Genomic DNA, 72,089 nt, shown 5'->3' with positions numbered 1-72,089 from the left:
ATTTGGTTATAAATACATTTTACCATGTCATTTCTGATAATGGCATTCATGATCATCTGGTTATTGTGTCCAAGCTAGACAAGCCACCATGTTCACTCACTGCTTTTCATGGTACTAACGTGACAGAATTAAGCCTATACATCTAGCCAACATGTCCCAAAATGCCATGGCCTTGTTTCTTGTCTGGTCATAGCTCTTTGCCTGCCCCAAATGAATAAAACAAAAAACAACGCAAAATGTAATTTTAAACAATTTATTGTCTAGTTTTTAATGATAACCAGATGAAAATGCAACAATGATATTTACAATCAAATAATAACAAAAATATAAAAATATATTTTTACAAATATCTATCTAAAACATATTATATCATATCATTATAACATAACTTTATTGTATACTATCACATGCAACTTAAAATAATCCTAAAATATTAATCTTGTATAATTAAAACTACCCGTTTAAATGCCAGTATTAAAAATACAAAAGACATTTATAAAGAAAATCATAACTGGTGATATCATTTGATTGAATCATCAACAAAAAAGAAAGTCCTGTGGCACAGCTCAACAGTTCCTCTCTCCTGGAATGTCTGCAGAAAAACAAAAACAGTGAAAACATTAATTAAATACACACAAACATATTAAATCTTTAAACATATAAGTTTATTTGTTTAATTGGGATTTAAGGCAACTCAACAAAATGTGGGTCAGCTTGTGCTGCTTATTTACTATTTCGAAAGAAATTCATTTAATTTTGTTTATCTATGAAATTGCTTGGCATAAACATGAGTGCATTAACTCAATTGACTACAGTTGCATCACCGGCTATCACACACACACACACCTATACATATAGGATCTGGCACGAGTTGTCATATCATACCATATTTTATTAAACGAGTTCAGGAATTTTGTTAGTAAGCGAGCTCTTGGCGAGATTATTAACGAATTTCCTGGACAAGTTTAATAAAATATGGTATGATATTACAACGAGTGTCAGATCTTTTTTATCACATGCTTTTAAATGAGCAAAATAAATAAATATTTACGAAAACATAATGATAAATCTCGAATAGTGTTTACTTTTCCTGACGTCATTTGGATTGCCTCAGCTTTTACAAAGCAAAATAACAAAATGCGATTGGTCAATAAACGAAAACTAAGCCAATGAAAACGCTTAAAAATGTTGTATTACACACGTGTAATATAAAACAATATGTAATGGTTGTATTACATTGGAAACAGGGTATAGCATGTGATAAAATTAATTATACCAAATCATTATGATTGAACTGATTTGGATGAGTGTTTTTTCTAGTTTGATTGGTAAGATTTTAGAAACAATCACTTTCTGCGAATTTTTTTCTTAAGAATTTGGTCAGAAATGGATTCAAAAAAGTTTTAGAAACAATCACTTTGTGCAAAGATTTTTCTTAAGAATTTGGTGAGAAATGAATTTTACAAAGAAGAAATGCAAAAAGTCACCATACCTTGTTTAGAAACCCAGTTGTTGTTTCTGTCCCTTTTGATTTTCAGGACAATCCCGGGCAGCTTAGCAGTCTCCGCCCTAACACCACAAGCTCTGGGTTTCTCCTCACTGTCGTGGACTACCTTGCCCACCAGGGGCACAAGCTTGGCACACTTCTCAGCATGCTTTAAGTAGTGGACCGTGTTGATGGCCTTGCGTTTACGGCTTGTCTCCTTTTGGAGTTCACTGACCGCTTGCTTATGAACTCGGTCACTCTGGAAAGGAAACAGGAAAACTGATGAGAGGGTCAAAACATGATATTGTGAATCATGGTGCAACAAAGTGAAAAGATAAATTGCCTACCGCGTACTAAATATAAAAACATGTGGTACCACAATGATAAGTCAGGATTAGGGTAAGTTAGAATTAGGATAAGTCAGGATTAGTTAGTCAGACCATCAGCCAGTTTTTGCACTTCAAACTTTTTTCCAACAAATTAAATTACTTAAAAGTAGAGATGGTAACGAATATCCCGATATCTGAATACTGGTCAAGTATCAGGATAACTAAGAGGATCTGAATACTTGATAAAACTACATTTCCACCTTTGTTATGCACATTGTGTTGCTTATCGTACATTTTGTGTTAATCTGTAATCTGATTGTCAGACTTCATAAATCCATTAATCAGTTGTTGCTCGGCGGGTGCCTGTGACAGTTCCCCTATAACCTTGGTGATAATGGCATAGCTAGATGCCTAATTGCAAACATACGCCTCTCTGTTTTGTTTTATGATCCTTTCTTCCCGATAATTGACACCCAATGGCTACTAAATCGGCTTCAATTAACGGGTGTAACAGTGTGAAAATATGTGCTATGTTCATTCAAATTAAAGGTTGTATTTTTTAATTGGCCAATGTCAATATTTATCTGCAATAAAACACATTAAATCTAAAGATGTAACTTTCATTACTATAGCATAAACGAAATAACGTTATTTGCGGGTTTGATAATTTTATTAAAAATAAAATACATTTGATAAAGATATCATCTTAATGCGTTATATTATTTATTACTGTGTTGACAGTGCTAAATAACGTATTCACAGTGCTGTGATGTTGGTAATAATGTAGTTTACATATAAAAATACGGATAAAAGGAAATATTCGGATACTTGATACGGTTATCCAAACGCCGATTTCAGATACAATTCCCGTCCCTAATTCAAAGACACTTCAAATGATGCAGCCTGAGATTTCCATGTTGAATGGTAAAGTTGATTAAAGGCAATTTTGCAAAAGGGAAATCCTGAGCACTCACTTGTTCCTGGATCCAGTCAGCCATCTTGGCTCTCTTTGCCTGCATGCTCTCCATAACCTTCAACCTGAGTGCAGCCATTTCCTGTGCCTCTCCTGGTGTGGCTTGCTCCATGATGGAAGCGCTAACATGCGCCGCTTGCAGTTCTCAAACACGTGAGGGCACTCACTTCCCACCAACACTGGTGCTTGCTTTATGGGCTTGTTGTCTACTAAAGAACAGGAGAGGACTTGTTAGACTATGAGTTGAATGACAAGTTCTGATATCTTATTTACTTTACCCTAGTTTTTATATAAGTCACATATAAATTTGATTTAAAAATTCAACGTTCATGAAACAGGTCTGATCCTTTAATGCATATTAAATGCAGCAGTATTGGCACCATAGTTTTCTGCATAACATGGGGATTCAATGAGCATTTAACAGGTGTATTCCTGCTTTTTTTCTATTTAAATACACTTAAGTGCATTAAAACTGCATTTTGCTTTTTGAAAGATACACTTCATCATACAATAAACATGTGTATGTGCATTTTAAATATGCATAAATAATATTCTCAAGTGAAATAATATACTGTTGTGTGTAAAAATACAGACAAATATAATTGGTTCTTTAAATCCTCATTTAATTTGTATTAAATACAATGCCAATACCGCTGCGGATTACACATTTTTGAGGAAACACCTTACAAATTGACCTTTTAAGTACAATTTAACATGTTATATGATATTAATTTTGACCACCACATACAGCCAGGATTTTTTTGCAATTTATTCTATAACAAAGGTGCATTGGTGGTATGCACAATTAAAGTGCTCTCTAGTTATTAATAAGAATTCAAAAAATGAGAGTAGAAAGACCAAAATAGTTTGCATTGAAATGTGGACCTACCCTTTCTGAAGGGAGCACATGGCTTGACCATTTTAGTGGCTTTTATGCTGAAAGCAGAACCTCCAAAGTACTCATCAAGAGGGGTCAGGGGACGTGTCCCTGTAAGTGCCGTGTAGGGTCCTTCTTGGCAGGGGCCAGTGAGAAGACCAGGGAGCTGAGCGGAAGTGCTCTGGAGAAGATCCCTAATTGCAGGAGGAGTCAACTGAGGGGGGCCTGCAAATAGACGTGATAGTGATTGTTTGCATTTTTAAACATGAATTTAATTACCAGGGCGTTAGCTATACTGATTTATTGTGTGATGTGCATCAGAAGAAAGACGTAGCTTATTAAAAGAATACAATTGATATAGCAAAAAATTACTTTACTGAGTGTAGATAACCACAATTAAAATAACAAATCCATGTCTTTCAAAATAAATTGAGGAAAAAGTGATATGCTTGCCAATAAGAAATATGTCCTGACATTATATTACTAATTTGATTGGTATCAGAGACCTAATAATACACAGTAAAAACACTATTGCAGGCACTATTCTTAAATGTTCCACAAATAAAGGCATGACGTGTGTTCAGTAATTAGGTTATTCCATGTTCACTCCCCACTCTAAGAACCATCTCAAGACTAGGTCTAAAGACAACCAAGTACTGGTTCTACCAAGGTAAGAGCCTCAGTAGTGTCTCAATATTCCTTGGGCTTTCGGTGCAATAGAGCTAAATTAATAGTTTTAAACTAAGTAACCCAAGTACATTTACATTAAATGTAATCAAGCCCTTACCAGGGCCCTCGTTTTGCACTTTTTACCGTCGAATATTGGCTGCTTTCCCCATAAAAAGTATACTTTTTTCCCCTATTTCAGCTAAAAATTCCCCCTCCAAAAAATAAATAAAAATTATACCTATGTTGCCAGCTGGTAACGTGCTACTAACCTTTGATGAAATGCATATTTATGAAAAATCATATTAAAATAAAGCAATTTTAGGTGTTGAATGGTTGGTGAAAATATCTTCTAAAATTCCCCTTTTCGCCCAAAACAACGCGAAATTCCCCCCTCTAAGGGCCCCCGGCCCCAATCCCCCAAAGTGTAGCAAGGGCCCTGCTTACTTGCTGTGCCATTGTGCCTGTCCTTTTCCAGCTTCCTGGTAGGAACTGGTCCTGCAGAAATGTGGGCAGCCATGTCATAATTTGACATGAAGCCATCTATATCTGCCAGGCACGCACTGATATCCTGTGGCAGCGAGGTCTGGGGTTTTGGTACCCCTAGGAGGAAGGAGTTGGAGGAGGAGCCTATATGTTTTTCTGGAATGTATGAGAGAGGGGCCTCCTTTGTCTGTGGCAGGGTGGACAGGTCAACACCGTCTGCCTCCAGGCTCAACAGCCAGTGCACACGGCGGCACTCTGGATCTGAGGAGGAAACAACCCTTGTTGCATATACATGTTATAAACTAACATGCATTATACATGTACACTCCAATGTGCACATGGTGTACTTTGCATATATTATGGTTATCACTATTGATTTTGAGGTAAAGAGTACTTAAAACAGTGATTTAAACAAGGATGTGGTATTTATCCATAGAAAGGCAAAATGCCACATGTCTTTCTTTTTAAATACTAAATAAATAAATGTCAAAATATTACTCACTGCACCAAATGTTCTATATCACATTCATAAATGTAGTGAGTGTTTCTCAAATAAAAAAAGGCATTTCTTAATAAAGAATAATGGTAACTATGAATGTGTGTTTTACAAATTTTCAAGGATAATTTAATCCCAAACTCCTCTTGTGAATGAAGGATGGCCATACATTAAACAACTGAAACTAGAGGACAAGACTCAACAAAAACACTAAAACTAAATGCTTAAAATATTCACATTGGCTTTGGGGTCACGTTCTTTCTATATGTACTGCTTTTACCCAGGAAATTTCCTCAAGTGTAGATCTCAATAAATAGCTTTTAAGTCGAATAAATCACATGAACAAAATAATTGTTGACATACTCTTCGGTTTACCTTGACATTTATAACATTAAATTAGCAATTTGATCCAATTACAAATTTTAAGCACACTGTTTCATTATTTGATGATGGCAACGTTCTAAAGATAAAGTTCTTCTGAATACTTTTCTTTCAGTAATTATAAAAATTGTACTGACATTGTCAGAGCATACATTTTCTTTTTTAAATAAGATCTTTTTAAAGTATAATCAGCAGGATGCTTAACAAGTACTACCCATGAAACAGACTCAAAGAATTTTAACCTAATACATTTGACACAATAAACCCTTAAAACAAGATTATACAATTTTTTATATGTGTTGAATTGTAACAATTATATTGATTAAATATGTTAACACAAAATAACAAGAAAAATAATATACATTGAAGACGAATGTCATGCAATGTAGCAAAGACAAATTAGCGCCCCGAGCAGATTGTGACGAAGATATTTCGTACATGTTTTCCTACAATAACCGAAGCATTCGTCTTTCTATTAGAATCAGAGTTAGTGTTCATGTGTGGTATGAATATTTATTGTTGCAGAAATTTAAAATGAACCGTTAAACTTAATTTAGATTCACATCGTGCATGCATGATATACATGCTGGCACATTCGACTTTACATCAATTTCAGAATTAAATCAGGCTTATTTCGCATTTTTTGACACATGTTCTTCTTCACTTTTATTTTAATTTATATTGAAATATATATATAAGTGTTTTACACATTTCATATAAATTCATAAACATTTGACAAAATCGTTATAATCTCGCTTTAAGAAGTAATTTTACAATAGTGAATAGTATCTGCCTTGGAATCAACATGTTCTGTATTTTACTTAATAGAGAAAGGATTCAGTTTTATATCCAGTAGGGATAAAGATATACATATTTCATAGTAAAAACACTCTTTTATTAATATTTCGCCCAAACGGGCTTTATCAAAGTTTACAAACACGAATTCACTACATAGTTATAACTGTCGTATACACCAATAAAGTAAATGTTTTATATAGTGTCATATAAGTGTGAAGTGTGAGAACTTTGTCCAAAATATTTCAGTTAGTCAACAGATGTACAAAAATCAATATTGAATGCAGTATCCCAAATATACTTTGTTGCAAGAGAAAAAAATAATATCTAACCAGATTTTTTTTTAAAAGAGAGTCAATTTCAAGTGTTGAACATGCAACTAGTGTATCTGAACAGAAATGAAATGTATTTTTTTTCCAGAAATCCATTAGATCCCACCATGACCTACCAAAGTTGAGATCATAGTGTCGAGAGATGTGATCACAGAGAGCAGTGAGAGGTTGGAACTCCTCTATCTGCTGTGCAAGAAGCTGGGGAAAGCTATAGTAGATCTAGACAGGGAAAACAACACAGAGGCAGGGGTTAGTGAAAGGTAGATAGCAATAGTAGATCCTGACAGGATAAACAACACAGAGGCAGGGGTTAGTGATAGGTAGATAGTACTAGTAGCTCCTGACAGGATAAACAACATAGAGGCAGGGGTCAGTGAAAGGTAGATAGTAATAGTAGATCCTGACAGGATAAACAAAACAGAGGCAGGGGTTAGTGAAAGGTAGATAGTAATAGTAGATCCTGACAGGATAAACAACATAGAGGCAGGGGTTAGTGAAAGGTAGATAGTAATAGTAGATCCTGACAGAGCAAACAACACAGAGACAGGAGTTAGTGAAAGGTAGATAGTAATAGTAATCTAGGCAGGGAAAATAACACTGAAGCAGGGGTTAGTGATAGGTAAATAGTTATAGTAGATCTAGACAGGGAAAATAACACTGAGGCAGGGGTTAGTGATAGGTAGATAGTTATAGTAGATCTAGACTGGGAAAATAACACCGAGGTAGGGGTTAGTGATAGGTAGAAAGTAATATTACTGGTAGATCTAGACAGGGAAAATAACACTGAGGCAGGGGTTAGTGAAAGGTAGATAGTAATAGTAGATCTAGACAGGGAAAATAACACTGAGGCAGGGGTTAGTGATAGGTAGAAGGTAATAGTAGATCTAGACAGGGCAAACAACACAGAGGCAGGGGTTAGTGATAGGAAGATAGCAATAGTAGATCTAGACAGGGAAAACAACAGAGAGATAGGGGTTAGTTATAGGTAGATAGTAATAGTAGATCTAGACAGGGAAAACAACACAGAGACAGGGGCTAGTGATAGGTAGACAGAAATAGACCTTTACAGGAAAAAACACTGAGACAGAGGTTAGTGATAAAAAGATAGTAATAGTAGATCTAGACAGAGAAAACAAGACATAGACAGGAATTAGTGATAGGGAGATAGTAATAGTAGCTCTAGACAGGGAAAACAACACATAGATAGGAGACAGTGATAGGTAGATAGTAATAGTAGATCTAGACAGGGGAAACAACACAGAGAAAGGGGTAGGTCATAGGAGATGATTGTTATAGTAGATCCTGACAGAGGAAACAACACAGAGACAGGAGTAAGTGATATGTAGATAGTAATAGTAGATCTAGACAGGGAATACAACAATAAGACAAATAGATAGAATAATGAAAAAACTTAACGGTGAGCAATTGTTGTTTATTAAATACAATTTGTCAAAACATTCTGCAATGATGCATAGTTATTAAGGAGGCAATACAGAGGTATAAATGGTCATGGACTTTTAATAGTCCAACCAAGAACAGAGTTCAGTTTGGCAAAAGGACAATTACTCACCTCGGTAACTGAACAGTCACCGATCTTGAGTCCACGAGATAGTCTTTCCCTCAGCTGTCTCTCACAGATATTCACCTGCAATAATTTTACCCTAATTTTCAAGCAATTTCAAGGCAGTTTTTTTGTGACATGTACTCAAAATTTCTCCTATATTGTATATTTATACCCGTACAAACAATTGTCAAAATTGTTCCCTTGTCACACAAGAATATCAGTAGATGAAAATTGAATATATTATTTATTCAGGAAAAGAAAGATAAAAAATTAACATGTAAAAAAAAACTAATACATTTTTTTTAACTTTACCTAATTTTGAAACTGCTTACATTTATTTTCACACACTTTACAGGCACGGGTAGTTGGGGTTATTAGAAGACAAAATTAATAACAGACCAGAAGTTGTTTGATATCAAAACATCATTGCAATGCATCACAGGTTTTTAGAAAGAAATGTAAGAGCAAGCATTTCAGTGATTTACGCAAGTACTGGATCAATGCAGGAAACTATCACAACATATTTATAAAATCCCTTACCTGATACACAAGTTTCCTGTTGAGGGCTAACTGCTCATGGAAATTCTTGGTCTCCACCCTTCTCAGCCACTCACTGTTGTCGTCTGGGTGGGACGTCTTTGTGGCAAGCCGAGACTGCCACTCAGAGAAATCCCACTTGTGGCCCTTGTACACATCTTCCATGAAATCCTGTCATTAGGAATGTGTTAAGTAACTATTGATAGCATATCTCCCCACCGCAGCATTATGAAGCAAGTTGGAATCAACATGCCATATTTTGATTTACATAACAGTACTGTAGAGTCAGGGGTTTATCTGCTATGTAAAACAGCCAGTAAAACGGACCCAATTCCAAAGCAAACAGACCCGATCCCAAACCGAAATTTAAAAAATCTGAATTTCCAAAAATAAACGAGTATCATTGAAAACGATGGATGCTCCCATTGTTTGATCTTGAGAAAATCTATTATTAGCCTCGGTGACCTTCACTTTTACCCCAGTGACGTCAAACCTTATTAAAAGGTAGAGGTCCATGCAAGGTACCTACATGCCAAATATGAAAGAGATCGGTAAAATATTATAGGCCCCAATGAGAAACTGTAACAAAAGTGTGATGGAAAATCTATTATAAGCCTCGGTTACCTCGACCCCAGTGACATCAAACCTCATCAAAAGGTAGAGGTCCATGCAAGGTACCTACATGCAGAATATATTAGACATCGGTAAAATATTGAATGCGCTATGAGAAACTGTAACAAAAGTGACAGAAAATCTTTTATTATTAGCCTCTGAGACCTTGACCCCAGTGACCTCAAACCTCATCAAAAGGTAGAGGTCCATGCAAGGTACCTACATGCCAAATATGTTAGAGATCGGTAAAATATTGAAGGTGCTATGAGAAACTGTTAAAAAAGTGTGACGGAAGGAAGTGCGGAAGTACAAACAGGCAACTATATGCTCCCTATATATGGGGAACATACAAATATTCTAGAAATCGAAAAGTAGGGGGGAATTTCCCCCCTCACTTTGAAATAAAGGGGGGATTTTTCACAAATGGGGGGGAATTGATCAAGTACCATTTATATGTTTTCATTTTCGTTTTAATGTTTATTTGTTTTAACTTCTACATTACTTAAAACAGTCAAGTCAGTGAAATACCATTGTAACTGCTGTTAAATATAACTGCACTTTCCATAGGCATAGTATATTGCTGACTTAAATAAAAACAAAGGATTATGAAAATAATTGTTCACATGATATTTCTGTATCATTTAAAACAATAAAAAAAAAAAAATACTGATTGTCTATCATGATATGATATGAATGATGATATGATATTAAAACCTAAGTCATGTAAGTGTCTTAATTAATGTATAGAATTAAGTTTTTACATTCCAGTATCAAAGGACAATTTTCTTCCTTAATCATTCACGAGTCGCATCCCTTTATTTTTTAAACGAAATTTCTTATTTTTTAATTAACCCAAGTATCATTTTAAACGAAAATTCTTTAAAGTTTATTAACCCGTGAATTGAAGAGTTAATTCCCTTTGATTTCCGGTGTTTTTCTCAATAAATACGCGAAGCAGTATTTAACAGTTTAAAAAACCCCTAACGGATATCGAGTGCGCGAATTTTCTCGCAAACATGCTGCAGATGTGCGCGATCTTTGAAAAAATAGCGCGAATCGCGCAATCGCGCGGTCTAGAATGAACACTGATGATTGACTTATAATTATTATGATTATTAGACTCTATATATCAACTTTATTTGTTAATCATCCTACAAAATATTATTATTATTTATATGATTTTTTCCCAAAATGGCCAGGAAAAGACCTGTTTTGTCAATATTTGTTAATAAAAAAACTTCCAATTTGGTCCAAATTTTCCACTTTTATCGATTAAACCAGGGTTTTTTATCTGATTTTGGGGTAAAGGGCCTGGCCTTTTTAGAGGGGAAAAAAATCGCGCGAAACGTTTAATTTTTGGGGAAAAAATCTGCGAAAAGCCGGATTTTGGGGAAAATAAGGAAAGTCTAAAATAATCAATTTAACATATTTTACTGTTTTTAAAACAAATTCAAGGCAACAGATAATTTAATTATGCAATATTTTTCTAGTTTCTACAGTGGATCAGGTTAACTTATATATAAAAAGGTAAAAAAAAAAAAAAAAAAAAATGTTTTTTTTTTTTTTTTTTTTGGAGGGGAAAATAAAATCTAGGGGAAAATTTACCAGCTGAGGGGAAAAAAAATTCGAGGGGAAAGGGCCGATTTTCGGCGGGTCCCAAAGAAGGAAAAAAAACCCTGGATTAAACAATATCCCAATTTGACCAGACTCCTTTTCCCAAAATGGCTAGAAAACCCCCTGATAGTTGAAATTTGAAACAATTTAGATTCTGTATACATGAGCTTGAATCAAACTGGAAATGTACTATATAGTTTTTCTTAATTATAATACAATATTCATGCTCAATGAGTACCGGCATATGTTAATTGCACTAAATTATACAAGTCTAATGTCTTCACCAACAATTAACACAAGCTTTTCACTAGTTAATTTTCAGTTTCATATATGTGGGCATGTTACATATTCCAGTTCTAAAGTAATAATATAAGAATAAAGAAATATAATTAGAGTTTGGGATTGCTTAGCAGACCTTCCAAATTCAATTTCGATAAATATTGCACTCAGATCATAATATGGCAGTAATTCCCATGATCAATCAAATGTTTGACCTTACACTTTGTTGTGGGGGGTAAAACAAATTAAACTGGGAAAATGAATCTACAACATAAATGCTACTAGTACATACATTCATTTCTTGCTTGAAATCCTCTTCATTGCAAGTCAGTCTCAATCCTTCCTGAATGAAGATGTTCACCAGGTAATGGTACAGCCGGACATTTCGTGTCATGGCATCCATTTTACCTTTGATTATATCGTAGTTTGACAACATTCTAAATCTGAAAATATTATTTAAAAAATGTATTCATAAAATAATTAATATTCTCATTAAGTATAATACAATTATTTGTATTATACATTATAAGTAAAAATGATATAATTCAAAAACAGTGCATGTGATAAGTCTATATAAACTTTAAAATATTTTCTAGGATAAAAAACATTCAAACTATTTCAATGATCTTTTCAAACTTCAACAGTTGTCTTCAAGTGAGTAACATCTACTGATGTTATACCAAACATGCCATATATCCGCTATATGTTACTTCTAATTTTTGTTTGATTGTTTTTCAATATTTTTGCACGCTATCTTTTGTACAAATACCCCCCCCCCCCCCAAAAAAAAAAAACAACAACAACAAACAAAACACAACTTCCTATCAGTAATAATTATGTTTAGATTTTTCCTTAACAAGATATGATGTTATGGGCATAAAGTTTTATCTGTTTTTAAGGATTGAGTAAGACATGTATTTATGTATCAATTTTTTGCATTGACAACATTCATTAATCACACTGAAACTGAAAGTCAATACGCATGAAAGATGAGCAAAAGCACCAACGACCCTGATTTTTTATTTTTTTTATAACATGGTAAAGAATTGTCAATATGATATGGTTCCATCAATTTTTTTAATTAAAAGTTTACATTGGACGACAAATGCTTCATAAAAATTAAAATGTAAGACGGACTCACTTGGCTACGCACCCCACCCACCAATTGATTACATTTTTTGCCGTGTATTCAATTCGCGTATGAGTTTCTACATTAAAAAACTATAAGGGAATTTTGTTTAACTCATTATTTATCTTTGTAAACTGCAAACCAAACAATTTCATTTTAATGTACGTGTGGAAATTGACAAATATTACCGATCGCGTTAACGCATCTTTGCAGCTTTGAGTGTAAACTCAAAATGAGGCATGACAATACGTTGTCAGCAGCAACGCAACGGAAGTGACGCCATATTCAAACATGTTTATAAAGCGGGTTCATTTAATTGCATGTAGAAATGCGATATTTAAAAAATGTTTTGCTATTATTACTGTAATACAAAATAATGAAATGGTTCTATGTTTTAACATTCTTTCGGTAAATGACACTTATCTATCGAGCATCACTACGAAATTTTCGATAACAAAGTTATAAACATAGTTGCATAGGGGATAACTTGATTCATTCGCTTAGTGCCAGTCGTCATACAACAAGTCAATCTAACACAAGTAAGACATCAAGGCAGAAAAACACTAGCTCAATCATTCAATAAGTAAGTCAAACACCAATTAAGTTATGCACCAAGTATACACGAGGTCAGGCATACACCAAGTAAATCGTTTACCAAATCAGTCATACGAGTAAGTCATACAACAAGTAAAACAATCATAAAGCCAGGAATTCATACATCAAGTCAATCATAAACCAAATCAGTCATACACCGAGTGAGTCGTACAACATGTAAGTCGAACAATAAGTCAATCGTTTACCAAAGCAGTCATACACCAAGTGATTAAACATCACACCAGTCTTACACCAAGTGAGCAAGGCATTGGTACACCGATTCAATCATTCATCAAATCAGTTTTTAATCTAGTCAGTCATACAAAAAGTCAGCCATACACCACGTAATCAATACTCAAATTCAATAATGTCATACATCATATCAGACTTGTATATAGAGTCAATTATACGACAACGGCAGTAAGTCAGAAATGCAAAAATCCACAAGGTAAGTCATACAATAGATCAGTTAAACACATGGTCATTTATACAGCCATACACCATAACATACACTATGTTACATATACACTAAGTCAGTCATACACACAGTAAGTCTTATATTTATAACAGAAGACAGATGTACACATAGTCAGCCCTACATCAAGTAAGCCATACACCAAGTCCGTCAGTAAGCAAAATAGTCAGACTGTCAGTCATTCACAGATTCACCCATACACAATGTCAGTCACACACCAAGTCAGCCATGCACCAAGTAAGTCATACCAAGGCAGTTATACATTAAGTCCTTCATGCAGTTAAGATAGGCATGCACCAAGTCAGCAAAAGTCCAATCAGCCATACACTTATTCAGCCATACACAAAGTCAATCACACAGAAAGTCAGTCATACACCATGCAAATCATACAGCAAGGCATTTAAGTCGCAAAGTTATTCACGCATTAAGTAAATTATACACCAAGTCAGCCATACAGAAAGTCATTCAGGCAGCAAAGGTATTCATACACCACTTCAGTCACACACTAAGTAATTCATGCACCAAGTAAGTCATACAACAATTCAGCCATAATCCAAGTCAGCTATACACCAAGGAAGTCAAACGTCAAGTCAGTCATAAACCAAGCCAGTCATACACAAAATCAGACATAAACCAAGTAAGTCATATGCCAAGTCAGTCATACACGTAGACAGACGAACATTAATTCAGCCATACGCCACCTCAGCCATACCACAGTCAGTCATACGCCAAGTCAGTCATGCAACAAATGTAGTCATACACCAAGTCAGCCACGCTCAAAGTCAGCCATATACCAGGTCAGCCACACACAAAGTAAGCCATACACCAGTTCAGTATTCACAAAGTTAGTCATTTCCCAAGTCAGGATTGCACAAAATCATACAAACACAAAATCAGCCACACGAGTTCAGTCTTCACAAAGTTAGTCATTTCCCAAGTCAATCATACGCCAAAAACAGCCATACACAAGTTCAGAAAAGTCAGGCATTCAACAAGTCAGCCAAACACCAAGTAGAACATACATCGAGCCAGTCATACACCAAGTTAGTCCTACATCAAATCAGTAATACACAAACTCGTTCATAAAACAAGCCAGTCATACACCAGCTCAGCCATACACCAAGTCAGCCATACACCAGCTCAGCCAAAAATTGTGTTAGCCATGCACCAATTAAGTCAGTCACACACAAAGTCAGCCATACACCAAGACAGCCATATACCAAGTCAGTCATGCACCAATTCAACCATACATTATGTTAGACATATACCAAGTCAGGCCTACACACAGTCAGCCATACACATTTTCAGCGATACACCAGTTCAGTCATACACCACATAAGCCAAACACAAAGTCAGTCATACAGCCAGTCAGTCACACGATAAGTCAATCATACACCATGTCAGTCATTCACGAGTTAGATTACGGACCAAATCAGTCATAGACAAAGACGTGCATTTAGCAAAATTAGTAACACGAATTCAAACACCAACTAAGATATGCACTATATGTAAGTCATTGAGGAATGATAATGCAGCGCATCAGGTATATCTGTTAAACACCAAGTAAGCCATAAAATCAGTCGAACTCATAGTCATGCGTAAAGTGTTTCAGATATATACATCAAGTCATTCGTACACGAAATCAATCGTCCACCAAGTCAGTCATATATCGAGTGGGTCAAACACCATTTCATTCATACATATAGTCAGTCATACATTAAATAAGACACAAAGTATGATGTACAGAAAGTCAGACATAAAACAAGTCTATAACCACTGCAGTAATTCACCATGGCAGTTCATCAGCAAGTCAGCCGTACAAAATATCGTCCTTCCAAAAAGGCAGTCGTAAACAAATTCAGTCATACAAAATACACTAAAGAAATCATTCGTCAAATCGGTTGTACACACAGTAAATCATACACAAATTCAAGCACGTACCAAGTATGTCGTACACCAAATAAGTACTACACAATTTTAGTCATATAACAAGTCACTCGTCAGTAAAATTCATTGATAGAAATACAGTATATTTAGATTGTTAGTGTTAATTTATGCATACAATCTACCTAGTCCAAATATTAAAGATTGAAAAAAAAAACTCTGAGAAAAATAGATTTAAACATATATTTAAGCGTTCATACTAACAATCATATTACAATGTCACATTTACAAACATATTGTCAGTTAAAACAATAATATTCGTGCATTTTAAACACCGCCATGCACAATTGTCATGTGGTGTAAACAACAATTAATGCATTTTATCTTAAATATATATTTAGATCTATTTATACATTTATATACGTTTAATTGAATGATTGATTAAATAATTGATTTGTTTATTGAGTGATTTCTTTGATTTTTCATATTGAAAAATTACAAATTAAAATTTTTCAACTTCACCCCACCCGTTGATGTCTTAAATGACCTTTATGAAAATAATAAATAAACGTACATATTGTAAATATGCGGTCAAAATATTTCTATAAATAGCTTAAATAATCATTTTTCTTATATTCGTGTATTTTTTGCACAAGAATAACTGTTTAAATCATACGGAAATCTGAAATTGATACCTACCTATTATTACACGTTTGGTTGCTAGCTCGAGAAAACTCAAACTGAGGCTGCACTATTAAGTTGTCCTTAACAACGGATCCGGAAGTTGCATTTGGTTCCTGGCAAGTATAGTGGCTTTATAAGAACCATCGGCTTCAGTTGGGAAACAGACTATAAGTTTCAAACGCGGTCTATTTGAAGCCATATGTTTTTCGAAAAAGCCCTATTTATTCATCATCATCATCATTGTCATCATCATAATCATCATCATCAGCATCATCATCATCATCACCACCATCATCATCTAGTAGTAAAAGAAGTAGTAGTCGTCGTCGTCGTAGTAGTAGTAGAAGTAGTAGTAGTAGAAGAAGTAGTAGTAGTAGTAGTAGTAGTAGTAGTAGTAGTTGTTGTTGTTGAAGTAGATGTAGTAGTTGAAGTAGTTGTAGAAGTAGTAGTAGTAGTAGTAGTAGTAGTAGTATTAGTAGTAGTAGTAGTAGTAGTAGTAGTAGTAGTAGTAGTAGTAGTAGTAGTAGTAGTAGTAGTAGTAGTAGTAGTAGTAGTAGTAGATGTAGTAGTAGTAGTAGTGGTGGTGGTGGTGGTGGTGGTGGTGGTGGTGGTGGTGGTGGTGGTAGTAGTATTAGTAGAAGTAGTAGTAGTAGTAGTAGTAGTAGTAGTAGTAGTTGTTGTTGTAGTAGTAGTAGTAGTAGTAGTAGTAGTAGTAGCAGTAGTAGTAGTAGTAGTAGTAGTTGTAGTAGTAGTAGTAGTTGTTGTTGTTGTTGTAGTAGAAGTAGAAGTAGTAGTAGAAGTAGTAGTTGGAGAAGTAGTAGTAGTAGTAGTAGTAGTAGTAGTAGTTGTTGTAGTAGTAGTAGTAGTAGTAGTAGTAGTATTTGTAGTAGTAGTAGTAGTAGTAGTAGTTGTTGTTGTAGTAGTAGTAGTAGTAGTAGTAGTAGTAGTAGTAGTAGTAGTAGTAGTAGTAGTAGTAGTAGTAGTAGTAGTAGTAGTAGTAGTGTAAAAACATATTACGATAACTACGAACATTTCCAAATTATACAATCGTTTTGTGTTTGTAACGCTACATAATTTCAGGTTTTTAAATCGTCAAAACATGAATATGATGGGTGTTTTAGAGCATTGGAAATGGTCAGTACTACTGTTTCCTTGCAAAAAAAACAACAACACTACAACGACACTTTGCAAGTTTGAAACAGTTTGTTTAAATTTCGTCAATTTATCAAAACGTAAAAAATGTTCCTTTAAAAACGTCATGTATTATTGACGATGGATACATATATACAAGGCTGATCTGTTCTTTAAAAAGATTGTCACATTCGATTATACAGATGATCTGAACATTTCTCATATTTAATATTAACCCTTTGCATGCTGGGAAATTTGTCGTCTGCAAAAATGTCGTCTGCTGAATTTCTAAAATTAGCATTTTCTTCGATTTGTTTTTAAAGAATACTATCAGAATAGCAAACAGTTTGGATCCTGATGAGACGCCACGTTATATGGCGTCTCATCTGGATCCAAACTGTTTGCAAAGGCCTTTAAAATTCGGTTCCCGCACTGAAAGGGTTAAGGCAATATCAAGTTTCAAACGTGCCTTTGTAAAAGATTGTTTGTCTTTTTCCCCTTCTTATATTATATATATATATATATATATATATATATATATATATATATATATATATATATATATATATATATATATATATATATATATATATATATATATATATATATGGCTATTATAGGTAAAACTCTTAAAGAAACTCAGAGGCACTTAGATCTTTTGTTTTCATAATGTAGTTCATGTGGTTTAATTGTAAATACTTCAAAAACGAAACTAATGGTTTTTCGAAAACGCGGGGCACTATTAGCAAATGAGCAATGAACCTATAATAGCCAACCAATCGACGCAGTTGATGATTTTAATTATCTAGGTACTGTTTTAACTACACTGGGAACATTTGTAAAAACATTGAACATATTAATGGAAAGGCCTTGAATTCCTTGAATGTTCTATTTTGTAAATGCAACGACTTTGATCTTTCGCCAAAAACATTTTGTCAACTATTCGATGCATTCGTATCGCCAATTCTTAATTATTCATGTGAAGTTTGGGGTTATACAAAATCCAAAGAATTAGAAAGAATACACCTTAATTTTTGTAAAAGGATACTACGAGTAAGAAGTAATGCGTGTTCTGCTGCAGTGAACGGCGAACTGGGCAGATACCCAACTGTATATTCACAGATACATAAGAATAATCAAATATTGGTTAAAAATCAAAGACAGTTACAATATTATATTAAGAGTTGTTTATAACGAGGCTCTTACAGATTGTATGAGTGGGAAGAAAAATTGGTCACGAATGTAAAAAGTCTCCTGAACGAATATGGATTTGCGTATATGTTTGAAAATAACCATAGTTAGGGAAGAAAGATATTGTATTTGTTGTAACTCACGTGATATTTTATTATAATCTGCCCATGTTATACAGATATTAGGAAAAAATTCATCAAATCTTATTATCTCAAACGGCCATCCGTATTTAAATTCTTAAGCCTTATGAGCACATGTAATAAAGATGTTCTCGTTAAGTTATCTGTTTTTGTGAAAGAAGCTCTGTTAATCAGGAAATCCATATTGAATGCTGCTTAAATACCAGCTGAAATGTTATGTTCCGCGGGTTTGGTTGTATGTTTGTTTATCTGATTGCTTGTTTGTTTTATGTATATAATCCTCATAATGCAGTATCAGTACCTGCAACACAATGAGGTGAAATAGAAACGCATGCTTGTGTTTCCGCAAATAATGCAAATGTTTTATAATTATTAAAATGATCCGTATCGTCTCTACTTTATTATTCATCATTCACATTTCTCTGTTAACCAGGAAATTCATATTGAATGTTGCTTAAATGCCAGCTGAATTGTTATGTTCCGCGGGTTTGGTTGTGTGTTTGTTTATCTGATTGCTTTTTTGTTTTATGTATATAATCCTCATAATGCAGTACCAGTACCTGCTTCAACACGAGGTGAAATAGAAATGCCTGCTTGTGTTTTCTAATTTAATGCAAATGTGTTAATTTTTATAATGATCCGTATAGTTTCTACTTTATTATTAATCTTCCACATTTCTCTAGACGACTAAAGAAATTATTAATATCTACTCTTATACAGATGTGAAATATTCGTGTCTAATTGTTTAATTTGTTGCCAATTAGTTGATTTTAACAAAAATATACACTGCCTATTAGTATTATTAGCATATGCATCCACATTATATGCGTAAGATAATCCACTCTCCATTTTGGTTTATTTTACATAAATATAAACAGCATGATAATAGATTGCCACCTTTCACAATAATATGTTTTAACAATGACATTGTTTCCAACAAATGTCATGTAATACGTTATGTACGCTTATTATTATTGTACACCCACTTTTCGTGTTCACGTGATCTTTTGAAATGTATAATATAACATGGCTAAGACAGACGATGTACTATGTACAAGTCGAAATTAAGTTCTGTTCTGTTCTTAAAATTCGCTTTTGATTCATAATCGTTTGTTTTTTGTTTTTAAGTCTGTAAGTGCAGTCGTATTATATTATATGCTATATTGATTACACTCTTTGATTGTTTTATCTTTAAATAATTATATAAACTGTTTTGTTTTCAAAGATATTCTGGCAACTCCTGCATCGCCGCTGGCGCCAAAATGAATCGGTTTATTACCCCCATCAGCCGCGATGAGAGTGAGGTTTTGATGCATTGGCAACCCAGGATCTCCATAATTCCCTGCCCTAGCTATTGCCATAGAGAGGTAACTATTCCTTCGTCTCACAGAGATGAAACCAACGCGGGGGGAAACTGTTACGGGCTATAAGTTTAGTCCCAACTCGTTTGGCGAAAAAAATGACGCAGAGGGCTAACTCCGACGGTAGAAGAGCACGTAAGGTCTCTCTGGTCAGTTTCGGCCTGCCTCAAGCTATGCAGTCATCAGTTAGCAAGGTGCTGACCTGTTAAAATCTGCTCGCTTCAAAGGTAGTTGGTTGTTTGCACGACACGCGTGTAAACCACGCACCAGTAAAAACACAAAAAACTTCTAAAAGTCACCAATACTTCGTTATTCAATCTGGAATGTACGACCATGTGCCATAGGGATGCTGATGAGTTGCTTCTAATTAATGTCTCCATGAAGACGGTCATCATCGATAGAGAGCTCACAAGACTTGACATTGGCAACGCCGCCCTCCAAGAAACTAAACTTGCATCTAGCGGTTCATGTCATTATGGAGTGAGTTTTGCTGTCAATAACAACCTGCTTGCCTCCATCAAACACCCATCTGATGGTACGAAGCGCTTCCTAACACTTTGTTTATACTCAGCTGCAGGTTGATCACTGCCGTCAGCGTCTTTGCAAGTTTTATGCAATGCCGATGGAGACAAAACACATTCTATGATCCGCTGGATGTTCTGATTGGCGGGACACCCAAGGTTGAGCCAATCCTGCTCCTCGGAGATTAAAATGCCAGAATTTGTTCCAGCCATCAGTTATGGCCGTCTTGTATTGGAAACTATGACACTGTTAAGATGAACGACCATGGACAGAGATTGCTGGAGTTCTGTCTCTATCACAACAAATGCATCACGAATGCCTTCTTCTAGTCTAAACCGCAGCTCAAAGGGGTGCATCCCAGATCTTGCAGAGGCTCCAACTCGACCTTGCTCTCACCAGACGCTCCATAGTCAGTAGCACACTAGGGACACGCAGCTACCACAGTGCAGAATGCCACTCAGACCACACCATAATATGCAGCAGGGTCCTCTCCTGCAATCTTCAACGCTCACATGCTACTCTGGGCATGCAGTACAGTCTACTCTGGGTATGCAGTACAGACTAATCTGGGTATGCAGTAAAGACTAATCTGGGTATGCAGTAAAGACTACTCTGGGTATGCAGTACAGTCTACTCTCGGCATGCAGTACAGACTACTCTGGGTATGCAGTACATACTACTCTGGGTATGCAGTATAGACTACTCTGGGTATGCAGTACAGACCACTCTGGGTATGCAGTATAGACTACTCTGGGTATGCAGTACAGACTACTCTGGGTATGCAGTACAGACTACTCTGGGTATGCAGTACAGACTACTCTGGGTATGCAGTACAGACTACTCTGGGTATGTAGTACAGACTACTCTGGGTACGCAGTACAGACTACTCTGGGTATGCAGTACAGACTACTCTGTGTATGCAGTATAGACTACTCTGGGTATGCAGCACAGACTACTCTGTGTATGCAGTACAGACTACTCTGGGTATGCAGAACAGACTACTCTGTGCATGCAGTACAGACTACTCTGTGTATGCAGTACAGACTACTCAGGGTATGCAGTATAGACTACTCTGTGTATGCAGTACACACTACTCTGGGTATGCAGTACAGACTACTCTGGGTATGCAGTACAGACTACTCTGGGTATGCAGTACAGACTACTCTGGGTATGCAGTACAGACTTCTCTGGGTATGCAGTACAGACTACTCTGGGTATGCAGTATAGACTACTCTGTGTATGCAGTACACACTACTCTGGATATGCAGTACACACTACTCTGAGTATGCAGTACAGACTACTCTAGGTAAGCAGTACAGACTACTCAGGGTATGCAGTACAGACTACTCTGGGTACGCAGTACAGACTACTCTAGGTAAGCAGTACAGACTACTCAGGGTATGCAGTACAGACTACTCATGGTATGCAGTACAGACTACTCTGGGCATGCAGTACAGACTACTCAGGGTATGCAGTACACACTACTCTGGGTATGCAGAAGAGACTACTCTGGATATGCAGTACAAAATACTATGGGTATGCAGTACAGACTTCTCTGTGTAGTTGTAAATACATAAAAGTTTTAAGTTTGTTTTTATGAGTTTGTATGTTTTATTAAAATATGAAAAAGTGTGCTTGAAGGACTATAGAAAACACCACGTTCTGCGTGGCGTCATAAGAAATAGTTTATTACTTTCTGAAGGGAGAAGTTTCATTTATCTTCTTCTTGTATATCATTTAATAGTTAAAATGTAAGCTTTGATTAAACAAGCGATAGGAACATATCAAAAACCTGCATATCACCTATTGGTGATTAAATTACTTTGATGGACATTTTCCCAATCTCTGATTCAAGTACGATACTTTTCCCTGACTGGCATACAATTCAATACTGAGCATGCAATTTTTATCGGAAAACTAACTACCCAATGAGAAGTGTCGATATGTTTAATGAACGCTATTGTATGACTGTAATAAAGTTTAATTCGAATTTGAACAGGTAAATATCACATTCGATCAAATGTAAATGAAAAACGTAGCCCACTATTAGATGACAGTAAATGTCCGTTGATTTATTTACATTTATTATAATCGTTTTGCGATTGATTTACATATAAAGTATACAAAAAAGTTATCACAGATTATATTAGTTTACATATTCTTGTCTTAATCATAAATGTTTAATAACCTCAAAATCTATTTTATATTTTCCTATTGTTAGAGTTAAAACCATGAGTAGAACCACGGCAATTCGTTAACTAGCTGGTTAGATTCCTGATATAAAGGTACTTGTCTCCGCTGTGGACCGTACCCACACAATTATTTATCAAGTCATTAAGAGTTCTGGGATCTAATAACTCGGCGATGGAGGCTCCAATACTGTCTAAAATGACATAACATAACATTTATGACATATAATAGCTTATACAGTCGAAGAGTTTTCACACATATCATCTGCTGTTTTTTTATTTGGTGTTAGCATCAACCCATTGCTGTGATAAGCTGTGTGATTCGCTTAGTCAAATCACTAATAACAAAAATAAATCAGAAAATTTTCAATTATTCTTTAGAACGTTTTGAAACACGACGCCAATGATTGTAATTTTTGAGTCGTTGTACGTTTCCCCGATATAATTATCTTCTTAAAAGGATTGTGTCTTGAAATAACTACGGATATATAGACATATTTCGTAAGGAATACAATCCATTTCTCTACAACTGCTTTAATACATTAAATCTAACATGAGAGCTCCTATATCCTATATTGCGTTTCCTTATGAAACAAGCGTCATCATAAATAATCTTAGCCTGTTCTAATTGTTCGTTCATTTCTAATGCATGACTAAGTAGGACCATGGCTGTATCCTTGTGAAATAATTGTTCCTCTGAAACACATTTCTCGAGCTTCTGTAATGCAGTCAGTGCTTTTGATTGATTGTTTAATTCCTTATGTAACATCATTTCCACAAAATGGTAATATGGCTTTGGATCCAAGCTAACATATTCCATTTGGTCATCCATATCTGACCGTTGATCAATTGGTCGGAATACTGCATCAAGCCATCCACAAGGAAAAGATGGTTTTAGAGTTTCAACAAAAAGTAAGCATTTGCAAATATGTGCGTGCAAAGAACCGGTATTTATTAATACCCATGCCTCGTCTCCAAACCCAGTTTTCGGTACATATTCCACATCTCCTGTACAGGTGCACATTGATTCCAATGCAAGGTCGCTGTATGCTTTTTCCACCTCTTTCAAAATTCCACATGCTCCGGTTATGTCATTCAAAGAAACAAGAACGGTGGCGTACTTCAACCTACCAGAAACTGCGTCAGCAAATGTACCTTCTTTGAGGGCTTGCAAAACAAAATCAGACAGTTTGCGATCGTTCTTAATTGATTCAGCTGCCATTAACATGCCTAAGTTAGCTTGCACCAAATACCTATATCGTTTTGTTGCCGTTTGCATGAAAATATCCCCTTGTTTGTATAATATTTCACAACGCGACAGCTTTTCCTTGTTTAACTTAATTTCATGTACTCGATCAAAATTCCAAGGATCGTCGTGTAAATACACGTCCCAAAGACCCCACAAAACATAAGTTCTAGACAGAAAGTTCCCTATTTTTGAACGGATAAGTTCTTTTGGTTCCGATATATAATTTTCGGAGTCTTTAATTCGATTGTAAAGTTTTTTCCCAAGCTCATCAAACTGCACATTAAGTATGGCTAAACCGGGATTATCAATAATATCCTTGATAACCTCTCCAACCTTTTCTCTAAGGGTTGCATCTAATCTACCTTCAAACATATCAAGACTGTTAATCATATAGTGGGGATTGTATCCATTTTTGAGACATTTGTAGATCCACTGTAAACATTTGCGTAGACATTCTAATATACTGTCTTCTCTAAACATGTCTTTACCGCATTGCTCTGTTACAAAAAACAAGGCTGTTTTACAGTAGAAACTCTTTATGGCGTCTTTATAATGTTTGCTTACAATGGTCTTCATGAGCATTTTCATTAGAACCAAACATTGTATTTGTGAAATGTTCATGTCAAACATAAGTATCCGTTCTCCTAATGTTGTAGACATCCTGAACTCCGTCCTTAAATCTGTGCTCTGTTTATGTCCGACTGCAGCTATAAAGCAACCGCTTTCAATAACCCGTTTCCGTACAGGATCTTTTGGCCACGGTTTATCTTTTGTTCTGTCTATCCAAGCCATTGCCTCTTTTGGAAGGTGGGAACAATAATATGCATTTACAAAGTCCTCATCAATTCCTCTTTTAGAATTAAATCGATTCCAGGCCGGACCATGGATTTCTTCTGTTGTATCAACACGATCTTGTAAGAATTCGCATTTTAGATACACTTGACCATCTTTACCTAGCTCGTGCATTTCATCGTCATCAACATCGGTCATTAGAATGGGTTCTTCACTGCTCATGGGTAACAGTTTGCAGTATCCCGGAGAAGTGTTTTCCTGTTTATGTACCAATAGATTATCAAAACCTTGCTTCCATTCATGAATGTCCAGAATGATCCTGTTGTCATTCTGGGATACCAACATGTCTACATCTGAATCTAATCCAAAAGTGGTCGTTCCTGAAAAACAAAAAAAAAACAACATCGTTTGATTAGTAATATATTTTTGTTTCAAACATTTAATGCATTTTATGTCTCGTGTCTTATGGACAGCACCTATATTGAGTTCCGACGTTTTCTTCTTTAATGTTTACATTACGGAATAATTTTAACCACATGTATATTCTTTTTATATGTTTGGCTTGGGTGATAACGCTCTTTGTGATCGGCGCAGATGAGATATATGTCATCAATATCGGAGTGGAAAGAATATGTTGTTTAAAAAAAAACCTTATCTTTTAATTACTTTCCTTTGCTCTTAATTACATGTTAATATAAGTATGTATAATTTTATTCACAAAAATGAAAGTTATACCTTCAGTCTGACTGCCGAAATGGTACCATGTCAGATTTTCATCCTGCACGCGCCAATGGACAGTAGTCATGCTTTCTATTTCCAGCCATGTGTTCCTTCTTGCTTCTACCAGTTCTTCTGTTATCCCTATTTCGGTAAGTACTTTCGATACCAAAATAGACAGCTCAGCGTCACTAAATTTCCTCAAATATTCATCAGTGTATGGAAACTGCCCAAGTTCTATGTTATTTACTTGCACTTGTTTGTTTACTATATGGTCCGCAGCAACCGGACCATTTTGGGGATTTGTAACTGTATCAGCATTATCTTCTATGTCGTGGATTCCCTCATCTATGGCTAATTTGTTTATAATACCCAGACTCGCCAAAGGGGATGAGGAGCGTAGGTATAAAATCTGTTCCATTTGCCCTTTTCAAATTCTGAAACACATTTTGATATATCGTAAAAGCTCTATCTAGAACAGCTTAGTGTAGGCCCTATCGATTTTACACGTTACTTTACTAAATTCACACTACCGGTATTTACCTTAGGTGACACATCTGTATGCAAATGTTTAAATTGCTAAATGTATTAGGTAACATATTCATTTATCGATAAAGTAGATAACATAAAGGAAGTGAACGTTTACACAGCACCAGTAAGGTTTTAGGGAGATTTCAATGGCTATGTAGTAAAACTGGTGTTGTTGTTTTTGTTTTTTTTTGGGGGGGGGGGGGCAAATTTAAAGACCAGGTGTACATTTTTATTGAGGTGAGTGCTATAATGTTGAATTATTATTTTTTATTATGACTGCTCTATGAACACATTATTGTTTGGCGAGTAGACACAGTGTGTTGACAACGTGAACAGTTATAATTAAATTATATCAGATTTATTAGACCACTGTGACATGGACAGTTTTACTGAACACTTATACTAACAAATATAACATTAAAAGTTATAAAGAATATACAAAAATAAGGGTTCTAAATACCGATGCTGATAATATTAATAGCATCTAAAATCGATAATACGAAAATTGCACAATTGTTTCAAAATAGAAATATTACCTTGATAGCAAATGTCAAGCCGTGTCATGTCAAATACTGAAGTTCATAAATAAATCTCAAACGTTTTCAATCTCGGATTCACAACTTACCCCGCACTTCGACACGTTCTAGAAATTAACACTTATTATCGCTATCGGCTTTTTTTTCCATGGACGAGATATTATATTGACATCTCAATAGCCGAGTCATACATGTGTTATGGATTCTATAGATAGAACGTAGGCGGTAAACACTGCACGATACAACACAATCATATTACCGGTATGCTAAATCTATAATTTAATATCACTCCAATACTGTATTGAATCAATATATATTTTTTATTTGCGACTTTTTAAGTGCTAACAAGGTTTCAATATAGCCGTAAAAGAAAACAAAAACGCCTCGCCTCTCCCATAGCGGCTATATTTATCAAAAGCCCGTTACAATTTTCAAACTGGGCTTAAAGACAATAAGAACAAATGTTCTGACCAAGTATCATGAGCATTGGACACAACTTGTTACTTAAGTGTTAACAAACCTTTTTTATTCGACTCAGTAACTTGGTCTTTGACGAAACGCGGCGCAGTTTTGAAAATTGTGACAAATGTTCTCACCTAGTGTGTTAACAAGGTTTCAATAAAGCCATATACGGAAAACTACTCTGCCTCCTGGTGACCATGCTTTCTAACCAAACAGAATCATTTTTTTACCCATGCTAAGATATAATTCGAAAATGAGGTTTAATGATAATTGGACTAAAAAACTGACTTAGATTGTTAACAAGATTTTTCTGCAATTTTTTCATTAAACCTGACATAGTGACATAGATATTTAACTCTCTTGACACAGTTTTGAACTCGACAAAAATATAATTGGTACAAATCTTGTAAGTTTCACTTGATTGGTAAATGTTGCCTCGACGGTGTTCAAGAGGTGAATGTGGAAAACGAAAGACTGACAAAAGGCAATCACAAAAGCTGACCACATGCATGTTATGCTGAGGTGAGCTAACAGTAAAAAATTTACGATGCCAGGAATCTTAATTATCAACTTTTACCAATTAATTTGTTTGAATTAAATTAAATGTGAAAGCAAGGTCTGAATATAAGCTGCGACATTTACTCCAGTGGCACAAAATGTAATCCCTCGCTAGATCAGCCTGTAATATTCATACACAAACATTTTAATCACAATATTTTTTTATTCTGATTTAAGTTATTGAGCAAATTTAGCCTTTAAGCTGCTTTTAGAAACAGTTACCTTGACCTTGCCCTACTGGCACAATATGCAACCAAATGCCAGACCTGCATGTCAGCCGGAGACAGGAGTAATTAGACGTAAACGTTTATCTGAATTACAAAAAGTAAACTAGAAGACAAATTCTTTTCAATTGCAGATCAAAGTTATGGGACTTGGTCTTTGATATTGCATCATGATTCCAAAAACATGTACATAGTTCAATTAGATATCTGTAATATTTACAGAGATATGTACTAGTTGCATGCAAACATGATATCCGAATTTCAATTTGAATGCAAACCTTAACCTGACTTAAAGATATGGTTGAGTTTGTGAATGTTCATAAAGATCCTGAACACACATGTTATGTTTTTTTCAATATCTATTGTAAATTTAGAGGTATATGGAGTAGTTGCATGCAATTGTTGACCAGAGTTTTCTTGGTACAAAAATTAGCAAAATTCTGGTAAATGCAGGCCTTTGATATGGAAATTTGGTCGGTGATCTCAGAAAATGACCAGGAACACGTGTGTGAAGTTTCAATTTAATCCCCGCAGTACAAACCGTGATTGGGAAATGTTGCATGTTTACCTAAACCAGAGGACAACCATGCCACAATGTACGTGAGTAGCAAAGCTCGGACTGTTTGGTAAATAGCCATGACAAAATGTGGGTGAGTAGCAAAGCTCGGAAAATTTGGTAAATAGCCATGACAAAATGTGGGTGAGTAGCAAAGCTCGGACTATTTGGTAAATAGTCAAGCTAAAAAAACGAATGTTAATATGAAAAAAAGAAAACACAAGAGAATGTTGTAGTTTTTTAATTTCAAAAGCAAAACATGTATGCAATAACAAAAAATCATCGCAAAATACATTAACGTCGCAAAGGGCACAGAGATTCAATGATTTACTGGTAGTCTATGAAAACATACAGTTTTGTTCAATGTGAATATAAACAGCAAAACATAAAATATAAAAATAAAATAATTTTCTTACTGTAAAAAACACAAGTAAACAACATTAAAAATAGTAAAACATTTGAAATTCCATAGCTGATTTATAAATTTGTTCTATTTGTTATATAATACGTACACCATAAATAAATATTTAAGAGTAATAGTTTATTTCTAAAATATAACCATCTTAAACAATTAACCGACATGTTTTTTTTTATAAATATTTTTGTGACCAAAATGTTCAAATTGAAGTAATAGCAACAATAAGTCAAAACTAATTTGAATACTATGTAAATTATGATAAAACAAATCATTGTCTTGACATCTTCATAGGAATACTATATTAATGTAATAATGAAATGGAAAATTAATTTAAGTAAATCTAGAAATTACAGAACAGTGCCATATAAATAAAATCAAATTATCCTTACTTAGAAAAAATCTATTCATAGGTACTGCTTATAGACCTCCTTGAAATATATTTAATATATATATATATATATATATATATATATATATATATATATATATATATATATATATATATGGTAATTTACAAAATTACTATTCACTTTTATACATGGTGCTAAGGAAAGAAGAAATCCTGATAGCGCTTCGAGAAGTTCATCATTAAAGCCAATCTGTACATAGTGTACTTTAATCTCTTAACTAAAATTTGTTTGGCTAAAGTTGCACGGCTAGTATGAATAAAAACTCAAAAACAAACTCAATACACATTGTTAAATCTAAAAATTGAAGCACATTTAATTGCAAAATTTAACAGTCTATGATCACAGAAAGGCGGCCACGCATGCCACCATAGTCTCCATGGTTACATGTTGGTCGAACGGAATATAGGCTGTGTGAGGAGTATTTTTTCAATTTTTTTTTCTAAGGCATGTTTGAAGTGGAAATACCTTAAAAAATAAATGATCATACTACAGGTACATGTAAGCCTAAACATAGTTCCTGAGTAAACAAGCTGATTATATACAGTAATAATAAACACGGCCTCCACAATACTGAATTAAGATATTCCTCAGGACCAGTGCTGTTTGTTCAATTCTTGGAGTTTTTTTCTGTCACAATGAAGAAGGTGATTTTCAAGGAAATCTCTAAGTCTTAATCTGTCACATGAGGGAATGATTTTTTATTCACCTCCCTGAAAATATACGAAAATAAGAAGACTCTAAGGGAAAGAAGATCCTAGAATGCTCACCTGAAAAACTGGAGCTAAGTGATATAATACTCGAGACTCCTGGGCCTTTTTAGCAATAGTTGCCTAATTTGACCATATCTTGCTGTGCAAGACTATATAAAACAATACACACCAGCACATTAGTGTGGCCATTTTTGACTCAAGAGGCATAATTTGAATAAACTAAGCAGATAACCACTATCTGATGCTACATACAAAATATTTAATATTATATTGTGGGCCATTGTCTTTCAAGAAAATTACATTTACAAGATATATTACAAAAAAGTTCTATATTAGCATGAGCTCTCCCAAAACGGTTTACTCAACTGTTTTTCCTCTTTGATGTCATACGTTTTCAGTCAATTATCACAAAAAAATCTGTGAGATTAAATATCTGTGGTAGTTATAAAGTATATGTAAAATAACATAGCAAGTAAATCTCACACTGTATGTAAACTTTCACCAGACTTTCATAACTAAAAGGGGGACATGGCCCTTATAAAAAGCTGGTCACAATTATAGGTCTTGGTCAGTGAATGTTCATATAGACACTGAACAAATATGTAGTTTTATTTCAATACCAACAGTAGATATATAGAGATATGGAGTAAACCTTAATCACAAATTTAAAAAGGGTCATAATTCCAATAAATTGCAGGCATGAGTTATTGAACTTGGTCAGTGACCTCACACAATGGCCCAAAACATATGAGTGAAGTTTCAATAGATTGCAGTGATGTGGATTTGTTGCCTTAACCAAATCATTATGCAGACATTTGGGCTTAGCTTTATTTTGTAAAAAAGTTGGCTAAAAATGTGACACCTTATGTGAGCGCAACAAAGACAATAGGGACATGATGTGAACACAATTTGTGGAGGACCACTATCTGATGTTATATAAGAAGTAACAAACCTTTGGCCTTACAGTTTCAGAGATTTTTAGTATAAACATATAAGGAAAACCTCCAGAGTGGACCAATTTTGACTCCAGATGCATAATTTGAACAAGCCTTTTAGAGGACTACTATAAATGTGTTACATAAGAAAAATAAAATCTCTGGATTTAAGAAGACATGATTTTTAAAGTTTTCATTATAAATTCCCCCCCCCCCCGAGGGAAAACCAGCTTCAAACAGGCTACAGTTTGGCCCAGAGGAATTGCTCTTAACAAACTTTGTTAAGGAACACCATGGGATGTTACATACCAAATATTACAACTCTGGGCTCTGAGGTTTTGAGAGAACAAGATTTTTTAAGTTTTAATGTTCAAAACCCTTTTCAAAACCCTGTAAAGTTTCCGCAAATTCTGCCCAGTGGTAAAGGAGGCGACGTTGTTTGAAGAAAACATTGACGGACACATGTCATGCACACACACACACACACACTGACAGACGTCTGACATCAGAAGGCTAAGCATGAGCCTGTTGTGCTCAGGTGAGCCCATAAAATGTACCAGATTTTTTTTTACAGAACAACCAATTTTTTGTTTCATTTATATTTTCCAATTTATAGGGGCTTAAATGAGTTAAATGTTGTCTTTGCTAAAAACAACAATAAAGTAAACCTGATACTTAATATAACACCATGGACTAGATTTGTGCAATTTCCATGTCATTTAAAATAGATCTTGCATGAAACATTTCATTTTAAATGTAGTTTTTTATAAGAAATTTCTAGCTTTTTTCCCCAAAAGCTATTTTCTTTTATTTTCACACATTTCTTTGACATCAAATAATTATTTAAAGCAGCCTACATTTTTCCTGGTGAGTTAACAGCCATGGAAGGGTGTTTCCAGGTGGTCTTAGGCACGGTGCGTCTCTTGATGGATTGAGGTGACAGGAACTTGAGCAGATAATAGGGGCCACCAGCCTTGTCATTAGTGCCTGCAAAAACAAGTTGGGCCTGACTTTGATCAATTACAAACAATTATAAACTTGCAATTTACTGAATATGAAGATTTTTTAAAATTAATGTTGGAATCAGTTAACTTGTATTTTCTTGTTTGTTTGCATATTAAAATATTAAGCTATGCATTTAGTTAATATCTAGTTACATATAACCTTCAGTGCCAAGTATGGCATGTGCCATTTAAAATGTAACGAATCATTTTGAACATTTCAGAGTATGAATGAATATGGATATTGGTCAGTACTGGTAATGTTTTGGTGACCTAGTTTTAGGATGCACGTGACCCAGATTCAAACTTGGCCAACATAATGTTAACATAAACATTCTGACAAAAGTTTCAAAAGATTGAGTCAAGTGGCTTTTAAGTGGTTTAAAGGTTTGGGCTAGATATAATCTTGTGAGCTGATAAAAAAACAACAAGTACTGGCTACCTGACAAGCGGGATCCTCCAAACGGCTGCTGTCCAACCACAGCCCCTGTAGATTTGTCATTAATGTAGAAATTGCCCGCACTATCTTCAAAAATCTCTGACAACTCATCAAGTACAGACCTGCAAAGACAAATTGTGTCATAGCTAAGTAGTATTTTTACACCAGAGCTTGCAATAAGAGTCTACATACATTTGATTAAGCTGGTTTTTCACTTCAACGGGTTGCATTGGGAAGGTTTAATACTTGATGACCTGTAAATACACTAATAGTCTAGCATAGCTGATATGAGCAGTTTAACAGACATCATATAGATTGTAAACCTAGTTGGAAGGAGTAATCAGGCTGTCAACCAGCCTTATTTACAACAAAATTGATCAAACATACCGGTTGTCTTTTTTAAAGGGACCTTTTAACATTTATCAATTTAAAGAATTTAATGACAAACTTTGATGGATGCTAAAATCTGTGAAATGGTCCATTTAACAAGATGAGTTTATAGCACTTGTTCAAACAAAAGGACCATGGACCCTAAGACGCTCACCTGTGAACTGAAGGATCTAAGTGCTTTATGAAACATAAATATTTAATTTCTAGGAACATATTTATTTTCCAACTTGAATGAGATATCATTGGCACAAATGATCTGACCAAGTTGCAAGGATATTCTACTTGAAATGTAACTTCTTGAGTGTTAAAAAGCTTTTATTTTAATTTGACCTCCCAAAACCCAGCTTAGTCAAGATTTAATTGTGACAAATATTCTGACCAAGTTTCATGAAGATTGGACTAAAAATGTGACTTCTTGAGTGTTCACAAGGTTTTACTATGGCCAAAATAACCCAAACTGCCCTGTCCCCTGTCCACCATGTTTTTTTGACAAACTGGAACCATTTTCAAGCTCAACTGTAGCATCATTCAAACAAAAAACCCTGACCAAGTTTTATGAAGTTTGATTTCTTAATGTGTCATCTAGAGTGTTAACAAAGGTTTCTTTAGTTTGACCATGTGACCTAGTTTGTGACCCCACACGACCAAGAGTTGAACTTTGCCAAGATATCAATGGGAGAAATTCTGACAAAGTTTCCTGACGATTGGACAAAAACATGTGGGCTCTAGAGTGTTCAGAAGGAAGATGTCCAAGATGGATGACGGACAAAAGGCGATCACAAAAGCAATAATTCACAAAAGCTATACAAATTAATTTTGGATAAAATTTAATTTGCAGACGGCTTACAAACAAGCTTAACCCTTTCCCCCATAAAAATCCAAGTGATAATGGCTTTTGCAACCAGCATAAAACCAGAACAGCCCTCGAGTAACTCGCAGTCTGTTCAGGTTTTATGCTGCTTGCTGTTCATCAGTATCTAAGGGTTGGAAATAAAGCCTTTAAAATTTGAATCTAGTAAGAAAGGTATTTAATTAAATTTAACATTCTAAGGGACTACAAATGCGTGAAAATACTTATCTAATTGGTAAAGGGTTAAGCTGCAACCTTACTTATCTTCTGCATACAACGCCCCAGTGAGAGCATATGGTGACGTCTTGCTGGCCAATACGGCCGTCTCTCGATACTTTGCATCCGGGTAGACATAAATTGTCACTATGGGACCGAATATTTCCTGAAACATCGTGGTAGTTCTACAGTTGACACACAACAAATATTTCCTGAAACATCGTGGTAGTTTTACATTTGACACACAACAAATATTTCCTGAAACATCGTCGTAGTTTTACAGTTGACACACAACAAATATTTCCTGAAACATCGTGGTAGTTTTACTGTTGACACACACCAAATATTTCCTGAAACATTGTCATAGTTTTACAGTTGACATACAACAAATAATTCTATCATGACTATCATGATTGTTTTCACAGACTGACACATGGAATGATATTTTATCAGTATGCTTATTTGTTGACAACAATTCTCCAAGATTGTTTCTGGTCTTGTAAGATTATGGAATGAAACATGTTTACTTTTCTCTAATTGTAAACACAGAAAGCCATTACATCTATTAAAGAGTTAATGCTGACATATCTGAATATATATATTAGGTTTTTAATTGGTATCCAATGAAGGTAAAAAGTACTTAATCTTACACTACTATTTAACTGATAACAAGGGACAAAAATGTCACAAAACAAGGTTTTCAATATAAAAAAAAGTCTGATAAAGGGCTTGTTTAAAAATCAATCTATTTTTAGTTGTGGCGACCTTGACCTTGAAAATATCTACGTAATTATTTGGCGCGACACACCGTACAATGATGGTGAACAAATGTGCAAAATGATTATAAAATCTGACAATCAATGACATAATTATGGCCCGGACAAGCTCATTTATGGCCATTTTTGACCTTTGAACTCGAAGTGTGACCTTGACCTTGGAGATATTGACGTAATTCTTTCGCCCGACACACCGTCCAATGATGGTGAACAAATGGGCCAAATGATTTTAAAATCTGACAATCAATTACATAGTTATGGCCCGGACAAGCTCATTTATGGCCATTTTTGACCTTTAAACTCAAAGTGTGACCTTGACCTTGGAGATATTGATGTAATTCTTTCGCGTGACACACCGTCCAATGATGGTGAACAAATGTGCCAAATGATTTTAAAATCTGACAATGAACAACATAGTTATGGCCCGGACAAGCTTGTTCCGCCCGCCTGCCAGCCAGCCCGCCCGCATTCGCCAATCTAATAACCAGTTTCTTCCTTCGGAAAACCTGGTTAATAAAAGCATTGGTCAGTTCTTTTTATACAGTAAGGCATACGATTTCATTTTAAATATTATAGCCCTGGGACAAAGAAATACAATGATTTGGATGGTCTGAAATACAGCGAAGATATGAAACTTCCTACCTCTTGAAAGAGCTTGTCTCTAGGATCTTTGGTTTCTAAGAATGTTGGTTCGATGAAATAACCCTTACTGAAATGATCAATAAGCTCCTTTTATTTTATGCTTTCTGGTGGTTTATAGAGAAATATCAGTGAATTAAAACTGATAATTTCACTGTTGTAAACAGTGAAAATTATCAGTGAAAATTATTGATAATTTTCACTGTTTACTGTTAAATGACGTCATTTTTTTTACGAAATGACGTCATTATCCCAGCAAAATTCTTTAGTTAAACTCTTTAGCAATGTATATAAACTGTGAAAAAAAAGCATAAAATAAAAAGAAAATTTGTTTGATTCGGTGGAATATCGATTTTAATTCACTAGTGATCACAGAAAATTATTGTTTTCACTCGTGGCTGCTCCACTCGTGAAAATATTATTTTCTATGATCACTCGTGAATTAAAATCGATAATCCACCGAATCCAACACATATTCTATATGTTATGAACACAAGTGTGGTTCAATTAAACAAGAGGGCCTGAAAGGCCCAAAGTTGCTCACCTGAGATTACAAGATATTATTGGGACAAATCTCCTGACCAAATTTAATGAAGATCGGAAAATAAATGTGGCCTCTAGAGTGTTAACAAGGTTTTACTATAGCCACATAAGGAAAAATGCCCCGCCCCCTGGTGGCCATGTTTTTCAACCAACCAGCATCATTTTCGACCTCATCCAATATATTATTTGGATGAATCTTCTGACCAAGTTTCATGAAGATCGGACAATAAATGTGGCCTCTAGAGAGTTAACAAGATTTTACTATAGCCATATATAGCCATAAGGAAAAATGCCCCGCCCCTTGGCATCCATGTTTTTCAAGCAAACATTACCATTTTCCAACTCATCCAAGATATCATTGAAACCAATCTTCTGACCAAATTTCATGAAGATTGGACAATAAATGTTGCCTCTAGAGTTTTAACAAGGCTTTACTATAGCCATATAAGGAAAAATGCCCCGCCCCCTGGTGGCCATGTTTTTCAATCACCGGCATCATTTTTGAACTCGTCCAAGATATTATTGGGATGAATCTTCTGACCAAGTTTCATGAAGATCGGACAATAAATGTGGCCTCTAGAGAGTTAACAAGATGTTACTATAGCCATATATAGCCATATAAGGAAAAATGCCCCGCCCCTTGGCAGCCATGTTTTTCAAGCAAACGTTACCATATTCGAACTCATCCAAGATATCATTTAGACCAATCTTCTGACCAAATTTCATGAAGATTGGACGATAAATGTGGCCTCTAGAGTGTAAACAAGGTTTTACTTTAGCCATATAAGGAAAAATGCCCCGCCCCCTGGCAGCCATGTTTTTCAACCAACCGGCATCATTTTCGAACTCTTCCAAGATATTATTGGGATGAATCTTCTGACCAAGTTTCATGAAGATCGGACAATAAATGTGGCCTCTAGAGAGTTAGCAAGATTTTACTATAGCCATTTATAGCCATATAAGGAAAAATGCCCCGCCCCTTGGCAGCCATGTTTTTCAAGCAAACGTTACCGTTTTCTTACTCATCCAAGATAACATTGAGACCAATCTTCTGACCAAATTTAATGAAGATCGGAAAATAAATTTGGCCTCTAAAGTGTTAACAAGGTTTTACTATAGCCATATAAGGAAAAATGCCCAGCCCCCTGGCGGCCATGTTTTTCAACCAACCGGCATCAGTTTGGAACTCGTCCCAGATATCATTGGGATGAATCTTCTGACCAAGTTTCATGAAGATTGACAATAAATGTGGCCTCTAGAGAGTTAACAAGATTTTACTATAGCCATATATAGCCATTTCAGGAAAAATGCCCCGCCCCTTGGCAGCCATGTTTTTCTAGCAAACGTTACCATTTTCGAACTCATCCAAGATATCATTGAGATCAATCTCCTGACCAAATTTCATGAAGATTGGACAATAAATGTGGCGTCTAGAGAGTGAACAAGATTTTACTATAGCCATATATAGCCATATAAGGAAAAATGCCCCGCCCCTTGGCAGCCATGTTTTTCAAGCAAACGTTACCATTTTGGAACTCATCCAAGATATCATTGAGACCAATCCTCTGACCAAATTTCATGAAGATTGGACAATAAATGTGGCCTCTAGAGAGTGAACAAGGCAAATGTTGACGTCGCACAACGCACAACGGACAACGCACGACGGACAAAAGGCGATCACAAAAGCTCACCATGAGCACGTTGTGCTCAGGTGAGCTAAAAATGCAAGAAAATAAAACATTTAATAAGGTTAAGGAGGCAACATTACAAAATATCTTTATTAGAAGAATAACAGAAAAAATAAATGAATGATAACTAATTACCAATTGCTGATAACAATACCTTTACCAGAAGAAAACAGATTTTATTAGAAGATTTTCTTAGGTTGGATAATACAAAAGTACAAACATCAGACAGATGCATTACACAACATGGAAATTTCCCTATGGCAAAAACACAGCAATTAGTTCAAGTGTGGACTCCTTTAGTAAAGCCACAAAATAAAATAATTCATTACAATCCCATTTATCCATTTTCAATCTTTACATACATTGTCCTCCAATCGTTGAGTAAAACAAATATGGGCATGTTTAATGTTTTTCAATATTAGTGTGGATTGTCCTACAATATTTGTGAAAATTAAGTGATGGCATACGAAATACTGAAAAATTATGCATTTATATTTGTCCAGGAAATTGATTTCTTTTTGTACTACAGTTTAAGTCATATACTTTAAACTTCAGGGAAAATAACAAACAAATTGTGTGCAAAATTATCGAGAAGCTTCTAACCAAAAATATAAAGCAATGAATACCCAGAAAGGTCTTCAATTTCTAAGGCTTACCTGTCATTACACCTGCCCCCAGCAACAACGGACACATTGGGAGACTTTCTTGCATAATCCAGATATGACATGCACCTTGCAAATGCCTGAAACAGACAAATGAATGGTCGTTCTAGAAACAGGAAAAGTACTTCTGGTTAAGACAAATTAAAATCTATCAAAACAAAAGCAAATACAATTTTCACATAAAGTGAAGAAAGTAAAGAAATATCAATTTTAAAGTAAAAGTTTGGAGTGTAACAAGTAACAAAATGCTTTATATATTCATTAAATAACACTTTTACCACCACTTAATTATGTAAGGAAAAGGAATGTACGGTCAGTCATATCTACCTTTTAGACACATTTTGAAACATCAGCCTTTCTTTTCTTTCATAAAAAGTTCTTACTTTTTGTTAGGTAGTTCAGCTGTGTGGGGATAACCATAGCACCTAAAACCTCAACTGTCCAGTACAGAAAGGCCAACCAGAACTCACATGAACCAAATGGGGAGAAGACCCATTGCTTAGGTCAGTAACAAGTGTAACAACCACTATGCGAGCCAGACAGCTGAGAACAAAATGCTGTAAATGAATTCTCAAAGAAATTGATAAAAACTCAAACCAATAAATCATAGGGTACAAAATAACGACTTAATAAAAACCTTTCAAAATGATACACCTTTCAAATCTAATTATCTGATTAAATCTACCGGTCAGTGTTGTTTGTACCTCAGATAAGATGAGGTGAGTTTTACCACAGATGTGGTGTACCGGATCACAACTATTCACAGCATACTACTAAGAGAAGAGTTTTAAAATTTTCTTTTTTCCAATTAAATCTTATATTTAACACATGAAATATGGAGACAGGTTAGTTAGTGGGCATTGGTCCCACCTTTTCATCAATGACGGCTGACATGAACGTCTCCCCATACAGTGGTGTCCCCACAATCAGCTGCTTATGGATCTGGACTAGGTTCTCCTTCACTGTCGGCCACATTGACTCAGGGATGTACATCCTGCAAAGAAATACATACGAATTGCTTGAAAAATAAAATAAAATACAATTCTGAATATGTATTAATCAAGTCAAATATCAGATTGACCAATCCATTGTAACTGGTATGCCAGTGATGGATTTTATTTTTCATAACACTGTAGTTTTAGTTGTTGTTGTTATCATAAAAAATGTTCTTTACCAAAACACCATCCCACCAAAAGAGCAATCCCAGGTCAACTAATGCTTTAGGGTATGCAGTTGGGATAACAAAACTATTATATACTAAATTTTCTGTAAAGGAACAAAACAAATGGCATTGGTTTTTACCTTTATTCTCATCAATATCTTGTTCATTTAGCTGCACAATTCTTACCAAAATCAAATCAGCAGTTCAAAGATTCAAACTTTAAAGGTTACATACATGTTATCAAACTTAAATAAGTTAAACCTTTGATTTATATTTTATTTCACAAATTCACAGCAGCAGATAGCAAAGAAGAATTCACTAATGTAGTTTGTAATACATGTATAATTCAGCCATTGTCTCGAGTGTAATTATCAGAAGATTCCTGATTTCGAATTAATTAGTTTGGTAAGACCATTAAAACAAGCAATCCCCATCATTTGAGTATGGGGTCTACTGTCACAGTTTACTGCTTGACTGTTATGACGTATTCCTACGGCTAAATAAGGCATATAACGGCAATCAAGGGATCTCTAAAGACCTGCCCTGATTATGAAAGGATTTCCGCTTTTTATAATTATGAACACTTTCTTTTGCTCACAAATAAGGATTCAAATATTTAAGTAAATCTTGTTTTAAAAGGCAAATAAAAAAAAAATACATGTAAATCAGAGAGAAATAAACCTTTATTACTATTTAGTCATTAAAACTGTTGCTTTTATTTTAAGAGTTGCGAAAACTCAAAAGAACAAGTACCAGTAGTATGATCACACATCAGTCAATAAAGCAGAGACAGTTTGCTCTATGTTAATGAAACTTGATGTAGACCCTTTTGTTTTAGTTATTGATTAAAGTTTCTTTTTTAAACTTTTTGACTAACAGCACCAATGAACAGGACCCTGAAGTTTACTTTTGTTCATTTTTTATTTTGTGTATATAAAATTTATTTTCAATTAATTAGAAAGCACATGTTTGTTAAACCAATATATAACAACTTTTGATGTTCAGCATTGCCTGTAACCCTGCTAATTACCTTGATAGTGCAGAGCACTTCTGTCCTCCATATTCAAAGCCACTCTGTACAGCTCCATAGAACACTTGGTCAATCTTGGCTGATGAGTGCACAAAGTGCATGTTCTTGCCACCGCACTCTGTAACAAACAACATATAGCCTATAGCTTTGTCACGCACACAACAAATAACCCCCACTGCTTTGTCATCATGACTAAATTCATGTGCTCATAAATCAGGAAATTCAGGAACGAGAGGATCGCCATGTAAATATTGTGTCGTCAACATGAACACTTCATTGTTAAGACACACTTTAATGCAAAACTTAATCCATAGACAACCCTGGAAGTTATTTGCTCGAAATACCTTTGTGGAAAGACTGACCAACAAAATGACTCCTGCACAACCTTTCCATGTGTTTGTATCATTATAAAACTACTAGCACTTGCTAAGCTGGTTTACAAGTAAAAACTTATATACTTATGCCAGTAACTAACAACTGCCCTCCTTCAATCAAAGGAAGGGAAAGAATTGCAGTAGAAATTACTATAAACAATGGGCAATACATGAATTCTATTAAACAATAAAAAAAGAACTTGAAACGAACAAGAGATGTGTTTGTCAGAAACACAATGCCCCCTATTGCGACGCTTTGAAATAAAATTTCAATATATCATTTGGCAGGTTAAAAAATTATCTCCCTTTTATAGCTTATAACTTTCCTTGGATTGTATATTTTGACTTTTGACCGTGAAGGATAAAATTGACCTTAAAATTTGTGTCAGATTATATCCTTTTAAAAAACATTACTTCCCTTGTGAAAATGATCTGTACCTGCCAAATGATATAAAATAAAAATTATCTCCCTTTAAAGCTTGTTACTTCCCTTGGATTTTGTTTTTTTACCTTTGACCTTGAAGGATGACCTTTACCTTGACCTTTCAACACTAAAAATGTTCAGCTTCATGAGATACACATGCATGCCAAATATCAAGTTGCTATCTTCAATATTGCAAAAGTTATGGCCAATGTTAAAGTTTTCGGACGGACGGACAGACGGACGGCCGGACTGACACACTGACGGACAGTTCAACTGCTATATGCCACCCTACCGGGAGCATAAAAAGATGGCATAAAACAATAGTTGACCAGTACATGCATTTCATTGAGGAAATAGTTTGGTTTATACTGAAGAGGCAAATAAAAACATAGAGTTGCATTATCCACTTGATTAAGCTATAAATCAATGAAAACAAAAAACATCCTGAACTGGTTATTTGTACACAATTATAGTGCTTAAACCTTAATACTGTTATTTTCACAATAACAACATTTCTTTATGCAAGGCTTATATTGATATGTTGCAATAAAGTATACACATTTATGAAAACAAGGGCTGTTTGAAAAACATGCATGTCCCCCATATGGGCTGTCAGTTGTAGTGGCAGCCATTGAGTGAATACGTTTTTTGTCACTGTGACCATGACCTTTGACCTAGTGACCTGAAAACCAATAGGGGTCATCTGTGAGTCATGATCAATGTACCTATGAAGTTTCATGATCCTAGGCATAAGCTTTCTTGAGTTATCATCCGAAAACCATTTTACTGTGTCAAGTCATCGCGACCTTGACCTTTGACCTAGTGACCTGAAAGTCAATAGGGGTCATCTGTGAGTCATGATCAATGTACCTATGAAGTTTCATGATCCTAGGCGTAAGTGTTCTTGAGTTATCAGCCGGAAACCATTTTACTGTTTCAAGTCACCGTGACCTTGACCTTTGACCTAGTGACCTGAAAATCAATAGGGTCATCTGCGAGTCATGATCAATGTTCCTATGAAGTTTCAAGATCCTAGGCGTAAGCGTTCTTGAGTTATCATCCGGAAACCATTTTACTGGTTCGAGTCACCATGACCTTGACCTTTGGCCTAGTGACCTTAAAATCAAAAGGGGTCATCTGCGAGTCATGATCAATATACCTATGAAGTTTCATGATCATAGGCATAAGCGTTCTTGAGTTATCATACGGAAACCATTTTACTGGTTCAAGTCAACGTGACCTTGACCTTTGACCTAGTGACCTGAAAATCAATAGGGGTCATCTGCGAGTCATGATCAATGTACCTATGAAGTTTCATGATCCTAGGCGTAAGCGTTCTTGAGTTATCATCCGGAAACCATTTTTCTGTGTCGAGTCACCGTAACCTTTGACCTAGTGACCTGAAAATCAATAGGGGTCATCTGCAAGTCAAGATCAATGGACCTATGAAGTTTCATGATTTTAGGCGTAAGCGTTCTTGAGTTATCAGCCGGAAACCATTTAACTGTTTCGAGTCACCGTGACCTTGACTTTTGACCTATTGACCTGAAAATCAAAAGGGTCATCTGCGAGTCATGATCAATGTACCTATGAAGTTTCATGATCCTAGGCGTAAGCATTCTTGATTATCATCCGGAAACAATTTTACTGGTTCGAGTCACCGTGACCTTGACCTTTGACCTAGTGACCTGAAAATCAATATGGGTCATCTGCGATCATGAACAATGTACCTATGAAGTTTCATGATCCTAGGCATAAGCGTTCTTGAGTTATCATCCGGAAACCATTTTACTGGTTCAAGTCACCGTGACCTTGACCTTTGACCTAGTGACCTGAAAATCAATAGGGGTCATTTGCGAGTTATGATCAATGTACCTATGAAGTTTCATGATCCTAGGCGTAAGCGTTCTTGAGTTATCATCCGGAAACCATTTTTCTGTGTCGAGTAACCGTGACCTTTGACCTAGTGACCTGAAAATCAATAGGGGTCATCTGCAAGTCATGATCAATGTACCTATGAAGTTTCATGATCCTAGGCGTAAGCGTTCTTGAGTTATCATCCGGAAACCATTTTACTGGTTCTAGTCACTGTGACCTTGATCTTAGACCTAGTGACCTGAAAATCAATAGGGGTCATCTGCGAGTCATGATCAATGTACCTATGAAGTTTCATGATCCTAGGCATAAGCGTTCTTGAGTTATCATCTGGAAACCATTTGGTGGACGGACCAACGGACGGACCGACGGACATGTGCAAAACAATATACCCCCTCTTCTTCGAAGGGGGGCATAATAAGCTAAATCTTACATTTTTCACTCATCAAATGCTGATGTTTTGTTCGTGGAAAAAGAATAAAACAAAACAACAAGAAGGCCATGAGAACTCTTAAGCGCTAACCTGAGTGTATGGTACAACAATTGTCGAGACTTGTTCTGGTCACCTATTTTTTTAAAACAAAATTAACCCATGTTCATTCAAACATAGCCTACATATTGTCAAGATAATTATTTTTAGATGTTTCTAGGATTGAACCTCATGACCTAGTTAGATCCACATGACATAAGTTCGAACTTGGCCTAGATATTGTCAATATAACCATTCTGACCAAGTTTCATGAAAATGAAATGAAAATTGTTTAGCCTTTAACATGGTAAAAAGCAAAAACTTTAAAACTACAGGACTAAAACACCAGACATACTTGTAGACTGACCACAATAAAATGCTAAAACAACAACTGAAGTGTTATGAAATTTATGAAAATAATATTCAGCTAACTTTAAAATGTAACACTCAGTAATCACTATAGTGTTCCCCTAGAACAGTTTAAAAAATATTAAAATGCCAAAGAGAGATGACTCCCACACACCTCCTATCAGTCTTGGGTAACTCTTGTAGGTCTCAATGTTAGCTCCTACTTGTTTCCACAGGTGACTGAATGTCCTACAATATAAATTCAGATTTAAGCAAGCAACACTTCTTTTCCACAAACCGAAATTACATGCTCAAACATTTTAAAGTACAACACCAGTAATTCTTCAATCCAATCTGAACAGCTGATGGATCTTTTAAGATACAAATTCTGGATATTATTGTTGTATTATTTAGTCTTTGCAAAAGAGTCAAATAGATTACTAACCTTTACATTAAAATATGAAAAAACACTTAATTTTAGGTCCAGCTCGAATAAAGACCACATAACAATATCATATACATCAAATTACATAAGGCTGCATTGGCATCCATCTAGTGGTCATGAGTATCTGGATTCTACACTCCTAGTGCTAATGAAGTCCTTGAATCTATACTCCTAGTGCTTATGTGGTAAATGATTCTACACTCCTAATGCTAATGAAGTCCTTGAATCTATACTCCTAGTGATTATGTGGTTATTGATTCTACACTGCTAATGCTAATGTAGTCCTTGAATCTAGACTCATAGTGCTTATGTGGTAATTGATTCTACACTCCTAATGCCAATGTAGTCCTTGAATCTATACCCCTAGTGCTTATGTGGTAATTGATTCTACACTCCTAATCCTAATGTAGTCCTTGAATCTATACTCCTAGTGCTTATGTGGTAATTGATTCTACACTCCTAATGCCAATGTAGTCCTTGAATCTATACCCCTAGTGCTTATGTGGTAATTGATTCTACACTCCTGATGCTAATGTAGTCCTTGAATCTATACTCCTAGCGCTTATGTGGTAATTGATTCTACACTCCTAATGCTAATGTAGTCCTTGAATCTATACTCCTAGTGCTTATGTGGTAATTGATTCTACACTCCTAAAGCTAATGTAGTCCTTGAATCTATACTCCTAGTGCCTATGTGGTCATTAATTATACACTCCTAATGCTAATGTGGTCCTTGAATCCATACTCCTAGTGCCTATGTGGTCATTAATTATACACTCCTAATGCTAATATAGTCCTTGATTCTACACTCTTAGTGCCTATGTGGTCATTAATTCTACACTCTTAATGCTTATATAGTCCTTGATTCTACACTCCTAATGCTTATGTGGTCATTGATTCTACACTCAAAATGCTAATATAGTCCTTGATTCTACACTCCTTATGCTAATGTACTCCTTGATTATATACTCCTAATGCTAATGCAGTTCTTGATTTCACACTTCTAATGATAATGTTGTCCTTGATTCTACACTTTTAATGCTTATGTAGTCCTTGATTCTACACTCCTAATGCTAATTTGGTCCTTGATTCTACACTCCTTATGCTAATGTTCTCCTTGATTCTACACTTCTGATGCTAATGTTGTAATTGATTCTTCACTCCTAATGCTAAAGTGGTCCTTTATTCTACTCTCCTAGTGCTAATGTAGTCCTTGATTCTACTCTCCTAATGCTAATGTGGCCCTTGATTCTACACTCCTTATGCAAACATAGTCCTTCATTCTACATTCCTATTGCTAATGTAGTCATTGATTATACAATCCTAATGCTAATTTTGTTGTTGACTCCAAATTCTAATGCAGTCCTTTATTCTACTCCCCTAGTGCTAATGTGGTCTTTCATTCTACACTCCTAGTGCTAATGTGGTCCTTTATTTTACACTCCTAGTGCTAATGTGGTCCTTGATTCTACTCTCCTAATGCTAATGTGGTCATTGATTCTACACTCTATTGCTAGTGTACTACTTGATTCTACTCTCCCAATGCTATTATGGCCCTTGATTATACACTCCTTATGCTACTGTAGTCCTTGATTCTACATTCCTAATGCTAACAAAGTCCTTGATTCTACATTCCTAACGCTAATGTAGTCATTGATTCTACACTCCTAATGCTAATGTAGTCCTTTATTCTACTCTCCTAGTGCTAATGTGGCCCTTGATTCTACTCTCCTAATCCTAATGTGGTCATTGATTCTACACTCCTAATGCTAGTGTACTCCTTGATTCAACACTCATAATACTAATGTAGTCCTTGATTCTACACTCCTAATGCAAATGTAGTCCTTGATTCTACACTCCTAATGCAAATGTAGTCCTTGATTCTTCACTCCTAATACTAATGTAGTCCTTGATTATAAGCTCCTAATGCTAATATGGCCCTTGATTCTACACTCCTTATGCTAATGTAGTCCTTGATTCTACACTCATAATGCTAATGTAGTCCTTGATTCTCCACTCATAATTCTAATATAGTCCTTGATTCTACACTCCTAATGCTCATGTAGCCCTCGATTTTACACTCCTTAATATGCTAATGTGGTACTTGATTCTACACTCCTAAGGCTAATGTAGTCCTTGATTCTAGACTCAAAATGCTAATGTTGTCCTTGATTCTATACTTCTAATGCTAATGTAGTCCTTGAATCTACACTCCTCATGCTAATGCAGTCCTTGATTCTACACTTCTAATGCTTATATAGTCCTTGATTCTACACTCCTAATGTTAATATAGTGCTTGATTCTACACTCCTAATTCTAATGTAGTCATTGATTCTACCCTCCTAATGCTAATTTGGTCCTTGATTCTATACTCCTAATACTAATGTAGTATTTGAATCTACACTCATAATGCTAATGCAGTCCTTGATTCTACACTCATAATTGTAATGTAGTCCTTGATTCTACACTCCTTGTGCTTATGTAGCCCTTGATTCTACACTTCTAATGCTAATGTGGTAATTGATTCTACACTCCTAAAGCTAATGTAGTCCTTGATTCTAGACTCATAATGCTAATGTGGTCCTTGATTCTACACTCATAATGCTTATGTAGTCCTTGATTCTATACTCCTAATGCTAATGTAGTCCTTGAATCTACACTCCTCATGCTAATGCAGTCCTTGATTCTACACTCTTAATGCTAATGTAGTCCTTGATTCTACATTCCTAATTTTAATGTAGTGCTGGATTGTACACTCCTAATGCAAATGTAGTCCTTGATTCCACACTCCTAATGCTAATGTTGTCCTTGATTCTACATGCCTAATGCTAATGTAGTCCTTTAATCTACACTCCTAATGCTAATATAGTCCTTGATTCTACACTCCTAATGCTAATAAAGTCCTTGATTCTACACTCCTCATGCTAATGTAGTCCTTGATTATACACTCCTAATGCTAATGTGGTCCTTGATTCCACACTCCTAATGCTAATGTGGTCCTTGATTTGACTATCCTGATGTTGATGTAGTGCTTGATTCTACACTTCTAATGCTAATGTGGTCCTTGATTCTACACTTCTCATTCTTATGTGGTCCCTGACTCTACACTCCTAATGCTAATATGGGAATAGATTTGATCCCCACTCAACTTTCTTTTGACAACAAGAACTGCGGCTGGATCCAGAGAAGGGAGTCAAGAGTGATTCAATCAACCCAAGCCTTGAAATGCAATTGGCTTGAAATGAAAAATAAGTAGGTTTAAACTTCTGTAGTTACTTAACACTTCCGGTAAAATTGATGCCAGCCAAGTCTGGAGATGCAGTTATTGTGTCACCAAATACCGGACCGTCTGCCGGTACAAAGTTTATGACACCGGCTGGCAGCCCAGCCTCTCGGTATATCTCGTACACCAGATAGTTGGACAGGAGGGCGGTGTCGGACGGCTTCCACAGGCAGACATTGCCCTATAAGTAAATACATTTCCTTTTAAAGTGTTCACACATAATTATGCTGTTTCATGTTATCAAACTCAACTTTTTATTGTGCTCTGACAACATAAAGAATACTATTATGTCTTTTACATAGAATCACTTGCAAAGATATTTACTTGCATGCTAACTTTAACCTAAACATTTTCGCAAGCAAACTTTAAACTGAATATCTTTTACTTAAAAAACAACAACAAAAATCTGCTAAAATTCTGGAAGCTTTTATGGGTCATAGATGAAAACCCTTTTCAACAAACCTGCGCACATTCAGCTGCATATATGTAGTAGTTTGATATATATTTATGCCCAAATTATACATTATTGATATTTTTCTAACAAGAGATGTTTGCAACTCATGTATGGCCCTTCATATTTCGGACAACAAAATAAATTGCAAATGGTTGCAGAGTCCACATACAGGCTTCAGCAAGTAATAAAAATCACTATACATTGTATTGCTAATGAAACTGGATGGAACAGGTTTAAAAAAACACCATGTCCATCAGGATAAAATGCATTTACAGCTATAAGTATAATACAGGGCTGATGCTGTCCTTTGCCATTTGAGCAATTTGCCAACATATTGAAAATTGGCTTAAGATGTTTTTCATAGTCAACATCCCCCATTCTATTTGTTTCATTTCACGTGTTTGCAATTTAATCAATAAGAAAAACATCTGCACCGGGGATATAACTTGCAAATATTGAGCTTGCATAGTATTGTCATCTTCCAACAAAAAAATTGGCAAAAGTTGTCTTAAACAATTAAATATTTAAAAGAAGAGTGACAGTAAATTAAATTAATTTGAAGCTGATAATTTTACAGCTTTCTGTAGATTATCTGAATTAAAGAGAGCTGATTAATTTTTTTTTTTACATACAAAGCCTAATCTAACTAAGGGCTGAGCAATTAAATGAAATGAATATGCAAAAACATGCACAGTTTAATTGAAATGAAAGTTTAATTTAAATTTTGAATTTGTAACACATAGGCAGATGAAATTCAGGTAGAATACATTGAAAATACGCTTAACCCACATGCCTGTATAGTCACTAAAATAGCTTCTTTCAGCTTATAGCAACTGTTGGAGGAAATGAGTCTAAAATCACAAAACACAAGACCATTTCAAGAGTCATGGGCAGTTAATAAAAATGTGCTTTGTAATGAGGTTTTGTACTTTGACATGTACAGTACTACCATTGTCATTATTTACTGTATTGACTACTGTATGCCACATTAGGATACATATATTATGTGCTTTGTTTAAACAAACAGCAAATACTGAAATGTCCACAGGATGTCTTATATCTAATGAAAGTCTGCTATAGGGATGTTCTTTCATGGGTGAAAATGGCACTTGATATGATAATTGCAATCATTAACTCACCAATTAAATTTCATGTAACATGATAATTGAAATCACTATTTCACCTATTAAATTTCATGTTTCAAGATGCTGTGACCTTAGATCTATTGACATCAAAATCAAAAGTTGTAATCCTTTCCTCCAAAGTAATCATAAAACCAATTTGCAAGGTAGTAAGTCAAAGGTTTCTCTTGTATTCTCTCGAAAGATCAACCTACCTAACGATCAACGGACAGAAGCAAATTAATTGACCTCCACTTCTTGGAATGGGGGCATTATAAACAAGAGATGTGTTTGTCAGAAACACAATGCCCCCTATAGCGCCACTTTGAAATAAAATTTCAATATATCATTTGGCAGGTTTAAAATTAGCTCCCTTTTAAAGCTTATTACTTCCCTTGGTTTGTATTTTTTGACTTTTGACCTTGAAGGATAACTTGACCTTAAAATTTGTTTTTGATTACCGGTAAATCCGTTTAATAAATATTACTTCCCTTGTGAAAACGATCTGTACCTGCCAAATGATATAAAATAGAAATGATCTCCCTTTAAAGCAGACAGACAGACAGACTGACAGTTCAACTGCTATATGCCACCTTACTGGGGGCATAAAAAGACATAATGCTGCCTAATTGCAGGTCAGAGTATTGGGTCCTGGTTGACTTGTCATAATGACCCATTTATCAATCTAATGTAATCTAATACCAACAAACAGGTCATACATTACCATCAATGCTGGAGCCATAGGCAGATGTCCACCTATAGCAGTGAAATTAAACGGAGTAATAGCTGCCCAGAAACCCTGGAACACATCAGATAAACAATGTCATGCAGTAATACAAACTTTGTGCCATAGATGAGCCTATTGCAACACAATTCAATCAAATAAAACAACACTTGTAACAAGAGCCAGTGATATCAAACATAGAAATGCATGTTAATGATACAATTTTGCCACAAAAAAAAAATAAAAAAATTTAAAGCTCAACATTTTTGATTACTTAATTTTAGCAATGTTCTCATTTCCATAGCTTGTTTAAAAAGTCCTTGTTTCAGCAAAATGCTGACCATAAACGTGTCTTGTTTCAAACTTCAAAATTCATTAGATAACTTAAAATTTATGTATAATTTTTGATTAGACAAGAAATAGTAGCCTACCTTAATGCTGTTTAAAAATCATTACATATACAAACATTGAAGAAACTAGAAAAGTGTCACAGAGACTGATGCCCTAACAGCACATGTTTCTACCTAGACAAATCCACGATAAATATTCAACAGTGGACAAAAAGAAATAGGACCATAATTCAGCAAAAACTGGTTGTATCCAAATTTGCTTTAATAACTAGTATTTATACATTAAACAAATTGACAAAGACTTTTATGAATTGGAAGCACAACAATTTTGGACTATGTGTTTGATAATCTAAAATAAAAGGTAATAAATTTGCAGCCTACTCGTTTTTTTACAATCAACTACACTTTAAAGTCATTCACTTGTAAACGTTTGAGCTTAGATCACCCCCTAGTTAAAAACAATAGGAAAAGACAACATTTTAGGACTATATCATCTATTTTTTAAATAGACAAAGGGCTATAATTCTGCCAAAAACTAAAAAACTTAAAAAATAATGTTTAAACAACAGGACTGTCAACAAATTAGTATCTGGATATCCTTATGTGATATTCAGATATTGTCTGAATCATTGTTTATTGGGCAATATTTTATTCAGCTATAATGCCAGAAATTGTGGATGCATACAGGTTTATTCATGATATGTGGAGTCATATTTGTTTATTCTTTGAGCAAATGTCATTACCTTATATGCAATAAGATCCCTTGTTATAAGTTCTTAACTACTAAAGCCCTATTATTCACAAGAAAGAGACTTGCTAAACAACAGCGGTTTCCCAACATTACAATACACTAAATCGTCCTATGGACCTGTTAGCATATGCATATGTATGCATGCATTTATTCAACAAAGCATTCTTACAGATTGTTTTCGCTTTTGTAATAAAATGAATTCTTAATGAACAAGAGCACCACATAACGGGTGCCACGCTTGGTAACGGGTGCAGTTTTGAATAAATGAAAGCTTGTCAGAATTTATTTTTCTTAAAGGTCACAGTGACCTTGACCTAGTGACCCAAAAATGGGTGTGGCGTGTAGAACTCATCAAGGTGCATCTACATATGAAGTTTCAAAGTTGTAGGTTGAAGCAATTTGATTTTAGAGCCAATGTTCAAAACCTTAACAAAATGTTAAGGTTTTAGCACGACGCGGACGGCGAGCTGGCTATGACAATACCTCGGGGTTTCTCCGAAAACGCCGAGCTAATAAAATGAACCCAGCAGTTAAAATGGAATTGAAAACACAAGCTCCAGGATGGGAAAACAGACTTGGGATTTAAAACAGAAGATTTTGGGACTAAATATTCCATAGTGAAAACAAACAAAGGGCCACAATTCTTCAAAACTTAAAACAACCCATATTCCTTTCTTAGAAATCATATTTACATTAAGGTCATCCAACTGTAAAAGGTTGAGGTAAATGAAGACAGCAAAAAAAAAGTTGAATAAAAAAAGCTTGAGGACATAGAGATGTTTATCCAGACCGACAAGTGAAATGCTAAATGTCTCCCAATCTGAGAGGGGGATTTGGGAGGGGGCATAAAAAAGCTAAAGTTCCCTAAAGGCATACCTCACATCCTCTGTATTTAATACTGTTCAATTCCTCAGGGTTTGGACTGATTGGTTTATATTCTGTAATCTCCTACAAGACAAATCAGTTGTGTTTGCTCTGTATTGCGGAATGTGACCCGTGAATACAATTAAGTAAAATTTAGCAAAGATTGCGAACTGTTCATTTGATAAAATATCTACTTTCTCTTGAAAACTCTAAATATAATAATAAATAGGCTAGTTACTCGTGTAAACTGGTCAAAACTCTAATGGCAACTTATTCTGGCAAACTATACACTGAATCAAATGGCTACTCACCGTAGCAAGCTGTAAATTGAATCAAATAGCTGCTTCATCTGACAAACTATAAACTGAATCAAATGGCAACTCACTGAAGCAAACTGTACATTGAATCAAATGGTTGCTTTCTCCAGAGAACGATACACTGAAACCAATGACTACTTGCTGTAGCAAACTGCACACGAAATCAAATAGCAACTTACTCTTGCAAACTGCACATCAAATCTTAGGAAATCAATAATCTCTGCACCAGCATCAATCTCTGCCTGCCAGATGTTCTTTCCCTGAAAACATTGGTAGAGAGATCAAGGCTAGGTTAGAAGTTGGGTAACTTTTGATAAATTGGTCTGTTGATAGACTTTCAAACATATATTACTTTTATTACTGCTTATTGTTTGTTAATTTAGAAGAAATTTAATCAGAGAAATATTTAAAGCCATTAAGCGCCTTGAATAAAAATGCCATTATTTTCAAAAACTAATTTTTAAAAAATAAAAAAATAAAATTTGATTCAAGATTGTGTGTATTTGATCTACATGTATCTGAAGCTCTAAATATGTTGTTTACAAACCTGTCCCAACATAGTAGTAGCCAGCAGATCATAGCGGTACTTGTTGGACATGAGGTCTGCAGCACGCAAGAAAATCTCGGCTCGTTTTGCCAGCGGGGTCCGTTCCCAGGCTTTTCTTCCTGACAGGCAACTGACAATGGCTTTTTGTATAACAGGCTTAAATAGAAACAAAAGCTATGAAAAATGCCTGCATTAAGATGGGTTAGTAGATTGTGTTGCCAGTTAAATAATTGAACAAGGGTCCGCAGGGTAGGCATCGAAAGAATTGATGACGTTGCAAACTCATTCTGAATAGACTTGTTAATATCTTGATAAATATAAAGCCATGAGATATATATATATATATGTAATTTATCACATTGTTTTCTACTAAAAGTACTAGACGAGCACATGTAGTATGATGTTCTAAATTTGAAAAAACAAATTGAAATAACTCAATGTCTTCATCTGTAACATTTAAAACAAATTGATTCATACTGCACATACTATTAGTGTTTCCAAACAAAGAAACTGACCACAGGATTTTGTAAAGGCAAAGGTCCAAAGAACAGCAGTTGGCAATGGTTTTGATTTTGTAAAATTTCTACATTACCTCTTTGAACAAAACCTGACTCAACATGCTTTTTTGAGTAGGAGTTTCGATAATATAGAGGCCATTTTACAGAATATTGATATGACTACAAACAAAATTAATTTGAAAAAATAGTTGACAACGACCAATTTAGCGTTAGAATTTCCGGGTATGTTCAGTTTATTTTCAAGTATAAAAACAGGGCTTTTCACCCTAATATAACAGGAGCCAAAATTCGGCCCCTTCCCAATTGAAAATAAGATCATTTTTTCCCAAAATTGATAGACAAATTTTCGAAATTGTAAAAAAAAAAATTTTTTTTTTACTTAGACATATTGGGCATCACTCAAATTGAAAGCAAAGAGCTCTTTTATGATTAAGAATGCACCACAATGTGTCTTTTAATACTTCTGCACAATGAAAAAGACCCTGTTTCAAAAACTTTTAAAAACACTCTCTTCCCAAAATTAGCATTTATCGCGCATGAAATTCCCAATTTGAAAGGCTAGGGCCTCTTCCCAATTTCCTGATGAAAAGCCCTGAAAAATTCCAGGTATGTTCAGTATATTTTCAAGTATATGTATCAATTTTCCAACCTTGGGGGCATAGTAGTATCTGGCTACCTTCCTTTCATGATCAAACGGCTGAAATGTAAAAATGTCACAATATAACAGATTTGTCTAGGATGTACCTCTGATAACTTCTGGACTGTATTCCATTTATAAATGCTTACACAAACCCTTTCAACATGGTTATTAACAATCACTTTTTCAAGATAAATGTAACTGATACAACAATTAGATGTGTTGTAAGAATGTCACAGTATCTTATTTATAAAAAACTAAACTTGAAATAAAGCAATATGCTTGACAAATGCTAAACTTCATGTGACCACCACTCGGGATAAAGGATACAAAACATAATGGAAAAAAACACACATTTAATTGCATCAACCCTTGTTTTTAGCAGTTTCTATACTTACACAAACTTGGTAGCGTTCTCCCTCTGTGCGTATTTCCTCATCACCAATGACAATGGGTATGTCGCGGATCCTACATTCATAGCTCGCCACACACGCATCTAAAAGATTCCTCTCCTTGGTGCCAGGGGAATATGTTGGCATCGGCTCATTTTTGGCAACAAATGTGTTGAAGTCAAAAGTTTCTGAGGACATGTAGCGGACATGTCTGTAGGATCTTAAAATAAAATAACAAACAAAAAGGAATCTGTACTTGGTATATTTTTTTCCTAAAAAAGAAATGAACGTCTTTGTCTATTTGTAATGGTCTGTAAATCTTTTTTTGTAATAATTTAATAATTATTTACCATGAAGGCAACTTAATTGGTTTTCATTCTAAAAAGAAGTCTCATGGGACCTCACTATTTCGCTGAATTTGTTGAAAATCAATAACTAAATTGCAAAACTCGGATTTATTACATCAAGTTAAAATTCATTCCCTCAAAAAATCATTAATTTAAAATACAATCACATTTATTTCACTTGGGTGTGAGAATTATCGATGAATATTGAGAAAGTTATAGCATGTCAAAGGGTAAAATGTCGGTCACTTTATCACATTGCACTATTGTTTCGGAGGGAAATTTTCAAGTAGGGCAACAATGGCCTTAAAAATTGTTTTAGCATACATAACATTGTAGTTGATCACTATAAACAATTCAAAATAAAATTTTATCAAAAATAATATTATTCACTATTTATTTTTACACAGTGAATTTATCTGTGCTTTACATTGTAATACAGGGAACATATTTATTCGCAATGTGGACACAGACGCCCAGTGTTTCTCCTGATAAATCACATGAGGCATGAGAATAATTTCAAATGTGTCCCATTGGACATTACTCACACTTTCCCCATGTCACCAATGTAATAAATAAGAATTTATTAATGTCTTCTGGCTCAAGCCTATTGCAAACACAACTTTAAAAAAATTGCATTCAAATTAAAATGTTTGACTCTATGCTTCCGTAGTTTTTATTTTTGACACTTTTTATGAAAAAATGACAAAATGATGTAATCAAAGAGAAAAAACTTTGGATAGATAATAAACTTACCAGAACTCTGAACATTTTATCCCTTAAAATCTGTCGAAAAGATAATGAAAGAACAAAGTTACTAATGCTCGATTGGTAAATATACTTAATCATACCCGGATATTTTTTCTTAAATTAATTATGTTCACATTTATGTTACATTTTCTGTTAAATGGCCTCTGCATTATCGAAACTCATACTCAAAAAGCATATTGATGCAGTTTTTTTATAAAAGAAGTTTTTTTAAGATATTAACAATATCGTTTTACAGTAATCTGTAGCATGCTTTAAGACATCGGGATATTGAGCGGGACTACAACTCTGGTACAGTCTAATATCGTCCGGGTACGTTAAAGTATGTTTACCTCACCCGGGGTACATGTAATTGTAAGTATACTTAAGAGTACCCAGGTACATGAAAGAAGTACCCGAGCTGACACTGAACAATTAAGTGTTAATAATGTAAACAACCAAAATGTATCAGTGGAATTGAAATATTTAGAGTAAAACAAATATTGTGATACATATGAATGCCGCGATACAGTGAGGTCCAAGTGGGTATATCTTGTATTTTTTTATTATCAGCTATATCATGCATGACATATTTGACAATCTCCTATCACTTGTGTTGCTTTAATTAGTATTGGAGTTTGTGTAGAATAAAGTATGTCACATAGTGATATCCACTCATATGGGACTAGATCTAATGATAAGGGTGACTATCACGTACATCCAGTCGATACTTTTACTTCCAAATCTTTTTACCATAATGCAATAAAAGACTGGAATAACTTGCCACAACATATACGATGTACAAAGTCCAAGAATACGTTTAAAAAACTTGTTAAAAAGCATTTATTAGAAGAAATGGAAATAGTTGAGAAACAAGAGTATCTGTATTATTAGTTTTTTTCATCATTTTTAGATGTGTAACCATATTGTAATACATTTTTAAACTGTGTTTGTGCAATCCTGTCAATTTCATCATCATATAACGTGTTTTCTTATTCAACAATAAGAATTATTTTATTTATTCTATAATATGACAATGTAAGACCGTTGTCACTTTATTCCATCATATATATGGAATTTATGGCATACTTTTGCATCACTTAGATCTACATGTGACGGCTTTGGACCCCGTTGGAAATAAGTTTTGTATGATTTATCGTCAAAACTTTACGGGTAATCCAGTGCACTCATATTTCTATAATTAAATATAATGTAATAGCAACCAATAAGTGTGATAAAATGTGATAGAGTATGAACCATATATATATGTGTATTATGATCTCTGTTGGAAACTATCTGTGATATATCTGAATCATGTGAATGGTTAAAAATATTGACTGTTAATTGTATTGATATGTTAAGTGCACAAATACAATTATTATTATTATTATATCAATATTAGTCTATTATGTGTCTGAAAAATAACCCTCATCTTTGAATTACAAGCTAATAAAGAACCATTCATACTTACAGTTTATATTTTATTATTCTTAATGTTTTTAATAAAAACGTCATGTTTACATTTGTGAAAGTTCAAGGTTGTTGAAGGTGTGTTTTCTGCTGGACCAATACATTAATGACAGCGAAGGCAGGGAACCATTTGATTGCTTCGCAGAGCATTGGTTTCCGATTTAAACATATGATTTAGTCCTCAGACTAATCGGGCGATCTTATCATATCGGCCACCCACAAGCGGTGAGTTAGGCTAGGTAAGTAGCCCCTGAGATAAGAGCCATAAAAGTAGTCAAATATGTATGCGCACAGCTATTTCAAAAAGAAGGCGGCTTTTGACAGTTTTTTGCCGTTGAAAGTTTAAAGTCTACTATTTGGTTACTCTTTTGTAATAAGTAAATATACTTAGCAGATTATTACATAATCGGTTAATTTTCAAGAATAAAAATAAAAACCACAGCCTACTTCACATATGTAAGAACCCAACTAGAATACTGCTTTGTAATTTGGCACCCTTGGCAGAAACATCTTACTTACAATAAAGAAAGTATCCAAAGAGCTGCGGCTAGATATGTTTGTAACAACTATACTCAGTAACTTCCAAAGTAGCGTAACCCATATGTTAAATGATCTAGGTTGGCCCACCCTAGAAAGCCACAGACTCCAAACCTCCCTCATCTTACTCTTTACAATTCAGTACAACCTTGTTTACGTTGACCATGACCACCTCACCACTACACGTAACTTGAACTTCCTGATCCCTCATTCCCAAACCCAGTACCACCTAAACTCCTTCTTCACCAGAACCTAAGGCATTTGAATAGTCTCCCATGCCAGGTCAAGTCCAGTCCCAGCCTAGATAACTTCAAAGATAGGTTGGTGACAGTTACAGTCTAGCCACCTTACTATGTTTTTAATCTTGCACACTTTGATCTAGTTAAATTACGACATAAGGGCTTCAAAAATAAAATTAAACTTTAATCAATATATACAATAAATGATTGCTAAACTCACATGCCTCGTGTGTTTTTTTTAAATAAAAAGCAAACAAATATTTATTTAAAAAATTAATGAAACAAATGTAATCGGGGACCCTTTAAGTCGGCTAATTAAAATCAGTAGTAGTAGTAGTAGTAGTAGTAGTAGTAGTAGTAGATGCGCTATGAATGAAATGTACATGAAGTTCCGCTATAAGCATTCGCAATATATTTAACAGGACTCTTGAGTAGTTTTGCATGTATGAATCCTTATGATGCAAGAAATTTGTCTGTATACATGGAAGCGTACCTGTATCTCAGTTATGAGCAAAGATTTTGATTTAAGATTGCACATATGAGCATATGACTACACTCCTTTCAGGCTCCATTTCATCAATTACAATCGGACGCTTTAGCACATTGGGGTAGCTATAGGTAAACTTTCATGTTTTTTTTTTCCACGTGGAAATGGTGAAACGCGAAACAATTCTAATTTTATCCCAATGTTATTATTATAGGTGGGTTCTTACACCAGAAAAACATTAAAATTATTAAAAAAAACAACAACAAACAATCTTGTTTGTATGAATATACAGTGGCGCAAATTGCATGTTGCAGGCTACCCCCTCACTTGCCAAAGTGTCTGATCATCAAGGATGAATTAGATAATAACTTAATACAGAGCGTGCACAGAATGTAGTCAATACTACAATAAAACCAATAATAAAGTGAACGCAGAATACGATTTCAACAAAATATATGTTATACGTAAATGTAGATTTCTTAAATTGAAATCAATTTTGTTAAGATGTAATTTATGTACATGTACTTCGATATTTAGAAAAGATATACTTGATAGTTAATATCAGAGCGTTTTCTGATGCATAGGTCTTTGAAAAACTGATTTTGTGATAGGTTGTTTTGTTCGTTGTAAGTCTTGTTGTCTGAATTGTCAGAGGCTAAGAAGCAATGGATATGAAGACGAGTAAAACTGAAAAGAAATGTAGCTCCTGCTATCGTCGCGACAGTAATGAGGTATTTGTACTATTAACAGGTTCAAACAAACGAAACCATGCAAGCTAGTTACATATCATGTCACGACCAGTTCATTTTGAAATCAGAATTTGATTGAAAATTGTATTTGATGTATAACTACAAAGGCATAACAAAGTATGTATCGGCTAGTTTCGAGATAGGCCGAGAGGTTACGAATGCTGTATTGTAAAGTGCGTCACGCCTATTTATAGAATGTGTATACGGAAATACGAACTAGGACAGTTGCACTTCTCTTATACATTATTATTGGGAACAACGAGATAACTGAAACGATAACAGGTAACACGAACGTTTTTACTTATTATTTTGAGTAAATGGTAACGTTATGTTATGAGTATCTTGAAACAAATATGTTGTATTTTTATCAGACTGTGAAATAACAAGTAAGCAAACAGCGTATTATTCGTTGATTCGAACCAAGGACAATCCGGTCAGGAGCAGTAGTAGTAGCAGTAGTAGTAGTAGTAGAAGTAGTAGTAGTAGAAGTAGTAGTAGTAGTAGAAGTAGTAGTAGAAGTAGTAGTAGTAGTAGTAGTAGTAGTAGTAGTAGTAGTAGTAGTAGTAGTAGTAGTAGAAGTAGTAGTAGTATAAGTAGTAGTAGAAGTAGTAGTTGTTTTAGTAGTAGTATTTGTAGTAGTAGTAGTAGTAGTAGTAGAAGTAGTAGTAGTAGTAGTAGTAGTAGTAGTAGTAGTAGTAGTAGTAGTAGTAGTAATAATAGTAATAATAGTAGTAGCAGCAGCAGTAGTAGTAGCAGCAGTAGTAGTAGTAGTAGAAGTACTAACTAGTAGTAAAAGTAGTAGTAGTAGTAGTTGTTGTTGTATTGGTTGTAGAAGAAGATGAAGAAGAAGAAGTAGTAGTAGTAGTAGTAGTAGAAGTAGTAGTAGTAGTAGTAGTTGTAGTAGTAGTAGTAGTAGTAGTAGTAGTAGTAGTAGTAGTAGTAGTAGTAGTAGTAGTAGTAGTAGTAGTAGTAGTAGTAGTAGTAGTAGTAGTAGTAGTAGTAGTAGTAGTAGTAGTAGTAGTAGTAGTAGTAGTAGTAGTAGTAGTAGCAGAAGTAGCAGCAGCAGTAGCAGCAGCAGTAGTAGTGGTAGTAGAAGTGGTAGTAGTAGTAGTAGTAGTAGTAGTAGTAGTAGTAGTAGTAGTAGTAGTAGTAGTAGTAGTAGTAGTAGTAGTAGTAGTAGTAGTAGAAGTAGTAGTAGTAGTAGTAGTTGTAGTAGTAGTAGTAGTAGTAGTAGTAGTAGTAGTAGTAGTAGTAGAAGTAGTAGTAGTAGTAGAAGTAGTAGTAGTAGTAGTAGTAGTAGTAGTAGTAGTAGTAGTAGTAGTAGTAGTCGTAGTAGCAGTAGTAGCAGTAGTAGAAGTAGAAGTAGTAGTAATAGTAGTAGTAGTAGTAGTAGTAGTTGTTGTTGTTGTAGTAGTAGTAGTAGTAGTAGTAGTAGTAGTAGTAGTCGTAGAAGTAGTAGTAGTAGTAGTAGTAGTGGTAGTAGTAGTAGTAGAAGTAGTAGTAGTAGTAGTTGTTGTTGTTGTAGTAGCAGTAGTAGTAGTAGTAGTAGTAGTAGTAGAAGTAGTAGTAGTAGTAGTAATAGTAGTAGTAGTAGTAGTAGTAGTAGTAGTAGTAGTAGTAGTAGTAGTAGTAGTAGTAGCAGAAGTAGCAGCAGCAGTAGCAGCAGCAGTAGTAGTGGTAGTAGAAGTGGTAGTAGTAGTAGTAGTAGTAGTAGTAGTAGTAGTAGTAGAAGTAGTAGTAGTAGTAGTAGTAGTAGTAGTAAGTAGTAATAGTAGTAGTAGAAGAAGTAGTAGTAGTAGTAGAAGTAGCAGCAGCAGTAGCAGCAGTAGTAGTAGTGGTAGTAGAAGTGGTAGTAGTGTTAGTAGTAGTTAGCAGGATTTATATGAGTATTTATTATTCAGATAATGAACTATGATTTCAGCAAATCATGGAATATCCTGTCAACGTTTACTCCGATGTGTACAGAGACAATCACGCTAATGGCCATCAGGAATTAGCAGAGTTAGGATCCACCTGCAACTGGTCGGAACTAATTGATTTTTTAAAACAGAATCCAAGTTTTATTAACAAAAGTCGTCTCGCGGTAAGAGATGGGCCTCTTTCCGATCTGAATACTCCACTTCACTGGGCTGCAATCGGGGCTGCCCCTTGTGAGATCTTTGAAGAGTTAATAGCATTGGGCGCGGCGAAATCGTTAAAGAACTCCGAGGGGAAAACAGCGTTTGACATCGCAGCAGATATAATTGAAGATGCAGAACTGCTTGACATCATTCGAGTTCCACCAGAAATCACCGAGAAGGCGAGTGAAATTGAAAAGTTAGAGAAAGGTCTGCATGCAGCGATTAAAGGACGTGCTGATAACTTGATTACGCAAAATGGACAAGTTTTGCCCCAAGTGGGCTTTCTGTTTGAGAAGAAAGAATTCTGGTTTCCGATTTCCGGCATGTACGGCGGGTTTTCAGTTTCACTATGCGAGAAGGGCATTGAAACGTCTAGCTGGTGTCGCGTAGCAGGGGGCAGTGGACAGCGCCACGTGATTGACAGAGAGGGAAATGTAGAGCTAGAAGAGGAAGGCTTTGTTTAGCTTAGGATATGGAACGCATTGATCTTTAAATATTGACTGATTGTTAATTATACAATTACATACATATGAATCATATTGCTCTGTTAAAGTTTTGGTTTATACTTTTAGGCAGAGATCTCTTTAGAATGGCTCAATTATATTTATAAATGTTGTAGATTTTATTATACATATCCTTAATGCAGGCTTGTCACACTGTATACATGTTAAAAGTATTATCTATATAAAATTATTTGTAAAATTATTATTCCAAAACATAGTCAGTTGTTTCTGTGTCAGTCTTCCAGTTTATTAAGTACCTTGGGGTTAAATTGATCAAATATGAAATGAGGTCGCCTTGGCGTAACTGCTTTGGTGTACGCTTAACGATCTGGAAGTCACGCGTTCGATCCCAACTTTTGAAGCGTTTTAAAGATCTCCCGGCCATTGATATCATTGTACGGTTCTACTCAGGACACAAACCCCAGAGCATTTCAATAAGTCTAAAATCTTTAAAAAAACGATCTTAATTAAAAATGTTTACAAAATTCAAATATGCAGACTCAACAACATAGTTAAGTTAGCACAGTTTTGTTTACTGTCTTTTATATCATTTTCTCAGTGAATTACTCATATTAAAACATTATGCTAAATATATAAACCGATGCAGCTGTACCATCATGAATTCACCGTTATCAAATAAAGTGACTGTGTCCAAAGGTTTTAGTTTTCGAAAAAATATCCCTTCTTTATTTTGCTTTCTAAATGGCATATTTATAACTGCACAAAGTTGCGTGTGTAACATATAAAAATGAAAATAGTTTATTTATTTTTGAATTTTTGCACTTCATTTTCCGTCTAAGTTGCCTAAATCGATTGTTTTAACAAAAACATGCAATGTACTTCAACCGCTAGGAAATTTTTATCATTTGAGTCGTGTTCTGAGAAAACTGGGCTTAAATCATGTGCGTAAAGTGTCATCACAGATTAGCCTGTACAGTCCGCACAGGCTAATCAGGGACGATACTTTCCGCCTAAACTTGATTTTCGGTAAGGAGGGACTTCCTTGAAACTAAAAATACCATACAAGCGGAAAGTGTCGTCCCTGATGCGGACTGGACTGCACAGGCTAATCTTGGACGACACTTTACGCACATGCATTAAGCCCAAATTTATCAGATCATAACACATTTATAACCGGCATCATAACAGCGCATCGCCGGCTGGTGTTTGTTTCATTTTTTGATGTTATGTGTTGTTGTTATTGAACTTGTGTTTAATGTATTATTTCACTCATGTGAATAGTCAAAGTAATAACAAACACTTATGTGCGCTATACTTTTAAGTGTGAGCGTTACCTCACACTTATATTACAGAGCAAGTTTTGCAAATCAGTATGCGCTTAACTGCTTAACTACGCTATGGAAAGACAACCACAGAACCACTGCCTGTTGCAGTAAAATTATGCAGACGACAAATGCTAAAAGCGTCTGCTAGGAAAGATAACCACCACATCTGCCTGTTTATAGTTCACCACTGGTACACTGCAGTGTGTGTATATGACTCATAGTGTTTAACAGCTTGTAAGACGACATTGGCCAGTCTAGTGTTTATCATTGAAATCTGTACATATTGGCTGCCTTCGTGGAAAACGGGGCTTAATGCATGTCAAATAAGATTAGCCAGTGCACACTGATTAGCCTGTGCAATGCGCACAAGCTAATCAAGGACGACATTTCTGATTTTATAATGTTTTTCGTTTAAAGAGAGTCTCTGATACTAGGATGACAATTAATGCATAGGCATTAAGCCCTGTTTTCCCAAAATGAAGCTTAAATTATATTTTTTATTAATGATTTAAAAAAAAAACACACATCTGGACCTATGCTTTAAAACACACTCTTTATAAATTTGAATGGGTTGTGTTCATTTAAAACTTGCAAAATAAAAAACTAAAAAATAATTATTATTTGTGAGCGAAGCTCACAAATAATGCAGACGCAATTGTGCAAATCAGTATGCCTTAGCTACGGTAGGACCCGTAATCCATGACTGCCTGTGTGGATAACTCTAGTACATTTTAGCAGACGACAAATGCTTTAAGCGTTTGGTTTAACCACCTTATCTGCCTGTTTTCACTGGTACACTACACAGTGTATTTAACAGCTTGTAAGACAACGTTGGCCAGTCTAGTGTTTATCATTGAAATCTGTACATATTGGCTGCTTTCAGGGAAAACGGGGCTTAATGCATGTCAAATAAGATTAGCCTGTGCACACTGATTAGCTGTATCAATGATTTGAAAAAAAAACCCACACATCTCGACCTGTGCTTTAGACACACTCTGTATACATTTGACTGGGTTGTGGTCATTTCAAACTTGCGATATAAAAAGCTATAACATAATTTTGAAAACTGAGTTGCGTCTAAGATTATACAACAGCGAACAAATTCAGTACCTTCAGCGCTTTGATTAAAACTGAGTTGCGTCTAAACTTATACAACAGCGAGCACCTACAGTGCCTTCAGCGCTTTGATTTTTAATGCCACTGGCTGTAAAACTGATTTAAGCGTACGTGTGTTCCAAGATAATCTGACAAGGCAAATCGGCGTGTAGGCATATTTGGCATCGCCAACTACAGGACTCAATATTTATTTCGTTAGTTATCGACGGTATCTAGCTGATCTACTTAATATGGCAAACAAACGAACGGTTACAAATGTTTTTTAGTGCGCGCTTTGATTTGACACGTTTGCTATCCAATTATTAGATACATTTTGTAATTATTTGCTTCAGATATCATTACACACGTAGCCTAATGCTGCTGCTGTAGAAATTCAGAAACTTATTGGCACGGTTTTATTATTTATAAATTACTTATATTACTTCTTTTTGTAATAAATAAAAATTAATTTTGATATAAGTCATATAAGAAACAGTTTAGAAATAGATGGCTTTATGTGACATATTGCCGGTGTTATTTCGGTGATGTAGTTATTTTGAGTGTTTATGTTCAATTCAGCGACGTTGAGAGAACAATTTGAAAAATTTATTTCGCATTAATCATAGCAGACACGGGCATGCACACAGAAATTATTATATTTTATTTTATTATCACTATTACTTGGCAGTGTACCGGAATCTGCATGTGAGGCAATTATGAATTCAGATACCTTGTTTGCGACTGCAAGCGGAGAAACGACGGAGTTATTTTTGCCAGTGGACGAAGATCAGATTCTACCTAAATGTGATTCAGTATCAGTATTAACACACACGGACAGTTCGATCATGTCTGCGGCAGAAGAGATTGAAAGGACAATGGCAAAGAAACCTTTGCAATGTAAAGTTTGTAAAAAGACCGGTACACTTGATCACAACTTAAAACGAGCAAGCTTTACGTCGACTTGCAGATTGAATGTAAGGTGCGGACAAAGGTATTTATTGAAAGCACATTTACTAGAACAGGGTACGTTCCCACTTGGGTGCACTGAAAACATTGCGACAAAGTATTCGTCACTAAAGTAGGATGCAATTGTCGCATGAAGTCACCTTCAGAATTTTTTACTTACTATTGTGAAGTAAGTGCAAACAGATGTAAGTATACAACTGATTTAAATGACCATTTTAAAACACACATGACAGAATGCAAAACACATTACTGTACGAATTGCTCAGGTCATTCAAAGTCGATGCAGCCTATAGAGGCATACAGGCGTATGCGGCAAAAACGATTTTAATGTGGAACATATTAGGATCTTTATAAAGCAAAGCTACACTTAGCAGATAATCACCTTAAACACAAGGAAGAAGACAGAGTGTATCAAAGAATAGTTTGTGGAAACACGTTCACTCACCACAGCTCACGGTATCACCACAGAAAAAGGACATAATTTAATAACGTGAAAGTTACAACAAAAATATATAATACTTGAAACCACTTGCGTACTATAATCATTCATATAAAATATCTTTGATTCATGTTTATGTTTCTATGTTTATGTTTTTATGCCAAGAGTTGTTTGTTGACGCCGTGGAAATTCAAACAATGTATACTTAACATGAGTTTTATCTAAAAGAGCGTGTTATACACCTCCCTGTATCTTAATATGTCGCTCTTGTTTTGTGATATAATTTGTTGTTGAGATGGTATGAATATAAACATAGTACTACATGTATTAAGTTCCGTGCGTATGATTTTGGAGCAGGCTTACATAAGGTTATATGCCGTGATACTTTTTTGTTTTGTTTTAAAGTGTTTATCATGTCAGATACCGTAATGGTAGGGTGCTCGATGGTGTTGAATAAAGATTAAACGTTACTTGTTTTGTTATCATGTCTTTATTAAAGTGTAATTAACTTTTCTATTGCTTTTTTATATTTCCAGCAAATAGCGGAGGGATATTGTTTTGGTGTTTTTTGCATGCAGCTGTTTGTCAGTAATTGCTGCATGAAATTTCAAGAATCATGTAATAAATGTGTAACACCATAATGCGTTGGTGCACGCGGGGTCAACTTTGTAACTCCAGAGTTATTCCCCTTTAATTGATTGAAATTTATGAATTTCATAATTAAACGCGTTGCTCCGTCGAATGTGAATGCTTGCAAACAATCGGGTGTATTATTGATACACTTTGAAAATGGCATGTACTTTAATGTTAATATGTCATTGATGGGATGTACGGTAAAAGTGATGCTTGCCAATGATTGCGTGCGTTGATAAGTGCCGATGATGGGGTTTACTGTTAATGCTTGCAAATGAGGGGATGTATAGGTTATGCTTGAATCTCTACACATTTATACAACGTTGAATTGATTAAAAACTATCCTTGCTCAATTAAGCCTTCACCGAAACACGCCAGAAACACACGTTTGTGGTTTTCTTTAAACATATGCAGTGCGAGGTTGCATACATTATTCTTGAGTTACTTGTATTACCATATTAAACATATCTTGAATTGTAACACACACTGCATATCACAGACAAAGGGTTTCACAAATATAATATAACATATGATATAATGTTCCAACTTTAACAGATACATTTTGTCAATTCCCAGTTCTCCCGCTCATATATTATCCTTATATCATATATTTCACTTGCTGTCCATTTGTTTTACTTAAATATGTTTTTACACCCAAGTTTTGTATTTCTTTTGTAAAATGAAAGCCACAAATCAGTAATCTGCTGTTTAAATGTTGATATAACTCTATGATAATCTCTGTTTACACATTTAGCTGTAGGCTCACTTTAACTAAGCGAATCCGGTCCTCAGTTCCTCCGTCCTTCTGTCTGCTTGTAATCAAAAGCTAAAAAATAGAATAGTGCATTGTCTAAACGATCTTAAATAACCATGGCCAGCAGCGGCTGTCGCTTATGACATCCATTGACGAAAAGAATTCGGCTCCTATAAGTGCGTCAAAGCAATCCTCCACTATTGGCAGGGGTTGGCGTCTTTTACAGAGACATCTTTTACACGATCATGTGTAAATAGCTTTTGTTGTGTATACAAGTTAACTTTATTTTTATATATACATGTTGAGAACACATTTATATTGCCCATTAAAAGCCTATGAATTATCATATGATTTTCCCCCTAAAACATTCAAAACAGTTGCAGTGCAATGTTTCATATTTCAAAATGTGCAAGCGTTTTGCACATAATTGTAATGTAAGTGTCATTTTAAATGGTAAATTAGGACCACATATTTGACTTTTAAAATGGTAACGTTCATTGAAAGAGAAAATTTTGTCAAACAGTATTACATTTAATTAAAAAGTGCAAGAGACTAGCTACATCAATACTAATGATACAAAATGACTTGATCAATCTTTTCCTATTGCTAATGTTAAATGTTCATTTTTTATTTTGGATTTTATACCGGGATCACATCTACCTTTAGTACAGTTTATTTTCATTTTAACTGATGAAGCTTTTTTGCAATCTCGCTTAACGTGCATTTCAATGTTAATAATTCTAAAGTCAGCAGGAATACATTTTCTTGATGCAAACCTCCGCAAGACTTAAGATACCGAGTTCGCTGCCCGGTAAACAAACTCAGCACCACTCCGACTTGCGACTAAGTAGTCTAGAGATCGATTTCAGTCAGGGAGCGAGCCACACATAGATTCAACAAGCAAATTCGTTGAATTGATATCCCCAGCCAATATGCTTCTGGACACTCATACCAACTTTCAATGAAATCCGCCAAAGCACTTCCAATATATGGCTCCGGAAACATAAAAAAGCATTAGTTTCAAGATACAAAGGGCCGCTTGCATCATCCTATTAACCATATATACATGTATACTCATACCAAGTTTCAATGAAGTCCGCCAAAGCACTTCCAAGATATAGCTCCGGACGGACGGACGGAAAGACGGACGGACAACGCAAAAACAATATCCCTTCGCCTATGGCAGGGGATAATGAAACTGAGTACTGGTTGGAGATTGTCTGTATAATCCAATGCATTTTGATACAATCAAGCGTGTATACACATGTTAAAACTAGCAGGACTAGCACGATCTTAATCCGGATTTGAAGATTGATGTAAACATGTTGTTTTACTTGCAATATGTTGAAGAACAAGATCGTGTGAAATGAATTGCCTGGTGTATTAATGTTTCCATATGATATGTCGTGCTTGTTTCACATACCAAATGTGTTATAAAATTATTAAGTATGGTGAATTTATTTATTCACTTCAATCTTAAAGCGTCATATTTAAAGTTTATTTTTTTGTGATTATTTTGTCACGTATGAGTTATTTGTATCGTCACATTTCTGTCCTGATGTCGTTATATTTAAGTATTTTGTTTATAGTGTCTTTGTTTCTATACGATTGTTTGTGAGTGCTTGATATTTTTTGTTTAACTTGAAATCTTAATGCTTGAACATATTTCAAGCAGTTCCTGAAATATTTCCGTTGCATCCATACTAAGTGATTCATATTAATAACACTATCAGTTTACTAACGTCTTGCTATACACAGACATGTTTTATCTGGAAATGTGCTGACTGTTATCTGGTTAAATTGCCAGGTCTTTTCGTAAGAGATAATACGTGAATGATAAGTGAATATCACTTATATTAAACTTCTTGAAGTTCTATATGATAACACTGTTGAAAATGGGATGATGGTTGTGATGTTGGATGTTTTTTTTAAAAATTTACATTAAGTTAAAGGTGAGATATGCCATATTTCAGATTGTGAATCCTTTTCCGTATTCGACGTTTTAAAGCATTCCGAGCATTATTCATCAAAAACATTCTGTTTAAACACGCTCAAAAATGTGTACATTATACGAAGTATTCATGCGTTTATAATGACGTGTTAGTCTTTTGTTTTCATGTTTGAATTTCAAATATAATGGCTTTTTAGAGTATTTCGATTAGTTTTGCATCGCAAGCAGGTGTATGAGTAATGGAATATTACAATTCGTAGGTTTTCTGGTGTGTTGCATCCTACTCGTTGATTTATTGAAGTAGTATTTCACCGAAGACTCGTGAAATACAACTATATAAGGGCATTCAACATTTTACATGATTTCAGCATATCTGTTCATTCGGTAAAGGATCTATTCCATGGCCGTTAATCACGGGCGCCACCTCTTTTTGCGTTGCATTAATAAATGAGCCAATGCTAATTTCGAGGTGGCGCTAAAGGCAGTTGTTCTGAACTTTCACGGATACATCTTCAGGGCAAGTAGAATTTACATGTGTTTTTTTAAACATATTTCGCATTATTTTTAAAATCGGACTATGCAGTGCGATTCAGCGAAGATTTAATTATCCACAAATGTTCATAAACATATGATAACAACCCATATGGAAACGTGGCGACCTTTACAAGTTGTGGCATGGTGAAGTTTTTAAAAGTAAATCGATGTATTTTGCCTGTGTGACGAGCAAATTTCCACCCATTGAAACTGCTTACGACATCAAACCATCGCTTTGAACGTGTACATGTTGTTGCATGCAGAAAACATTGGTACATTGGTTTCATGACGATCTTATAGAACATTTTGCATTTTGTAAGAGATGGAGCCAATGCCAAGGAGAGGTAGCGCTAATGACAAGAGGTGGCGCCTATGCAGATTTTCAGATATTTTAATTTTTGTTGGCGACCATACACTTTGTGTATGTTATTCCAGGTTGAGTGTTTGATCTTTGTTTCTTAATTCGATCATAATGAAATATAATTATAAAGCAGTCTACATTATTATGAAGACTGCTTTATAACTACTGCAAATAGATTTGGAAGAAATCTGTCTTTGAATATACTATATAGCACAATATGTTTTATTCAGGTTGCTGACTTCTTAATTGAGTTTATGACTTACGTATTTACAGATTTACATCTTGTTTATTTTTATAATATGTATTTGTTCTGTTTAGATTTTGGTTTACATATTTACGTTTAAGAATAAAAAGACAGTTATAAAAGGAACATTATCTATCATATGTTAGTCATGTGATGATTCATATATCGTGAATTGGCGCCAGCTCCTGCCCTTTGCGCCACCATCTTGGCATTGGCTACATCTCTTTTGGAAAAATACAAAATTATCTGTTAGATCTGAAAGTGGCCAATGTGTTTGTGCATGCAGCAACTGGTATATGTTTAATGCAATCGTTTGATGCCGTTTACGGATTAATCGGGTGGAAATTTGCTCGGCACAAAGGCGAAATACATTGATTTGCTTTCAAAACCTCCACCATGCCACAACTTTAAAAGGTCCTCTCGATTGAAAATGGCTTATGATTGTTACCACATTTGTGGATAAATAAATCTGCGCTGAATCGCACTACATTGCCCAATTTGTAAAAGAATGCGAAATATGTTGAAATAAACATATTAAACCTACTCAACCTTTAGAATTGTTCATAAATTTACAAACATCCGGTCCTTAGCGCCACCGCGGAAGTAGCATTTACTCATTATTAATGCATCGCAACAAGAGGTTGCTCCTGTGATTAACGGCCGTGTATTCTGTCAATATCTTGCTTATTATGTTTATTACATTGTTTATCCATACAAATAACAGGTACAACTATTGCATCTGGGGCACATTTCCTGAGTGCAAATTCTTTAGTGTATTAGTAGGGAAGCCTCCTGTTAATTATGCCTGTATAGCGTTGTCACATAGACCGTTCTAGTCTTACAGAGATTATTACATCTCAAGAACTTTCCATGAAATTATGTTGAATACCTAGCTAAGTCAAGAAATTGCAATCGATTAAGAAATAACTGGGTAACTGAAAAGATGACTGTTTGCCTAGAACATCGCTGATTACTGACTGATGTGTACTTTCCTGTAATATTGTGTGTCGATATACTCGCCACAAGATTTACAAACAAGTATTTATCATTTACTTAGGCTCAAACATTACGTCGTCATGCAATTCTATCTTCAGCAGCAATATAAAGTTAACTGTTTAGTCCCTGGTATTGTGTTTGCTGATGGTTATTTTGAAGAAATGCCGTATTTCTTTTAAGAACCCGAACATATGTAGCCGGCATCATTAAAAAAAATGCAAATTCTTGCTTTTATAACGAAAGGAGTCGTGGTCAAAATTGATTTTTTGCGTATTTTCACTGCTAAAGTATAATTACATCACTTAGTTTTAAATTTGCCAGGTAAACAATCTGAAATTGTAACTTGTTCTTCATAAAGTAAGTTAATTGTATGGCTAAAAATAATGTATTAAGCATTTAAGAAGTATTTGATATTTAAGGAATATTTCTAGTAAAATCCTGCGTATATATTCGGATTGTTTCTGTGTCAGTAAAGGAAAGGTCCAGCTAAAATGACTCCGTGAAGGGGCGTGGAACCTGTAAATAAACTCAGAACAACACAAGTCAGTAAAGGAGAAATGCTGATCGGTAATCTCCGTAGAGTGCGGAGGGAATTCTGAAACGTCGGTAGTTTCCGGATCGTGACTTTCCGTCGTCTAGGCGGCGCTCCGTTCGCCACTATATAAAAGCTTGTCTCTTGGTGAGTGGTCAGTTCCTCGGTCAGCTGCTGGAGCGTGCGCGTCGCGACCGAGGCGAGAGTCGCCCGCAGAAGATTCTCTCACCTGTACATATTTCCTTATAGAGGGGAACTTCTGCGGGTGGCTCTGCTAATCCAGCAGAGTCCGTCACCCTCGAGCCGGACGTCTTCTACACTGCTGGGATTGCTGTCTTCTCCAAGATGCAGCGGACTTGTCACCCGCTGTTTATCGTCGAGAGTTCGCCGGCTCGGACCTGCCAGAGGTCCCGTCTGAAGAGGTCCGGGGACGGCGGGACAGCAAGACCACCAGTGTGGGGGACATACGGGACGGACCTGGGTCTTGCGATTCTGCGCGGGGGGGGGGGGGAACCCAAGAACATCGAGGGGGTGGGACCCCGGGGCGGCGGTACCTAGCTCTCAACGCGCTGGGGAAACCGTCTCGGGGATGAAGACGACGGCTGATGACAACAAGTGGGCCATAAAGGCGGAGCTGTGTGCTGCAGCGGTGTAGCGTTCAGACATGAATTTTTCTTTTGAGATTGTCTAACTACCAGTGCACATTAAGGTCTCATTGGCCACCGTGTACTGGTCTATTTGGATCTAAATTATTTCTTTGGCGAATACCAGGGAAGCCGGGGTAAATTTGACCTACTTTAGCTCTAAATTAATCTTTCTCCCCTGAAAGGTCACAGGGGCAGGTCGGGCTACTATAACCTCGTGAAGAGGCCAGTAGGACCTGTAAATAAACTCTGAAATACACGAGTGGTCAGTTCTCCGGTGTATGCGAGCGGATCAACATCTGAAGAAAAGGGACATTACTCTAAAAGAACAGTATTCTGGAGCA

At 35.2% G+C, this 72,089-nt stretch overlaps 4 protein-coding genes across 6 annotated transcripts; 1 reads left to right on the top strand and 3 right to left on the bottom strand.

Moving 5' to 3' along the window:
- Window positions 1-239: 239 nt before the first annotated feature.
- LOC127831671 (uncharacterized) lies at window positions 240-16,267 on the bottom strand. Its single transcript, XM_052356689.1, has 10 exons — window positions 16,209-16,267; window positions 11,720-11,870; window positions 8,926-9,093; window positions 8,392-8,466; window positions 6,938-7,040; window positions 4,779-5,078; window positions 3,678-3,890; window positions 2,790-2,997; window positions 1,493-1,745; window positions 240-592 (listed from the first exon to the last, which is right to left on the bottom strand). Exons 2-8 carry the CDS (start codon window positions 11,861-11,863, stop codon window positions 2,849-2,851), a joined length of 1,152 nt encoding a protein of 383 aa, XP_052212649.1. The 5' UTR covers window positions 11,864-11,870; window positions 16,209-16,267; the 3' UTR covers window positions 240-592; window positions 1,493-1,745; window positions 2,790-2,848.
- A 6,338-nt stretch (window positions 16,268-22,605) lies between these two features.
- LOC127882424 (uncharacterized) lies at window positions 22,606-26,756 on the bottom strand. Of its 2 annotated transcripts, none has more exons than XM_052431057.1 (3): window positions 26,642-26,756; window positions 25,504-25,922; window positions 22,606-25,148 (listed from the first exon to the last, which is right to left on the bottom strand). In XM_052431057.1, the coding sequence occupies exons 2-3, from the start codon at window positions 25,904-25,906 to the stop codon at window positions 23,251-23,253; spliced, it is 2,301 nt and encodes a 766-aa protein (XP_052287017.1). In that variant the 5' UTR covers window positions 25,907-25,922; window positions 26,642-26,756; the 3' UTR covers window positions 22,606-23,250. The 2 variants fall into 2 exon arrangements, with proteins under 2 accessions (XP_052287017.1, XP_052287016.1); XM_052431056.1 differs by having other exon boundaries at window positions 26,553-26,717.
- A 1,822-nt stretch (window positions 26,757-28,578) lies between these two features.
- LOC127882365 (delta-1-pyrroline-5-carboxylate dehydrogenase, mitochondrial-like) lies at window positions 28,579-56,826 on the bottom strand. 2 transcript variants are annotated; one of them, XM_052430958.1, is made up of 17 exons: window positions 56,677-56,826; window positions 54,121-54,334; window positions 53,735-53,782; window positions 52,568-52,723; window positions 52,200-52,280; window positions 51,716-51,787; window positions 49,739-49,813; window positions 47,433-47,620; window positions 43,887-43,960; window positions 40,222-40,339; window positions 38,900-39,023; window positions 38,024-38,109; window positions 35,140-35,206; window positions 33,766-33,887; window positions 32,269-32,387; window positions 31,683-31,812; window positions 28,579-29,890 (listed from the first exon to the last, which is right to left on the bottom strand). In XM_052430958.1, exons 1-17 carry the CDS (start codon window positions 56,718-56,720, stop codon window positions 29,851-29,853), a joined length of 1,758 nt encoding a protein of 585 aa, XP_052286918.1. In that variant the 5' UTR covers window positions 56,721-56,826; the 3' UTR covers window positions 28,579-29,850. The 2 variants fall into 2 exon arrangements, with proteins under 2 accessions (XP_052286918.1, XP_052286916.1); XM_052430956.1 differs by having other exon boundaries at window positions 56,727-56,794.
- Window positions 56,827-58,832: 2,006 nt separating this feature from the next.
- Window positions 58,833-61,967, top strand: LOC127881808 (uncharacterized). The gene is made up of 2 exons (XM_052429941.1): window positions 58,833-58,969; window positions 60,609-61,967. The coding sequence occupies exon 2, from the start codon at window positions 60,615-60,617 to the stop codon at window positions 61,269-61,271; it is 657 nt and encodes a 218-aa protein (XP_052285901.1). The 5' UTR covers window positions 58,833-58,969; window positions 60,609-60,614; the 3' UTR covers window positions 61,272-61,967.
- The last annotated feature ends 10,122 nt before the right edge of the window (window positions 61,968-72,089 follow it).

Source organism: Dreissena polymorpha, chromosome 5 (genome assembly GCF_020536995.1).
Source record: "Dreissena polymorpha isolate Duluth1 chromosome 5, UMN_Dpol_1.0, whole genome shotgun sequence".
In the NCBI taxonomy this organism is placed as follows: Eukaryota; Metazoa; Mollusca; class Bivalvia; order Myida; family Dreissenidae; genus Dreissena; species Dreissena polymorpha.
This window is presented reverse-complemented; position numbering and strand designations above follow the sequence as displayed.

Excerpts from the sequence above, each read along its gene's own strand:
- LOC127831671 (XM_052356689.1), bottom strand. The coding sequence starts at position 11,863 with ATGTTGTCAAACTACGATATAATCAAAGGTAAAATGGATGCCATGACA. Across the intron at positions 9,094-11,719 it reads ATTTCAAGCAAGAAATGAAT|GATTTCATGGAAGATGTGTA; the intron begins GTATGTACTAGT and ends TCCTAATGACAG. Across the intron at positions 5,079-6,937 it reads ACACTATGATCTCAACTTTG|ATCCAGAGTGCCGCCGTGTG; the intron begins GTAGGTCATGGT and ends TTTCCTCCTCAG.
- LOC127882424 (XM_052431057.1), bottom strand. The coding sequence starts at position 25,906 with ATGGAACAGATTTTATACCTACGCTCCTCATCCCCTTTGGCGAGTCTG. Across the intron at positions 25,149-25,503 it reads TTTCGGCAGTCAGACTGAAG|GAACGACCACTTTTGGATTA; the intron begins GTATAACTTTCA and ends TTTGTTTTTCAG.
- LOC127882365 (XM_052430956.1), bottom strand. The coding sequence starts at position 56,779 with ATGTATTGGTCCAGCAGAAAACACACCTTCAACAACCTTGAACTTTCA. Across the intron at positions 52,281-52,567 it reads CTACTACTATGTTGGGACAG|GGAAAGAACATCTGGCAGGC; the intron begins GTTTGTAAACAA and ends CAATGTTTTCAG. Across the intron at positions 35,207-38,023 it reads GGGGGCAGGTGTAATGACAG|TAAGGGTTATTTCATCGAAC; the intron begins GTAAGCCTTAGA and ends TGATCATTTCAG.
- LOC127881808 (XM_052429941.1), top strand. The coding sequence starts at position 60,615 with ATGGAATATCCTGTCAACGTTTACTCCGATGTGTACAGAGACAATCAC.